Source organism: Colius striatus, chromosome 10, assembly GCF_028858725.1.
Source record: "Colius striatus isolate bColStr4 chromosome 10, bColStr4.1.hap1, whole genome shotgun sequence".
Classification (NCBI taxonomy): Eukaryota; Metazoa; Chordata; class Aves; order Coliiformes; family Coliidae; genus Colius; species Colius striatus.
Genome location: NC_084768.1, coordinates 32,711,670 through 32,783,758, shown reverse-complemented (window position 1 = coordinate 32,783,758; position 72,089 = coordinate 32,711,670). Strand labels below are relative to the sequence as shown.

General features: G+C 40.3%; 2 protein-coding genes across 6 annotated transcripts; one reads left to right on the top strand and one right to left on the bottom strand.

The window, feature by feature from the left end:
- Positions 1–19,583: 19,583 nt before the first annotated feature.
- Positions 19,584–47,133, top strand: PALMD (palmdelphin). Its single transcript, XM_010197995.2, has 8 exons — positions 19,584–19,878; positions 25,216–25,296; positions 30,535–30,665; positions 38,843–38,957; positions 39,840–39,873; positions 39,967–40,077; positions 40,801–41,889; positions 45,553–47,133. The coding sequence occupies exons 1-8, from the start codon at positions 19,834–19,836 to the stop codon at positions 45,594–45,596; spliced, it is 1,650 nt and encodes a 549-aa protein (XP_010196297.2). The 5' UTR covers positions 19,584–19,833; the 3' UTR covers positions 45,597–47,133.
- A 1,876-nt stretch (positions 47,134–49,009) lies between these two features.
- FRRS1 (ferric chelate reductase 1) lies at positions 49,010–65,513 on the bottom strand. Of its 5 annotated transcripts, none has more exons than XM_062003681.1 (17): positions 64,972–65,513; positions 64,069–64,217; positions 60,794–60,989; positions 60,437–60,573; positions 59,229–59,323; positions 58,454–58,604; positions 57,538–57,717; positions 56,540–56,638; positions 55,836–55,983; positions 55,180–55,296; positions 54,305–54,420; positions 53,945–54,031; positions 53,026–53,123; positions 52,811–52,869; positions 51,980–52,123; positions 51,360–51,421; positions 49,010–51,253 (listed from the first exon to the last, which is right to left on the bottom strand). In XM_062003681.1, the coding sequence occupies exons 1-17, from the start codon at positions 65,000–65,002 to the stop codon at positions 51,161–51,163; spliced, it is 1,962 nt and encodes a 653-aa protein (XP_061859665.1). In that variant the 5' UTR covers positions 65,003–65,513; the 3' UTR covers positions 49,010–51,160. The 5 variants fall into 5 exon arrangements, with proteins under 5 accessions (XP_061859665.1, XP_061859667.1, XP_061859666.1 ...); XM_062003683.1 differs by having other exon boundaries at positions 65,108–65,510; XM_062003682.1 differs by having other exon boundaries at positions 65,132–65,510.
- Between the last annotated feature and the right edge of the window lie 6,576 nt (positions 65,514–72,089).

Below are 72,089 nucleotides of genomic sequence, written 5' to 3'. Positions count from 1 at the left end.
TATGAGAAGAGCCATCGCTGAGACACAAAGATGGCTTTTGCCTTCCTCTGTGCATCTTCCTTGGCCGTCAGAGCTACATCCAGCAATGGATGGACTTAAACACTCCCCCATGGAGTTTTCTGCTGTCTCATGGGACAATTCCATTTCCAGAAACCACGTTCCCATCAAGCTCATGTTTGAGTGAATTTCTCAGTCCCTAACCTCTATAAATTATAACTCCTGATAAGCTTTTCTCACCCTCAAAATTGGTTATTTCACCTCTCAAGCACCCTGGCACCTTTATTTTCTCTTCAAATTGCTGGAAACAGATAATTTCAATCTCTTCTCTTGCCTCTCTAAATTATTCTCAGATTGCCCTTTCATTTCAATCTCTTTTCTTCCACTTTTCTCTCTTGCATTTTGCACCTCCTCTCTAGTCCCGCCCCCCCCCCACCCTTCCCCCATCTAGAGCAGTGCAGGTGAGCGTCTTTCAAACGCACGGAGCTTTTCCTTTGCATGAAGGGGAGCTCTGCCTTGGGTTCGCACCTTTCTCTTACATTCTGCTTTAATAACCATGCTTATATTAGTCTCAATATAGTTCAATCTGAACTCTCAGAGAAGAAAATAAACCACTATCATTTTTTGCCTGCTCTGTGGTAAATTACAGCCCTGGACATTCACCGTTTTGGATTTGTTCTGGTAGAGATATTTGTCTGTTTTAGAGAAAGGAGCAGATGAATTAGGAACTGGTTCAGAAACTACCTGATTTCTCCCATGCTTTTGATTTCCTCATTTAGCTATAGCTGTTAGTGTTCATTATTGCATTTAAATAATGTATATCATATATGCGGTGGGTTTTTTCAATATGCTTAGTTACAAACTACATGAAAGTGTTCCCACAGAGATTACCAGGGGTTACTCTTTCTTCCTAGGCATGCAGAATTTCAGTTCCCCTGTCAATCAGCATCACAATGGCACATCACAACAAAAATGGAAGTTGTTACACAAAGGGACCCAAGCATGCTAGGTGGACAGACACAAAGATGAGAACGGAAAGTCAAAGCTCATAAACATGGTGTAAATCGTCAGGACACTTTGCTGAGCTCTAAATTAGCTGTAGGTTTGTTTGTATGGCAAGAAATGGACATGAGCACTATCTTAGGTAAGTGAAGATGTAACCATGTCATAGAATCATAGAATTATGGAATGGTAAGGTTGGAAGGGACCTTTAGACATCATCTAGTCCAACCCCACTGCAGAAGCAGGGTCACCTAGATCAGGTAGCAACCATGTAGCCAAAAATGCAAAGGCTGAAACTGAATAACAGAAAGTTACTGTGTGTTTACAGAAATCATCAGCTCAAATTTGTCTAGAACGTTAAATGCATTCTGATCTCTGCATCTATGCAAAGGTCTTTGGAGAATCAGAACAGACTTGAGGAAAGGTTAAAAACTGAGAGCTCACTCCTTGGAAAACAGAGAATATTAAAATCAGTTACTGTACAAATAATGCAGAAAGAAGCAAAGCAAGGAAAATTACAGACTCTGTCTGTAAGCATGTCTGTGCAAAAACCAGGAGGCATTTCATAAAAGGTAGAAAGTCAATATAATACTTTTAATCAAACCGTGCCACAGGAGGCTGTTAAAACCTGGGATTAAATCTTAGGGAAGGGATCAAGGTGCTATTCTCAGAACTTTTAAGTGCAATTGGGATATCAACTTTGTAGAAAAAAATATTGAAAGTTTTCAAATTCAAGCAAATCTTTAATTTCCATAGATCAGGTAAGGCCCAAGAGGGAAGGGCAGATCCTTTCCTGTGAGGGTTCCCTTCCAGGACGGCACTTCAGTTTTGCCAGATTTGACGGTATTCAACAGTGTAACAGAGTTAACACTCCTGAATGCTCGTATCAGGGGGGATAAAGAATGTGTGTTAACGTGAAAATGCAACATAAATGCTTCTGTTCATGTTAAATTGTTGATTTAATATCTATTTCAAAGTCTTTGGACTTTCATTTGCTCACACATCAGACTTGTTCTAACCTGCAATGGTTTGGGTTTCTTTTATGCAAGCAATCAAGGATATTGTTTAGTCAACAGAACTAGCACAGCAGAAAGAGGCTCTGTAGTCAGCAGAGGGAGTCAGCCACTTCCAGAAAACAACTCATCCATTTTAGGAAAGGCCAGAGTGCCTTCTCTGGAGATGCCCATCTCCACTGACTGCAGAGGCAATCTAAAATCTACCCTACATTCATTATGAAATTGGTGGGATGACACTATCTCCCACAAACCTTCTAAATATTGGTGTGTAATTTGTCTAATCTCAGGGTGTGTATCTCAACAAAGCTCTCTCTGCTGACTTCCCGTAGGAGGTATGAAGCAGGCACAGTTAATACATAGTGAAGATTTCCACTAATTTTGGTTTTACAAGTGACACTCATGTTAAAAATGAAAATAAATCCAACCTCAGGCACAGAGAAGGCTGAGATCAAATTCTGGTTTCAGTCCAACAAACAGCCATTGATTTCTATAGCCTTTTTCCCCAAGAAAGGATGCATGAAGGTGTCCCAGTGTCTGCATGCTCCTGTTGGCTGAAGTGACATGGCAAACTTCTCTCAGAAATCCATGATCTAGATGAGCAAGAAGGTTTTCCAGCTTTTCAGTGGTACTTGAGTGCCATTCCTCTTCCAATTTGCATCAATAAAATGTAGGGTGGTTAAAAATTCCTGATGGGTCTGTGTCAGAACTGCATCTAATGTGGCTATATAGAGCAAAAGGCAGATAGCAAAGAGCAGCACTGTGATTGCCTGGCACTGTCCCTGTCACCTTCAGGCCAAGACTTCTACAAATAAGTCACAACCAGCTATGAAACTGATAGCAAAGTTTATCTGCACACAGAGCAACAGGAGCCTGTATGATTTCACTAGCTTCAGTACTTGGAAGCAGCACAGAAAAAGCCTAATATGTCATGTCATGAAAGTCTGAAGGTAGAAGGGTTCAGGGGAGGGTAGGAAGGCTGGGTGTTGAGGGGAAGTCTGGGCTGCCTCAGAGTGACAGCAATAACAGCCTGCTTGACTACGGTCTACTGGCACACGTCATTTCCAGCAGTGCTACACAGCAGGACTCAGTGGTTGTAATCATAGCTCAACTCCTATCTGGTATTTTCTGTAACAAAACAGACTAACTTTACAGAGCCAGTTGGAGTAAATTGGTGCTCACAGAACGTGCTCGTGACTTAAGACTCAAGAGAGCTGCCTCTGTTTGTTCAGACAGTTCCAGTGTTGGAATTCCAGGGGGAATTCTCAGTCCACTATGCAAATTTATACTCATAGCACCAAACCTCTAATAATTATCACTTTGGAAAGATTTCCTTTGCTTGAGCTAGAGCCAGCACCTTTCTCGTACTCTATTTAAGTCCTGGACACTTTGAAGTACCTTTGTCCACACTGATTACTAAAGAGACTGCAAGAATCAAGTTTCCAAATGGTAAGCAGTAAGTATGAAAGGGAAATCTCTAATGAGCAGCACTTAGTTATTAGCCATTAGCAACTCATTTGTTGTCTCAGAGATATTTCAACAGGAAGATTACTCAGATCTGATAAGGAATATTCCCAGCATAGGAAGGTCTCATGCTTAATAGATGGTAATTATATGAGTCTAACATTTAAACAGTGTACAAACAGGTAGAAAACAGTACAAAACAATACAAAACAGTACAAAAATATTTGATTCCAGCTTCATGTGGAATAAATGAACTACAACTCAGAGGTGCTATGCTGACAGTTTAATTCTCAAATTCCTTTATCATTTTCTACTGTGGACAACCATACAGTGAATGAAAAGGTCAACATGGACCTCTCTGGACAAGCTAAATCATTGGAGAAGAGGTGAATTTTTCCCTGGTTTACTTTATAACACTGTACTTACCTTTGGCCTGTAATAAAACCCCTGACATGAGCATACCATAGCAATGTGCAGGCAACCAACAAACACAAGAAAGACTTTGGAGAGATCATTGATGCAGCAAGCACTTGTCAGGCCTGCCAGTGAATGTTCTTATGAAAACAAACACACACAAACTCTGAAGAGTTCCTTAACTTCTCAAAATGTCTGCTCGGGGACCAGGTACCCAGTGATGGATGACTTGTCACACACTATTCCCACAAAGCAACTAATTCTGGCTGTTACATAGTCTATATAAATACACAAATAAAGTTACATAAACTTGAGTGACAAGGAAATCTGAAAACCTTTGCTAAAAACAGAAGCAGGAACACTAACAAACATTCACCTCCAATACTTTTGTGCCGGTTTCTGGAAGCTGTCACATGAAACATACAGAAAAGCACAGCTACCTCTGTGACATATGAACAAAGTGACAATTAACTCATTCTGCTGACAATCCGTTTCCTAATCTGAAGGCTGGGAGGTCACAATATTTTAATATTTCTTAAGATGAAATCTGGTCTGTCTAAAGCTAGTTACAGAAAGTCGGTGTATTTTTACCTGTTAATTTACTTGCATCTTCATTTCTGCAGTTCTGCTTTCTAACTGAGGCATTTCTCAATGTGCAATAACAATAAAGTTATTCTATGCACTATGCAAATCTGAGAAATGGCTCAAAAGGTCAGTGTTTTATGTGCTGAACAAAGTGCCATGCAACCCTCTGGCTGCAGCTTGCAGAGAGAGGATGAAAACAGCAGTTGTGCTCTTTTGAGAGGCCCAGAAATGCTCACTAGAGAACAACAAAGGCCAGATTTGTAGAATCAAGAATCCCTGCCCCACACACACTGCACAAGACCTCTCTTAGGTAGGTTACAGACACCTCTGTCTTTGTGGTTGCACCCACAGTACCCAACCACTCCCATTTATAGAAGAGGATCAGCCAACGTAAGGTACTGAAAGTACGACAGAGCACAGCCTGAGAGGTCCTTGCACTTTTAACAGCTGCACATAGAGCTGGACACGTGGCTCCAGAGCCCAGTTCTAAAGTTTCTGGTGCTGGCTGCAGTGGAATGTGGGTGTGAATCTGTTCATCTTCCAGTCCTCTATCTAGAATGTGATAAGGCCAAGCCAAAAATTCAGGCTACAGTTGTGCCTCTTCCTTAAATGCCTTCTCTCCCCATTGCCACTCTCAACAGGCCATCTCCTGTGGGAATGGGCTCCAGAAGCAAAACAAAAGAACAGCTTTTTGCATTTCCTGATGAGATGTTTAGAGGCTCATCTACCTTCACATTCCCAAATGTTTTTCCAGCTCATGGCTATTTCAAAGATGTATTTGAGATCTGGACACAAACAGCACTTTGCTTCTATATTTATGGCAAGATCTTATATCTTTGTGTGTAAAGATTACAAATGTTTTCCATTTTCAAACCCATGGTAGTACAACTTGCTTCATTCAAAAGAAAGTTTCCATTAGTCTGGAAACATCTAACATTGGCAGTGCTAGCTGAGGAAACAGTAAGCTGGAAAATACAACAGCTGCTATGTGAAAGAGAATAAAGCAGGAAAAGTAACCAACGTTGGTCTCCAAGTGTGGGCTTGTTATCAGTGAAGAGTCTCCTTGTGATGGGCTCCCAAAAGCAGCTCCTTGAAGGTATTTGTCAGCTACATTGACTGGAAGGCCAAGTATTTGCAACATGCTCTAGGTTACAAAGAGTTGTGAGTCAGTCCTGTTGAAATCATTATACTGTGATGCTAAAGTCAGAGTACTGGGGAAAAATCTACTATGGGGGTTATTTGGTGCAGAAAAATCGATTCAATTCTTCAAGGAAAAAGCCATCAGAAGCAATAGGAAGCAGCCAGGGGAAAAAAATCTGAACGTGGTTCTGCTCATCCTAGCAGGATCGTGCTAACAGTTGTGCAAATAACTTCTACCTGTGCATCAGCTTAAGAGGAGGATAAAATCAGTCTCTGTATTAAGAGTGAGAGAAAAGGAGAACAGACATTTTTCCCTGCTAGTGACCCTGGCTGTAACCTAGTATAAAGACTGCAAAGACTTTTTACACACAGCATAGAGGATGAGGTAAAGGGACAGCATTTCATGGCAAAAGGAACTCTATGAAGCCCTCTGGACATCCAGAGACCTTTAAATGCAGTACTGGAAACACTGCCATTGAAATGGCCGTTACCCTAGTTGACCCATCTCCTCATTAACACAGGGCATACGGGCCTCAGCACTCTTCTTGTCTTCATGAGATTGTTTTCATGTGTCACTGAAAACTGAGAAAAGGCCAAAATGCCTCTTTGCAAATGCAGCTTTTGAACAGGCAGCAGGGTGACTCATGATGTAAAACTTGCCCTAAACACTGCATTCCATTGGAGAACAAGCTCTCAAAAGTGGATTCTCCTGCAAGCCTTTTTACTGAGCAGCTTAGGATCTAGTTCAGTTATAACTTCAAAGATACCTAAAAAACGAATTTAGCCCTGTTTGTCTTGGTAATGGCCAAGTAGCCAAAAATTAAAGCTAAAAGGCTCAGGAAATGCTCAGGTAATGTTCTTCCCTTTTCCTCTCACACACTGAGTGCAGAGCTGCCAGCTGACTGCAGAACAGCCAGGATGAAGCATGTCTGGATTGTCATTTGTCCACATACTGCTGCTAGAAATCAAACATTTATCTTCTCAATGAAACTTCTTGGCAGATACTCCTGATAGGGCTGCAGAGCAATTCAATGTACTGGAGCACACTCATGCAGTTTGTCTTGTATTTGTGCAGGGGACAAATATATTCCTCTGTGGATTTCATCCTTAGCTACCATTTTCTGTATTGTCTGTCTCGAGGCAGCAAGCTTGACCTTGACTCTGCCCTGACAGAGCTTGTGATTATGTTTTAAACTACAAAAACCTCATTTCTGTGTGCTTTTTGCCTCCCATGTAGCAGAGAACACCATGCCCTGGGATTGCTCAGTGGAGTCCAAAAAAGGTCAGCAAATCCCATCAGAGAAATTCCTTATAATGAAGTGGGAAATTTTTCTATTCAATCCTCAAATTTCAAATTACACCGTGGATCGAAAAGTAAAGTGTGTCCAACTAGCAAGGCGTTACTTAGGAATTAGGGTTTAGGGATGCTTAACCTAATAATGCATGGCTACTGGTTTGGAACATGCACTGTGATCCATGCAACACAATATAAACATAGACATAGTCCAACCCCTGAGTGAGATTTTTGGTTAAAGATCAAGAATTTTTGTTTCAAAGTCACAGAACCACAGAATGGTGGTTGGAAGGGCCCTGCAGAGCTGCTCCAGCCCAGCCCCTGCTAAAGCAGGTTCCCCTCGCTCAGGGGGCACAGGAACATGTTAAAGTGGAGTTGGAAGCCTCCCAAGAAGGAGTCTTCACACCCTCCCTGGGCAGCCTGGGCCAGGGCTCCCTCGCCTCAACACTCAAGGAGTTTCTCCTCTTGTTCCAGTGGAACTTCCTGTGTTTGTGCCTGTTACCCCTTGTCCTGGCACAGGCCACCACAGAGAAAAGCATCACCCCATCCTCTCAACCCCCATGCATAAGGTAGTTAGAAGCATCAGTACCAAACACTGTCTTTCCAAGAGATCCACACAGAAATTAACTACTTTGAGGTGAGAATTGAACTGCACTAAGAAGTGATATTTCCCATCTACACAGAGCTTTTCAAGTGGCCCCAGGTAGAGAACAGATCCAGGTTGTTTATTATTCCTAGCATAACTCTGCAACAACTCTGCAAACAACTGACAATGATACTCAATCTTCCTTACAAAGTTGCTGCTAGGGCGATAAAGATTGTACATGTATCTTTAGAAAGATGCCCACAAGAAATATTCTTTTAGAAACCTACTCCCAGGAGTCTATGAATGAGCCAAGACCTACCTGATATGTAACACTGAAAATTGCTTCTAGCTTTCCTGTCAATTTTGAGCATTACAAGAGCAATGCTCTTTTGGCTGGCTCCCTCAGTGCAGACGAGATGCTAAGCTGTTTGGCTGGCACCTCCTTCAGCCCAAGCTTGCACTATCCCAGCAGATGCTATAAAGAAATTACATTGCACAGCCAGAATCTTCTTTAATAAATCTGATCCCTACCAATAATGAAAGCTGCTTTCCCCCACCCCACTCCCAGGAGGAAACCCTGTTCTCTAACTCCAGAGACTAAAGCTCTTTGGAACCTCACATTGGCTGACAGTGCCCAGGGCTGCTCAGGAGCAGCAGGTCTGATTTTGTGCATTGTTGACAGAAACCTGAAGTAATTCTGTCAAGGTTACACATTAAATTTGAAGGACTTAGACTAGATCTGGATTGGTGAATAGACTTAGAGGATGAGGCTCTACAGATTGAGGACCAGGTTCCATATAAGTCCTATGTGGAGTTGTTAACATTACTGAAGGATCCCAATCAGTACCTGTGAAGTGCTAGTACTCACGTGGCTCTCGGACACACGGTATACAAGCACCTATGGACACTGCCTTGGCAACGTTAGCTTCATCCAGTACAAAACAGAGAGAAGCAGAGGGCATTGCTGGTGCCCTCAGAGAGAACCACTATCACACCAGGACTTCAGAAGAGGGAGAACTCTCTATTACATTGAAATCCCAGCTCAAGCAGTGTCTGTCTGTTCCCATGGAGTTTCATGCAGTCTGATGACTGTGACATTGTGTTGTTTCCACACTTGTTACTGTGTCATCCCATATTTACCTGTCAGAACACAACATAGACCTCTTCACAGGCAGCACAGCCCCTGCCAGGATCTGATGAAACAGTATAGAGTCTACCCACCCACTACAGACAGCAGAGACCTACAAGCCACAGCAGGTTCATCCCTGGAGCAGGGCCAGTTTCTGTGTTTTCTTTTTGAAAGCGCTTCCTTTACACCAGCTGAACAAGTAATACTAGATGTGGTGGTGTTTAACCTTTCCCTGCTCTCACTTCTACAAGAAGTGGTTGGTAGAGGTTTACTCTATTACTGTTCTTACTGGTGCTACCCTGACTCCTGCTCTGTATCTCCTCTGTAACCCAGTTTATTTGTGAGAATGAGGTATCAGTTGAACAAGCCCTGCCTCATTCCCAGCATGGGAGCTGAACCACTGATCAAAGAACTTTCAAGCTTTATTACATACCTGCTAAGAGACACTCAGAAGACCACACTACAGATCATGAATACTGCTTCTTCCACAGCTGGCTTTCTCACGTATTGGTTAACTTTTTCCTAGCACTCATCATGATCTCTAATCCTCATGACCTCTTCCCTGTTTTGTGTGCCCTTGAGGTTACAGTGTTTAGATCTCTTCTAGAAGTTCAAGCATAATCCATTTTGGATGTTTCCAGAGGTCTGGAATGACATCTGTAAGTTGGTCATTGACAAGAAACAATACCAAAAGTAAAATGAAATCGAACTAATCAAAGGAAGCAGTGGGCTTCCCCATATGTCTTTGTAATTGCTGTTTTCTGGTCTTAAATACCCTTTCTGGGGTTAACTTTCCCTTCATCTTGATCATTTGTCAGTACTAGAGACCAATGAAATCTCCCAGATTTCTTTTTCTGTCAAACCCCTATACTTGCTTATCAGAAACATCTCTCATACTTTCACTCTCATATTGTGTGTGTTCAGGACCATGGCTCTCTATGTCCCACCTCTCCCATTAAATTTTGTAACCATTCAGGCAGTGAAATGTTCATGAACCTGCCCAAACTGTAAGGTATTGTTAGAAAAAAGCAATACTAGAAGTATCATAAAACAAGCTATTGTCTAGAATAGAGACAGACGAGTTTAAAACAATGAATTATCTAGTTACAGCTAAAGTTAAGGGAGTGGAAGGCTGAGTAAGTCCAGCTAGTTTTAGCTGATCTTTGGTCACAGTAAGCGTTGAATCATGTTATGTTATTTAGAGTCCATTAAATACATGTTTTCTAACAGTGCACTTTGCCCACTGTAGATAAGTTCTCCAGCAGTATCAGAAAACATAGCATCTACAAAGCATTGCACATTCAAAGACAAGACTTTTATCACATCCCCCTTTATTTTCTCAGTTGTTAAGCTCACTGCTGGCACCATCACCTACCCAAGTGTTTGCAAAGCACCCAGTATGACTGGAGTAAAATACGCTTCACTGCCTGTAAAAGACTGCACAAACCGTGTTCTGTCAGTGGTCGGCTCTCTGAATGGAGGAGAGGTTATTCACAGACAGGTGCACAGGAGGAGGATCAGGGTTTGTGGGTTTGACATTCATAGAGACACACTTCACTAATATGAGCAGGCAGATAGAGAGAGGTGTTATTATTTCTTCTGCTCAGTACTGGGGCTTGTGCTGTATATACATCCAGTTATTGACAAGTCCTGTTTTTCCTTTCAAAAGCCAATAAATAGCCCCTCTCGTAAACAAGAGAATTTGTGGTTGCTCCTCACATGGATAGAGTGTCTGCTGCACACAGACTTCCTGCACTGCTAGCAGAGGCAGCTTCTAAAGCTCTTTTCTGTTCAAAGATCACTGTCCTGGGTCTTCAGAAAGCTGTTTAGATGTCACAAGAGCTGACTGAGCCATCTTGAAAACCTGTCCCAGTGTGCTGAACCTGTGACACGAGCAATACATGGGTAAAGAGTGGTTGTACCTACCATTAGCAAGAATCCTTGTCACAAAGATTAAACTGAGGCAGTGATACTGCTGCAATGTAACAGAGATGGTGCTTCTGCCAAGAGGGAGAAGCACTATTACTCCCCAGTAGTTCATGTACATGCCATCAGGCTGAACCCTAAGGAAACCTCAAATGCAAGGAGACACAGGGTTTACCAGAACCTCTGTTTCTTGGCTGCATTTTCTGCTGCATATCAGAACAACCAGAGACTCCTGCACAAGCTGTGACTGAGAAAAAATCCAACAGCAGCCTCTGGCTCAGCCTCCGGTCTCCCAGGGTGAAAAATGCCACTCCTCATCACCAAACCAAGTGCTGTCATCTGCTAATGCAAAACATCAGTCTGGTTGCTGATTTAGAAAGGGCACTGAGATGAGATCTGAACTATAGGCCTCCATGAATATAGTCAGCCTGCTATATTCAAACAGTCTCAGCATGCAAAGCATTGAGAAGGCAGCCAAGCCACACAGACACATTTTTTGAGAGGTACTAAATCACATGACAGGCCCTTCCCTTGGCAAAGCGACAGAGGGGCTCGTTGCTTTTAGCAAGAGCATCTACTCCTGAAAAAAGGATGGTAATAGCATAAAATGATTAGCATAGGAGACTGTTCAAGGGCAAATGCCATTTGCCAATGATGACAATAGCACACTAGCCTGCTGCTGGGTCTACGCCATCCAAAAGAATCTGTTAAAAGATGAAGTTAGGGAGGCCAGTAAGGCACAGCAGCCTGTTGCAAGAGAAACAAAACAGAACAGACACCCTTCACTGTGAGCACTTCTGACTTCCAGGGTTTTAAACAGGAATCAAGCAGTTGTTTCAGTTCCCTTCTGGCCTGGGCTGCATTTTGTTAGCAAGTTTTGGCAATATTCCATTACTGCTGCAGTTGGGTGCAATTATTTAGCATGGACACCTATAAATCAAAAAGGATGTTTAAGGTGATTTTTCCCCGACGTTGATTTTGCCAAATGGCCAATGATAATTTGGTAGATTCTGAAATCAAATCTCATCTAAAAGGCCGTGTAAGGAGCAGTCTCTGTTCAAGAACGGTGATCCCATCAGCTGGGAAAGTACTGTTCTCCCCATCTGTCAGGTGGAGAGCAGGAACCACATGCTCATTCACACTTGATCTCGGCTCCTGATGACACATTGAGAAGACACAGTCCCTACACTTAGATGTTATTACACAGACCACCAAAAATTGGCAAATCCAGTTCCCATTTGAAAATCCCTGGTTGTGGGTTATAAGAGACGGCTTAAAATGCACAAAGTTGCAAAAGTTGTGACATGAGAAACTACCTGATAAGCCCCTTTTCCAGATTAATGCCATGCACCCAAACCTTTTTCAGAAAGTCATTTCACCCACAGGCTGAGTACAAAATGATGGTATTTTCAAATTTGGCCACGTGTTGCTAAAACAGAGACTAAAATAGTCTCCAACTCCAGCCTTTGCAGGCCATCAGTTCCTAGGTGTATGTGGGCAGTCATAAATGTATAGAGACCATAATGGATCTCCTGGTAAAGCAAAGATCCTGCTTGCTAGGAAGAGAAATTTGCATAGACACTTCTCAGAAATTACATCTAATTAAACAATACCATAGGCTAGAGATTAGTTTGGCTTTCCTAATGTCACTGGGCAAAGAACTTGCTCACATCTGAGAAAATACGACAAGAAAAGAACTTTTATATTCCCCAAAATGGTCTTTCCTACAACTTGCAGTTAGATTAATTTTTTGCATTATTCAGGGATGGCAATAAAATATTAACCTTTGATTTGCCAAGGGTATTTGAAAGGCTGACACGGCCTTTAGGGGGAAGGAAAAAAAGTGTCCTCCTGGTGTTTTAAACAGTCTGTAAAGGTAAATTTACATTTACCAGCTTAGTTTTTCTAACAGTTTACCAACACTTCCCTTCTCTGCCTTCCTCTCCTCTCCTGCTCTTTCCCTGGTTAATAACCACCACCCTAAGGTAAGGGGTTAAGTAAATATACAGTGCTATGAGAAGCAGAAGTGAAACATTTGAATCTGTTGAAAAACACAAGTTGGTGACATACTGTGCCAGGCATCCGGATGCCTCCCCAGGCTCAGCCGCTCGCGCTGCAGCGCTCGGTGCTCCACACAGAGCCCGCTGTTATTCAGCTGACCTCCCCGGCTCTGCAGATCAGCAGGGGACAGCTGAAGTTAGCAGTCTGAATGAAGGACAAGTCACCTGAGATTTTCCTCAGGCTCTGCTTCCAAATAACACACTCATCACCAAAAAAAAAACCAAAACAGGTCTTCTTCCCTGAAGAAAATGTGCCTGTATTTGCAACACGTGTTATCTGCCACAAATAATCTTTTCAGCCCTGCTCACAATCAGCTTTTGCACAATCTTATTGTGTACTTTTTTCCCTTCATACTTGGAAAGGCTTACGCCAAACAAATTGTATGTGGGATATTTTTTGCCCACCCACAGTGCAGGATGCTGAATATCTGGAAGCACAGGAAGGATTGCCAGAGTCTGAAGTCCTCATGTTCTCACAGCAGTTTCAAGTTTCTGATAACTAGCTACACATACATGCATGTTATATACGGCAGTATAAGGTCTCTCATGATCCCTGGACCACTGAGGTAAGGTAAATCTGAGGTCTACAATATGGCTGAGTTCACCTGGCAACTCACTGCTGCCAGAAGAGTTGCATTTCCTTCATCTTTATCTTCTCCCTGCTCATCTCCCGGCCAGAATCCCATTCCTTCATGCTCCCTGATGCTACTGTTCCCCTCATCTTCTATTGAGCCTTTTCATCCCACTGCTACAGTGGACATTCGTGGGTTTGGGGGTTTAGGTTGTGGTTAGTTTTTTTTAATTGCTTTCCTGACAGATTAGCAAACTCAATTGGCTCACAGAGTAGTCAGAGGAAGGAAAGTGGCTGGAAAATGTGACTGGAAGTGTGGGTGGAGAAGGCAGTAATTCCTCTTTGCTCTGCTGAGAGCTATCAGATAAGGTTCATCTCATCTTGCAGAACACCTGAGCTCTTGTGCTCAGGGCAGATCTTGCTACAGGCACAGGCTGCTTAAGCAGCTTCCCAGGGAAGCAGGGTGAGTAGTCTGCTCTGCCCATGCCTCAGGAGATGGGAATCAACTGATGCAACCTACACAGCTTCCATTCTTCAGCCTGCAAACAAGAGGTTGGTCATTATGGGAACTTGCTGAATGGCTTCATCACCTCCAGTCTTGTTCTGTACCTCTTCTGTACCTACCTCCACCTGAAAGGTTTTCTCCTAAAGAATTCCCATTTCAGCTCTGTCTTCTAAAGCAAATCATCTGTAATTTCAAGGCTTCTACCAGCAGTGCATGTACTCAGAGAAACCACACCTGGCACTAAGTCTTCACAAAAATATAAGTGCAAGGCTCTAATTTTGCTCTGAGGCCTATTAGACTCAAATATCACTACAGTTCTCCTTGTGTTCTCCAACAGCATCAGAAAATAAGAATGAAGCATGTGTCATGCAGTTTACCTTATTATAGACAGCACAGTACCCATGTGGGTTTTGCTTCCCTTTCCCCAGGATCTGGCCCTGGTTATGGGGTGTTTGGTTTCATTTAATGAAACACAACCAAAGCTGCTCTCAGAGTCCCGCTAAAAATTCCACACACAGTTGCCTGGGATTTAAAACTCTGCACTATTCTTAGAAGTGTGTATGTGTAGCAGTTGGAAAAAGCTGGGTTGCAAGCAATGCATTCCACAACACGTTTAAGGCTCTGGTCCTGAGGATCTCTGACTCTGTGGTTTCATTATTTATGCTTCTATTTCTTTTAAAACCCCACGATCCTACCACTCACCTATGCACCTGAGCACATGCTGCTAAGAATCTCACTTTTAATATCAGCACAGTAACTACACCTAAACTATTCACTGAAGTATGGTTTTTAAATGAGACAACATGTTGTTAAAGCTGCTACAGGAAGCCTCCCACATGCAGAGCTTCATAAAACATTTCCAAAACACGTAAGGCCACGTAATGTACAAGTGTCTGGAAACATGAAAAAGGCTGTAAAAAACGTGCTTAACTGGTTAAAAAAACCCAACTCAATAAACTTTTAAAAAGTTCACTCTGCAATTCTAGAAAATCAGGGCATGATGATCCATATTTAGCACAACAGTGTTTATAACTGGGCTCCAGTGTGCATGGAACACACACGTCATGCCAGAGACAGTGGGGCCTCTGCTGCCTTCTGAAAGTCCTCTGCAATACTGAAAGTTATCTGATAAGCAGATTCATTATCAAATGCTATTACAATAACATTTTAAAAAGAATTGAAGGCAGTGACCAACAGCTATTTCTTTAGTTTGGTTTTAAAAGCTTAATACATGCCAGGTTATGAATAGCAACAGGAAGGGAGTTGTACCAACAGAAACATAATACTTCAAGGCTTTTCCTCCCAGAGATTCCGGGTGTGTGCCTACTCAAACCAGCAAAGAAAGTGGAATTGAGCTTCCTAAGACTGTATAAATCTGAGATACCTGAATATTGTTTTACTTCAGCGAGAGAAGAACCTCATTGTGTTAAAACACCTGCCTAGTAGGGAATTACTTCTCTGAAATTGGCCTTCAAGGCAAAATTGTAATCCTTCCTGAGAGCTGGCAAAGCTTTTGTTATGAAATGTCTCTAAGATCCTAAAACCAAACACAGTTTCTAATTTTGTATCATCTGGGGGAGGGACATGAGGCTTCCCCCCCACCCCCCCAGTTTGTCACATAACTTACAGTATACAGACTAAGAAAATCCAAATGCTGACTACAGTACAAAAGAAAGCACCTTAAATTTGATTCTCCTGATAAGGATCAGACGGTCCCACATGCTGAACAGGTCATTAGATTAAAGTTTTTGTGACCAATAGAAGGTGAGAGTCTAGAAAGCTATAGGTATATGAGCCCTAGATGGAAAACAAGCAACGAGAAAGACAGGCTACGCACAAGTCTGGTAGTTATCCATACCCCTAGATGCACTACTGGGCCATGTAGCAGATATCAAATATCTTTACTGATAAATATTTTATACATAAAACCACACATTTTCATAGATACACATATTCATGTTTATGAAATTGTATTCTGGGGATAGTTTTTTACTTCACCTCTCTAGGTTTTCCTCACTTTTAAGCTTTTTTCCCCCCATTATCAACAGCCAGGTTTTTCCTGAAACGCCTTCCAGTTTAGCTTTGAATTTATGACTTGATGGATGCATGAAAATATTTATAGTACTAAAGAAATCAGGTTAAAGTAAAACAAGTGTAATGCAATATGTTCTATTTCTGTCTAGCATTCTTTCCCTGGACTTCAAACCTTTTATCTACCGAGGGCTAAGTTTTCCATCACTGAGAAGGGTAACTGTCTTAAGTTTTTCACCAAAAATAAGGGCATCGTGATGAAGCCCAGAAGAGCTCTTTAGCTGGGTGTACCCCCGCCAAAAGCCGTTTGCTGCTTATGGTGCAACGTTAGCGCACTGTCAGCTGGAACAGCTGGAAGTACTTAGCAGACTCATGGTGGAGATGGCCTTCAAATCCAGACTTTGAGTGAGACAAACGCATCTCATTTCTACTGGGAAATAACACACAGCTAAAGAGACGGTCTCTCTCTAGAAAATCATAAAGGTTTTGGGAGCAACTGCCCAAAGACTTCAGTTTTCTATTTGTTTACATTTCAGCTGGGATAAAGAAGAGGGTTCAGAGCTTCAAATTTCTATTTCTTGTTGCCTTATTTTTCACCTTTAAAATTCAATATCTCAGTTTCAGATGGAACTTTCCAGGCAGAAAGTTCCAGATGGAACATTTCTCACTCAGCTGAGGCATCCCAAACCCCAGACCTTTGGGTGACTGGACAAGATGTGGCAGTAGATACTTTCAATGAGAGACCCTCAACAAAATTTCTCTCCTCTCATTCCTCTGCTCTAGGCTACATGCAGACAGATGCATAATGGCAGTACATTCACTGACTGTAAGAACATAGAATTCACTTTGATACCAAATCCAAAATGCCTGTTTCCAGTTTAAACACAGCTACAGAAGGCAGTTCATCATGAAATTCAATAATCACACTAGTTAAGATGCACAAAGTAACAATTCATGAACTCAGTAACCACTCTTTCCAGAAAGTATAGGCTGTGTTCTCAACTGATCAACTGCATTCAGTTCCAACTCACTTTTTCAAAAGGTGAAAGCTTCTTGCCCCTTTCCTTTAAGGAGATCTTTCTTAGAAGAAATTGTTTGCTACTACAATAATCTATAACTCACTGTACATGCATTTTTGGGGGCTAATGATTTGTTTCAAAAGCAATCCCATTGTGATAAGAATGGAATAGAGGATGGTTTTGTTTGTAGACCATGGCCAGGGATAGCCATTGCAGTTCTGAAGTGACAGGATTCCTCTATGCCAGGACTTTCCTCCAGAAACGAACAACAGAACTTGTATTTCCAGTTCTGGAAGTGCTCCTGTGGTCCTGCTTCTAACTTTTGGTTCAGTATATTGCATTCTTCTAATTCCTACTCATTTTTCTGTAAACCTTCATAATGCAACTCTTTCACTCAGAGCTTTAGATTCTCATTATTACTCCTACATTAGGTACCCAGTGCAAAATGGTAATGAACAAAGGAAGAAGCAAAGCCAAAAAATACAACCTGTAAACAAAGGAAGAAGAGAAGCCAAAAAAATCCAACCTGTGTGACCCATCAAGTGATACAACAAACATTTTTTGGGTGACTCAGAGAATCTGTTCTACCAAAAGAAAAACATAGTTACCATTTACAGAAACACAGGCTAACACCTCACAAGCTGAAAATACAGCTGTTCAGATTCACTGATCTAACCTCTAACACCACAGATACTCCCATCAGTGCAGCAGGCTTAAGGGGCAGACAAAATAACAGCTGGTCCATTTCTTCTCTTGCACGTAAATCCCATTTAGATTAGGATTAAGATAACTGGAAAACAACCTATTAACTGAACAACAAATCCTACCTAGCAAGGGGATATATCTGATACAAACATTTTAAAATGTTTAAAGGGGCCTTTAAATAATGGTCACTTAAAAAAAGAGGCGATATTTTAGAAACCATCTTCAGATTACTTCAAATTACTGGGGATTTAGATCAGGGAAAGACATGTTCAGTACTTTTCTGGTCTGTAACTATGTAAGATGCACAGACAAGGCTTTTTAAAGCACTTGGATAATTTCGGAGCATTACATTTGAAAAATAACTTAGATGATAAAAGTTCTAAGCAATGTAATCCCATTGATTCAAATTTGAACTTGAAATACCGATCTCATTTTTCCACCCACTGGGAATGGAATTCCATCTATATCAGGGTACAGATTCTGGCCCAAAACAGACTTCCTAGTTTCTGATGTAACCCTTAGCTTTACATATTCCTCAATATTTTAAAGTCCACATACACACTTACATTTCAAGATGAACTTTGCAGAAGACAGAGATGAAATTATTTGGGTTTTGGTTTTTTTTTTTTCAAAATCTAAGGTGGCAAGCCATATTAACTGACGGAAGAGACAACAGAGAGACTGTCTCTCCTGGCTTCTGCACCAAGAATATCTGTAATTCAGGCCAGTGGCTGAAGCTATTCTGAAATCCATAAACAAAATGCATTTGAATTCCCCTGTAATTTGTCTCTTGATATACCATACACCTGCCTTTGAACTCCACACTTGCTTTTATGTGGTAATTTTGTTAGTTTTGGGTGCTGACCAAATGAGGCATATGGTAATTTAAACAAAAAAAAAATCTTCCTTGGCAAATAAAACGTGGGGTCTCTGCAAGCTGGAACAAAACCTCAGGGTGGATCACAGTATAAACAAAACACGAATGCATCCTTAATCCCAGCGTGGAGAGGGACAGCCTGCTTGTGTCTATAGATGAGTGATGACAGACTGGAGAGGTGGAAACTGAAATTAAATATTGATTCCTATTGAACTGTGAGGATGTGACTTCACCCTCAAGTGTTCAACTCTGTGGCATCTTAAAATTTGCTAGTAATGAGCCTGATGTGACACCAAGATTCAGGTCACTGTATTGACATGTAAAGCAAAACCCCTCACCAAAGGCTGCTGAGTTCAGCCATCTCAATGAATTAGCAGGAAAAAAACCAAACCCTGCTGACTGACTCTGCTGTTCGTGTCCTTTCAAAGACTTGTGTTACGTGACACTGAGGGTAACAACGGGGTTCCAGACTCACGTCACATCTTTCTGCTCTTTCGAATTCAGCTTTATCTTGCTTAGATTTTTTTCCACAACTCAATTTTATTAGAGGCAGTTCCACTTGTTTTGCAAGTTTCCTAGATTGATTTTGGAAGGCTGACTCCCACTCATGTAGCTGGAAAGGTCAAAATACATGCCATCCCTTAAGGAGCATAATGCTGTTTTCAGCAGAAGTCCACAGCAAAAAAAACCTCTTCAAGTCAGCTAAATGGAAATGCAGCATGAGAGCCACTGGCATTTTATACTCATCTTAGTAACACTGAAATGGTGATCCTGAAATCCTTACTTAGACAAAGCTTCCCCTGAGTCTTGGATAGCTGACCAGTAACTGCACAGATTAACATTTGCATTCAATGACAGACCTCATTGCTTAAAGATTCTTTTACTTGAGGTTAGCAGCTCTGAAACGTTCTGCCAGCTATGAGTACAGCTTCTCCAAAAATTTCATCTAGGAAGCTAAATTAAAACTTCCACCCCAAAAAACCTCATGTCACTTACAGTGCTAACACTGCAACAGGTTAAACAGGTGAAATACATTTCACAAGAAACAGGAATACTTAAGGAGTTTTAAATATCTTTTTATCACCAGCAGCATATGCAAAGGGAAGAAAGAGAAAAGGGGACATAATAAAAACCTACTTCTGCTCTGGTCCTGGAAGATTCGGGTTTGGGCATTTAACAGTTAAATAAGCAATGGCATGCTCACCGAGCACATTAAAACAAAGAGTTGGCAGCTTCTGAAGGAAAAGGGCTTGTGCTCCACTGTTCCAACTTGTCAGTCAACTCATGCCAGCACTCTCCACGTCTGCCTCTTCTACACACCCTCATTACATGTGTCTGTCTGGACTGATCTGCTCATCTGTTCAGGGACTCTCCTGACAAGTCAAAAATTCTGCCTTCTTTCTGCCCTGGAATTGGATCAGATCACCTCGGCATTTTTTGTGGCCCCACCAGGAGGCTTTTTGCTTATGGTCTCATTCTGTTTTCTTCACTACTTGTCTGTTTTTGATTTCTAGAATGGAGGAAGCCGAATTGCTGAAGGAAAGATTCCAGGCCATAACAGTAAGTGCTTATAACTTACTATTAACAAAAAAACCAAAACAAAAGGCTTAGAAGTATTTTGTTAATGAGCTACCGTGTGTTTGCTGAAGAATTATTTATCCCAGGACAGAAAGAGAAAAACTGCTTGAAACTGTTACTTTCTAATTCTGCTTTATAAGCTATTGCTTTAAGACAGCAAAGTAGCCTGTGCTGACTTTATTACAGGTTTTATTGCACTTTCAGATGAAATACAAAGCAGGGAAGGTACGTGTGCAAATCACTACTGGACAGTCTAAAATACATGTTATTATCACCACAACTGAATGTTTGCCTGAAGGACAGCAGGTCAAAAGGCAGCTAGAGAATTCCAGAACAAATCAATTTTCCCATTTCACAACAAAAGTTAAAGATGAAAGATTCTGAGTTTTGCACTGTGGAACTGAACACAATTTCTGAATAACTGGTGATCTATTGAAAATGTCGTGGTCTGAGAAGTAAAAAAGGACAAGATTGCATTAAGCAAATTCCTACCTGTCAGTTTTCAGAGGGAAAAAAACCCTCAGTGAAGTTTATGCTGAAGATGTTAGATAACATTTTCAGTTTCTCCTCTAAAGGGAAATCTGATTCAAAAGATTCATTGTGTCTTAAAGGAACTACTGAGCTATTTTTTGAAGCAATATAACCTGATGTAAGAAAAATCAATGAATCCAAATTCTCCTCTGATTTATCTCCTCTGAAACCTACTCAGTCACCAAAAAAATTAAACTCAAAGAGAATTTTGCCCTCTGGGATAAAAGGAAAGCTGCAGAAGGATCACTCACTGTCACAGGCAATCTTTAAAAACAAATAATTGGAACAAAGGTATTTTTCACATTCTTAGCACGAGAGAGAATTGTGAAACAAACACTCCTGGCTGAATAAATGGTGCTCAGGTAAATACCTCATTGGAACCAAAATAAACATAAGAAGCCATAAGTGGAATTCTGCAGGAGTTGAATAGGTTGGGTTTCAATTTGATTGGGTTTTAATTATGACAGTTGATAAAAGCCAACAGACCCATTTATGGGATTTACTTGAGACCCAACTCAAGCCCACAGTAAGGTAATTCAAAATGTTTTAGAGGGCTTAGAGTCTATTTGTTTGTTTAACTGTAACAGTGCTTGAACCAGACTCATAACCTGGACTTTGTCTCTAGCATATGGATTCAAAAGGTGTTTTGGTACCCTGGGGGAGTTTTATACTTCCTGGTATCTGGCAGAGGAACAGGGCAGCACACTGGCCTGGTGAGGACTCCTGTGGCTCCTGGGGTTAGTGTCCTCTGTCTGTGTCTTTGCCTCCACACCAATAACGGAGAACTACTTTTTTAAGAAACTGTGACAGCTTCCAGTGTCCTGCATGTCAGGAAACGTGAAATCATATTAAGGGTTCTGGCCATGATTTCATTTATTATACTTGCTGTGTAAAAGAACTGTTTGCTCCCTACTTTCATCAGTTGAAAGCATTTAACTGAAACATTTTGTGTATTTGTTACAACGCACAGTAGAAATGAAGGAGCCTGAGAGAGGTAAAGTTATCATCAGGTTTAACAATCTGAAGGAAGAGTTACCTAAGAAAACAACCCATTACAATTACAATTGCAAGTTACTCAGTGGCTCTAGAAAAGTTTGTCCCAAGCAACATACCTGAGAATTTCAAGTGCTACCTATAAGATGTATGTTGTAAAAGACCTAGCAGAGGATAGCAAGGGGCACTCAGAGCAGTAAACTACATTTGCACTAAAACCAGATCAGTTTCTGTGTTAAGTGCCTGGCTCCTGTGCAGTGGCTCTCCCTGGGCCACTGAGTTTTCCACTTCTATTAATCATTAATAATAATAAATAATGATTAATGAAAAATGCTAATAAATAGTATTTTAATGCTCCTGTAGCTCTGAAAAGGAAACATTTTTCTCTGTAGTGCAGCTTCAGCCTGCTGCTGGTGTATATCAAACACTAGAAGTAAAAAAAAAAATCAGAGGCAGGTATTTTGTTAGAGAGACTGTTGTATCTTAACATACAAAAGCTTTGGTGTTTGCTGTAGCAACAAAACAGTCAAAGAGACACCTTAGATGGAATCCTCTCTCATCAAATCCTTCTACAGGAAAAGAAAAATGATAGAAGATCTGAATTGTGATAAAAGATTTTAATTATGACATTTCTGCAGGCTTTAACCATCAGACCAAATTGTCCATGCCTTCAGATAAGCCCCCTCTACAACCAAACATTAACTCTGGGAAATGATATGAAAACAAAAATAAGTCAGCTAAAACATTAACTGCTCCATTGGCTTTTACAGTACATGGCATCAGCCATGGGACCAAGCAGACTAACACTGGCACTGCTGGGGAATACTGACACGAACTACTGGACTTGGCAAGCAGGACACCTAAGCAAAACGCTGCTCCATAGATGCATTTTTCCTTCCTTTCTTACTGACCCAGTTTAGAATACACTTCTTTTCTATAGCCAAAATCAGCACAGATTACTACACATTCTGAGTAGGAGTGAACATTAGGAGCAAGGCTCATGTCTCGCATTGATGCACAACAGAAAGGGAGAGATCAAAGTGCTCTTTCATAAAACCTAAATCTTGCCCATGTTAACAAAAGCATGGTAAGAGAGGATTAGAGAACTTCTGCCAGCAACCTGATTATCTACAGGTGCAGAGTATGAAGTCTAGAAGAAGTATGGATCCATTCACTCTCTAGGAATAATCATGTGTTCCATTAGATGAACAGTCAAAGCTTTGTACAGCAAGACATGATTTGCAGACAATGCAGAATACACTGGAGAAAGTGTCCTAACAGGTTTTAAAAATTACTGTGGCAGCACGAGGTTCAAAAAGGTTCCTCATACATCTTCCTTGAATTTAGCTTCTGGCATTAGACCTTCAGCTTTCTTTGATTAGATATATAAAAGACAATCTATTTCAATCTATTTAATGTCGATAATTGCATAATGGATGTTTATTACCCATCAGTGAAATTAAAACATGATAGAGCACCAAAGGATACAAGTAGAGATCTTTAAGATTAAAAAAATCAGATGTAAAAGAAACATAGACCTTTAACAAAGGAAACAGGCAAGAGCTTCGTTACTCTATACGTTCCTTATTATACAGTTAATTTAAAATGCAGTTATTTGTGCCTTTACTCTCTGATTTCTTTCTGCACAATGTTATTGTACCACTTCTTATTTGAGACTTCCCAGACTCTTAGTACACATCTCCAGTGGTATGAAAAGAATATTGAAATGGACTTGGTTTATACTATTAAAAAATATTCTGAGGAAAAGTTCATTTTCTGCCTAGGAATCTTATCCTAAGCTTTGGTAAAGAAAAAAAGATATTTCCTTAAGAATTGTAGCAATCTGTAAACACAAGCTCTTGACACACTTTACTCATTCAATGATGGGTTATTTAAAAGCCATTTATACAATGATATCAGGAATATTTCCTAAAGATGTGAAGATCAAAGACCAGGTGTTATGTGCCCAATATCAGGACTGATTGAGTAAAATCTACCACAGCAGCTCTTAGGTAAAATCTTTGAAGAGACACATTGCAGAAGAATTACATATTGTAGTGATCCTAAATCTTTATTAACTGTATTAAATGTCATTGGCAAAACTGAATCCACTACAGAGATGAAGGTAGCCTGTATCTTGAGGCAAGATCCCTGTCTGCTGCTTTCAATATATTAAAAAGACAGAATAACATCATCAAGGAAAAACTGTAAAGTGCAGGTAGAGTTTATAGGTGGCTATGGCACATTGCAGACTGCAAGAGGGAGATCACTGGTCACTGACACTCATTCACTTGGTAAACTCCAGCATACCCTCAGCTGTGCTTGGGCAGGCTGCAGTCGCGTCCTCCATCTCCACAAGTCTGGGTGGTTTTCTCTACTTCCTACCCTTTAGTGAAGTGTCCTGTCCCCATAGCCTGTGGTCCCACTGCTCATTTCTAATTTCCAGTGGCAGTGAAATTGATTCAGCCAAACAGACTATGGCTCTTCCCAGATCTTAGGGGAACAGTGGAGAACAACTCCTAGCCTTACGCCTGGCCCTTCCTTACTGACTTTCTACACTCCCTCCACACAGCTGGTTCCTCAGGTGCTCTGAAAGGGAAGATCTCTTCCTATGTTCATAAAGAACTTCCTCCTAGATGATACTTGTCTGAAAACAGACTGTTAAAAAAAACCCAAACAAAAATCTATCAGTAATCTGTTCTAATTGAAGGCAAGGAAGGATTAGCCTCCAGTCAACAAACACTTTTGCATGGGTCAACAGATAATTTCATTTACTTCCCTAAGACATATCCAGAAACAAGTGTAAAAGTTACCTTGTTCAATAACAGGGTTTTACAGCATTAAGGCTGATCAAGAGAATAAGCTATTAACACAGCTTGTAAAAGTCAGGTTCCTTTGGCATGATTTCTTTCCCACTGGCTGCTGAGGACACAAAGTACTAAATCAGCATTTGGCCTCACACAGAGGAGCCACAAGGATACTCCACATAACAGCAGCTACCCAAAGACACAAGAGGCTCAAGTGCTGTCAGTGTTCAGCAGCTGGTCACCCCTTTCCTTTTTCAATAATGATGAAGATGATACTATGATAGAACAGTACTACTCAAGGTTTTGCCTTCTAAGGTTCAGCAGCCATGAAAATAGCATTTGCAAAAAGTGGTTTGGACTAGATGATCTCTGAAGGTCCCTTCCAACCCCTACCATTCTATGAAATATACTGTATTTCCCTGTGATCACCTTTACTGCTTTCCACTAACGAAATACATTTCTAAGTCTCTGTTTCTTCCCATTGATTTCATTTATTCATTCACAAAACACATAAATTTAGTGCTGGATTCACCAACAGGCCATTTCATGTAGTGATGTATCACAGCTGCACACTGTGAACCATGCAGACTCTTCCCTCTCCTAAATGATGTGTGGGCTGCCTTAGGAATTTTGGTCAGGACCCATTTCTAACCTCATTTTGCATGTACAATTGATCCAATGTTATTTCTTCCTGTTTTCTTCCCTTCTCCTTCTCAACAGTAAATTATTTTTAACCCAGATCATAGAATCATAGAATTTACTTTGTGGTCATTAACATGTTTAAATGTACTTCAGAGAAAGAGTCATGGAAACCAAACCTGCATAGGACACATGAGCTCTTGCTGTTAAGAATTATGCAGTGCCTGAGCACGATATAAGCTTTTAAATAAGAATTAGCATGGATTGATTTCACCCTGCTGAACACCACCATTTTTTAGTGACAGTAATTTTTGTAAACAAAGGCTTTTATTGTTCTCTTAAATCGTAGGACAAAAGAAAACTGCAAGAAGAAATTACACTGAAACGTCTAAAAGTGGAAGAGGAAAAAATGAAACACCAACATTTAAAGGTAAGTAAAGTGTGTGATTTATGTAACTAAAGATAGCCTCTAGTCATTCAGCATGAAGAAAGGTTTGGGATTTTGGAATGCAAATCTTCATGCATTTAAGTCATGCTTTTACTGTCAAATTTCCACAGCTTTTTGGAGTCTTGCCAGGGCTCCATTTGACTTTAATAAGCATCACCCTTTGAAAAAAAAAAAAAACCCTACACTCAGGAGCTAATGTTATTTGATCACTTTCATGGCACAAAATGAGATCATAACCAGGAATAACTCGCAGCTGAAAATGAAGCCTCACATTTCAGACTGGGTGTGTTCACTCCTTAATTCCACTACACCAACGTCACTTAGTACAGGGAGCAGCATAATTGTGAGGTCTAATTGCACTGTTTTCCTGGGGAAAAAAAAGCAACCTGTTTTTATTTGGTTATATTTTGTCAGCTTGTTTAATGACTCTTTGGTAAAATAATACTGTTTCTTTGGATATTAAAAACAAACAAAAACACCCCCATAAATGCTGCAAATTTTGTCCTGAAATTACAAAGTTCAGGATTGCAATGTGCAGATTAACTAAGAAAAAGATCCACCTCTAGAGGTACTTGAAGTTGCAGTGATTTCTGCCCAACACCACCATTCTTTAGATGCCCATTACAATTTGATAGTACATGTCCTTTAGGAAGAAGAGACAAAAACCTGTGCCAGATATGGTATTTTACGTACCTTTTTCATTGTGGGAGTGGATAAACCATTTCAAGAAAGATATGTTGAGTCCAGCACCAGGCGTGTGACTTGTCTCCTTGAGAAAATGTGGGAGAAGCATATTTAAAAGTCTTCAAAACGGACACCTGATGCTGGGTTTCAACAACCATCTTCTTTTGTATCAAGCCAAACAAAGGTGTAATTGTGATAAACCCAGCTCACCAGACCAGGGCAAGCCAAAGCAAAAGTCACCTGTGCTTAGGTTTTACTGGAAGGTAGTGACCATAGGGACAGACATAACCTGCCTAGGAGAGGGGAATATGTTTTCCAAGTCCTGTAAGTACTGAGCAGCAAATGTGTGACTGCCTTCCTCTGTCTTTGGACATGATTACACGGAGTCCTGCAATTCATGTTTCAAGTTTCCATGCCTATAAATTCAGAATGACTCCTTTGCCCTTCTTTAAGAAGGATAAACTGATCTGTTCTAGACAACCAGCTAATCCTCACTACTGCTGCGTGCAGACAGAGTCCTAGGGCAGTTTCCTCACAGATTTAATACATGCCTTCAGCTAACTTTAACAGGCACAATGGAGTTAAAGATTTAAGAAAACAAAACCCCAGCTTGCACTTATATTCTGAAGGTGACTCTCCTGGAACAACGCCACTGAAATGTTCTTCCTCTGGAAGAGCACAGATAATGTGATTTGTTTGCCTGTTCCATGAAAAACAATACAGAAAAGTTTTACATTTACAGTCCATCATATTGCAAGTGAGGTAAATCAAGGCTACACAGGAAATCATTCACTTGGCAAAGAGGGAGCGAGCATATATTTAAAAATATATATGTGTACAGTGTACAAATACATACATAGCAGCATTACATACTATTTAGAGCACTGAAAATGGAGATGACCTTTTCCAACTAAGACAGGCACCTAGTACCAGATGCAAAGTTTCTATATGAACATGCTCTGCTTGATGCCCTAGAAGCCTTGCCCTTTAACAAACATTTATGCTTCAGATTTCTTTGGGTGCTTCAATGAAGCCAAACAACACAAGAATACAGTGCAGAAATTGGTTTAAAACAAATTTAGAGTTCTCAAACGTTGAGGCCTGTCAGTAATTTTTATTGAGTTCTCATTTACCTAGTGGGTCAGGTTGATTTCAGTCACTTATACTCCTACTAGTTGTGCAAGGTGAAATCTAGAGCTCTGTGACCTATTCTCAGCATAACTCACATCTGGCCCTTAGGAAGCTATTGCAGGTTGGTAAATGTCACTGTCATACAGATGCTGCTGTTATCTGGGTATCAATACCCTGTTCCTCATTTTGTCCTTCATTCCTATTTATAACCCTTGGCAAGAGGTTTACTAAAAGGTTGTTACTTTGGTTTATGGGTTTTGATTTTTTTATCCCCCAAACTTTCTTTCTGTAAATAGAATTGTGTACTCCAGCTTCCCAATAAGTTTTGTGTCTGTCATACAACTAAGCACCACGCAGCCATTCACTCACCACCACCCCCAGCAGGATGGAGAATCAGTGAGAAAAAATGTAAGCTTGTAGATTGAGAAAAGAACAGCTTAATAACTAAAAGGGAATAAAATATAATAACAGCACTAATATTATAATTATTGTATTGAAAAATAATGTAAGAGAAAAAGAAAGAAAACCCAAGGGAAAAGAAATAAAACCTAACCAGAGCCAAGTGATTATTCATCTTTTCTGGAATCCTTCTCACTGAGGCAACAAGAGTGCTTGAAAAGCATACTCAGCACTGATTTTTACGCACTTTTCAAGAGTTTATCTAGTTTAGCTGAAGTTTTTTGTTTCTGACATGCCTGAACTCCAGTACTGCTACCTTGTGTGCTGGTCACACATCTTCTCATTCCAGGGGCTGACAATGTCAAACGACATCTGTGAAAACTGTCAAAGTGATCTATGATTCCCTCACCATGCCATAGGTGAACTGCCATACCACCGGGAGAGCCAGACCCACACACTGCAGGCACCTGTGCCTTTCAGCAAAGGATGACTATTCAGTGTTAGTCCAGCCTTGTTAAGGATTTCAGTGCAGTTAGACCTGGAGCATGTGTTAAGACATTGTTCACAGAACTTGCAGAATATTGTCATGGTACTCCTGGTGTGACCATGAGCTACAAAAGAAAGGGATCGCATTCCATCACTCTGGCCATTCCCAGGGTCTTATCACATGACAATGTATAAGTATTCCTTTCCCTTAACATTCCAGTCTAATGCAGATGAAAATGCTTTACCGCATGCAGGTCCTCCTCCTGAGCCAGGGATCTTTTACAGAGGAAGGAAATGCAGACAGCAGAAAGGACTGAGCAGCCCCAGAGCAGCTGGCTCTTGCACTGGCTTGTGTCAAGGTCTCAGAGGAGCAGCCTTGAAGCTTCCTGTCGTTCAAAGGCTGTCTCCAAACTACACAATGTTTTACTCTTTCAAAAGCAGCTAATAAAATTTAAAAGACTATATTTAGTCATGAGCAGCAGCAAACTATTGTAGCAAAAGGCAAAAATAATGCTATTGTGTTATGGCTGTATTTAGGGAGTTTGCTTTCTTGGGCCCAACCCTATACGTACATGAGGCTTTAGCTGATTTTCACGGCTGATATCAGTTTCTGAGATCTACAGGGTCAGCCCTGTTGTAATTCTCCCAAGGAATCATAGATTTCTTCTTGAAGACAACAATGTTCGACTAACTCAGTTCCAGTCAGGATTCAAATCTCCCATTTCATCATCAAAATCTAACCAGCTTGATTGAAAGGGAACTAATATCTTTGTTCCCTCTGACTGCATAAAACAGTATTTTGCAGTCGATGAGAGCCGTGCCGACACCAGACCACAGGCACCTTCCACATCAAGTAAAACCATTCTATCAAAACCAGAATTTATTTCATTTGAGCGTAAGATGCAAGTGCCAGGAAATGCCGTCAAGTGACCCTACAGCCAGAGTCAAGGCTCAGGACATCAGTCTTGAGCAGCCTTGTTTCCCATAGATTTCCTAGGATCCAGCATTGAGAAAATCCTGTCTCATGGGGCTCAGGGAACTGTATCCATTGGCTCTGCTTTCTGGGGGGAACCAAACAAACAAAACAGAGTACTATGGAGCGCCACAGGATTCATAATGAGCCTGTTTCAGCCAGTTTTTATCACATGTATGTCACACATCAAGCAAGTTGGAAATTGCATTTAACTGCAATCAGGTCCTACACGCATCATCCTCTAGCAGTTGGGCCTCAGTAATAACCTCATTTAAAGTAGAGAGCAAACAGAAATGTGTAGGAAGCAACAGTTTAAGTGACTCAACACACAGGATGCAGGCAGGGTTTCCAACAGCCGCTGCAAGCACCGGTGAGGTCAACACAGCCTTCTCACCAGCACTGCACACAACTCTGCCTCAAAGCAGAAGCAGTCAAAATGCAATTTAATCTTGATCCACATCCTACAATTAACAAAACTATATAGGAAAAAAAAAAAAAAACCAGACACAGAAAAAACCCCTAACGTGGCAATCAGGCAGCTCAAGGAATCTAAATTACAAAACTCACAGTTAATTAAAAACCTGACATGCTTGTGCTATTCCCTGTTGAATTTTTCCTAAGGAAGCTTGACTCCCACTCCTTCCCCAAGGCAGCAACTGGATTTATATTCCCAAATTAGACTGAAGGTAGTAAAAAGAGCACAAGAACCTTGGCATGGGTTACAAGCTCTAGCCTGCAAATATGAATTTATCTCCATGAATATACTTTTTTTACACCAGGAACACTTGAGAAGGCTGTGATGACTTTCAGATGTCATCTTTCAGTGTAAAGCAGCTGTAGGAAGCAATCAGTGCACACAGTTACATTTTTCAAAGATCTGAAGACACAGCTGAGAGATGCACTCACCTATACACAGGCAATCCACCCATTCATAAGCCACTGCTGTACAGGTCAGGACCAAGCATGTAAAACCCAGATTACTCCTACAACTGCAGCTCAAAATATATAGAAGGTCTGCTGAAACGTTAACAAGACAGCAACAACCTGTGCTCCACCTTTCCAGTCCCACTCTTCCCACTGTAGAACCTTACCTATATAAACACTTTACCTTTTCCACCCCATCCCAAAATTATGCAATGCCATGGTCCCATAAATCAGGGCCCTTGAAATAAAACTACAGCACTTCTGCCTGGAGCCTGTTGCACGAGGCTGCATTATGTATGCTTTGATGCAATTGTTTTGCTTTATTGAACACAAACACACCACTGGACACACTCCTAAATCCTAATCTGTCACAGGTAGCAACCAACATCCTCTAAGTATGTGTTGGGTGGACTAATAAAATGACACTTTGCTCTTAAGAGTTTGGTTTTAAGCCAATATCAAAACATAAATGGCTTTTGGCATTTCTGTTTCAGTGAGGTTTCCTTACACTAGATAAAGCACAAGAATGTGGATCATGCCTATGGCATCAAGACATACACAGTAAATGACTGAAGAGCCCAACTTTTAAAGTACACTTCCTTGTCTGTATTTTTCCCCATCAGAAAAAGGCCATGCGAGAAAAATGGCTCTTGGACGGCCTCAGTTCTCTCACTCCAAAAGAGCAAGAAGAAATGCAAAAGCAGAATCGAGAGGACCAGCAACGGACTCATGAGCTGGAACAAGACATTTTCAGGTAGGGCAGTACTACTGTTCTTCTCTCTGGGCTCCTCCTGTCTTATTTTGTAAAATACTCAAATGCCATCAAAGGGTGAACACGTGTCATTTCATACACAGAGTGAAACAGTCTTTGTTACACATTCTAGTCAGAATTAGAGAACACACAGTGCAGACTTCCATACTGTGAACTTTATCAAACTGCACAATAAATATCTTGCAGAATATTTGTTGCTCTAATTCCTGATATTTCTTTTGTGCTATACTCAACAGATGGAAGCCACAGTCTGTGGGTTTTGCACCGAGATAGCAATTGTTGAAGCAGAACTTCAAAATGACAGTAAATAGTTTTTAAAGTTCTTCAGTTCCAATAGGTCCTGCACAACCTTTAATGCCTGACTTCTCTCCCAACACAGCACTTCAGAACAGTACAAGCTGCCTAGTCCCATTAGTATCACTTGTCTTATTTTCACTTATCTTCCATGCTGGTTTGTGTGCAATTTGTTCCCAGAAGCCTGCTATAGCAAAGCATGTTTCTATCTTTTTTAGAGATGTTGCCTAGTGCCTCCTCATCACACAGGGGTAACATCAAACTGCACAGACAGCCTCACTTACAACTCCTTTATTTACTATGGACATGATTCTCGAGGTTCTTATTATCTGCAGTCAGCCTTTCCCAAATACCAGAGGGCTCTGGACACAATCATTTCCTTCCCTGGGTCCAGGTATACTGACAGATGCTACCCATCAGCACCCACAGAAAAGATGAAGCGTTCCTGGTTTTTAGTTCCTGGAAAGTCTCATTATCCTTTTTTTGAGGTTTCTTCCTCCATTCCAGTTCAATAGCATCTTCCTCCATATTCTTCTCTTCCTTCACTGTCCTCCTACACACTCTTTTGGCAAAGTTGTCACTGAGATTACCTCCTCCACTTCTTTCCCACCCCCTTCCCTTCTTACTCTGACACAAACACTGATTCTCGTGGCTGACAGGCAGCAGCCTAGTGCTCCTTTGTCCTATAATTATGCTGACTTCTTGCTTGAAAGCATTTTTCTCAACGAACAGCTTTTCATGCACCTCTGTAGAATTCTTTGTTGCAGTGGTAGGAGGCAGACAGTGTGCTCTAAAAACATCACGGGAGGTTGTGATTATGAAGATCCACTAGCAGGGTCCCTGCGACAGTATGATCACCAGGAAAGAGTTGTGCAGGGAAGGACTGGCTCAGGAGCAACAGGGAAGTTTCACTGAAGTAGCTCTCCACCACTCCCCTGGAAGTTCACTCCTTCTCCAAGCATGGGGAGGACAGACTAGATGTTCAAAGTCCTGTTGATTTTGAGTAAGAGCTGGAGGTTTAGCCAAGATCTCCTTTATGCCTTACGAAATTTGGTGATGTGAGATCTTTAAAGCTTCTTAAAACAAAAACCTCAGAACCATGTCCACTACTGGACTTGGTGTGTGGCTGTCTTGGGGGAACAAGGCTTTTATTTTCCTGACATAACCTACATATACACGGTTGGCAGTTCCCAAGAACAAGCAGTGCTACTGTAGTGGATGTCTGTGCCACTAACAAGGAACGCTACTGAGCTCCTGATGTACTCCCTGCCTTTCAAACAGTGAAACATTTTATCTCTGCATTGTATCTCCATCATCTAAATCTACTCAGTCACCTTGTAACAGACCATTAGGGTTCTCTGCCCCTGTGGGATTGTATTCAAGCTATCTCACAGCAATCCCAGCAGCAGGTCCCTCCTGTCCTATATCCCTGTGAAGACTTGGAATGCAGGATTAGGATCTAAACACTTTCCTACCATTCTAGTTCAGAGATTGCAAATATCCAGAGATGCAACTCAAGCTTCAGACTTGAAAATCTCCTTTAATTCATGTAGGTAAAATAGCATCACAAAGGAATATTTCCTCTGTTTTAATTCCAGATTGGATCCAAAAGTTGACAAAGGGTTATTAATTTTTAACGGTCATCTGAATCAGAAGCTTCCAGGTCTTTTATCCATAGGCATTTAAAGGAAGACATCCACATGCATTTGTACATTGGGGAAGGAGAAAGTGCCAAATCCTCTGTTTATCCCAGATTGCTTTCTTAAATCACATGAATCCTGGAGCAACATCTGAGCCCGTCTCTATTTTTTGACAATTCCAAGGACTAGACATGGATAGCCTGTGAATGGGAAGACTGCACATTTAGTACTGCATCACCTGCCATTATACCAAAGGAGGCAGAGCTTCCTCCTACACTTGACACACGCCAGAGCTGTAACAGTGTAACTATAGAAATGTGCCTGTTAGCTTCCCACGGGAATTGGTTAACATTCAGCATGTACACAAAAACCCAGTTTAGAACTCCTTTCCCATGTAGGTGGGATGCAGGGAATGACAGGTTGGTTTGGTGTTGGTTTTGATTTGCCTTTTTTTGTTGGTTTGGGGGGGTTGTTATTTTGGGGTTTTTCTAAGTTTCTATTTATATGCCCACATTTAGCAGAAATTAGCCATGAATTCTTTCCCTATATAGCTCTACATTCAGTTCATTACAAGCACAAGTGATGTTTGTATATCTAGATGGCTGATAATCTGACCATAAACCAGCAATTTAAATGCTGATGAAAATCAGTAAATCTCCTCACAACTCTAAGTGCTACAGGGGAAAAAATGTTTGCTTGTATTTGCTGGCCTTTCTCTTATTAAAAATGTTATTATTTTCCCAAGGATATAGGACTATTCCTTTAACTACAGTTGCTTAACAAAACCCCTGAATGGTTCCTCTTACTTTCACACACACTTCTCTTTCACAACAATCGATTCTTTTCACGGCAAACAGAGTATTTTCACAGCCACTTGTTGCTAATACCAGTGTTACCAACTAACTTTTCCTGCCTTCTGGGAAGCTCCACCAAATTGCTTCCTCCTTTAAATGATTCCTACTTCTTGACATATATCTGAAACAGGGCAGATTCATTTGTAGTGAAATGAATCAAATAAACGCATCAGCATCAAATGGAAAGACTTATGACAAAGCAAAGCATAACATAAAAAGACATGCTGTCGCCACTCTTGCAATGACAACTTCACAGGTATAATGCATCCTAGAAATACAGAAGTGCTCTTAATTACATTCCCAAGCCATCTAAAATAAGAGGACTTAACTCATCATTGCTGAAGTTCAGAAGACAGTTTAGAGGTTAATAAAGCCTTGATATCAAAAGAAATCTCTTCATTGCTGATATGCTTACTTACATAACCAAACAATCTACTTACATAACCAAACAATCTACACACCTTAGTGTCTTTGGCAGCTTTTATCTTTGATACACAGAGGACTTGGACAAGGACATTTAATTTTACAGATAGAGAATGGAGGCTGAAAAACATATCTGGAGTCACATGGGAACTTCCCTATGAACTAGGAATTTAAACAGGTTTATTAACATCAAGAATCCTTTCCAATAACTTGTACCTCCTACCACTCTTCAATAGCTGTCTAGCAAAGGCTTTTGAAAAAGCATCCATGCTGCCTTCCAGATAGTATACATTTTGACATACCCAACCAGTTTCAAACCAGCCAGTAGCACACAGAAACCTCATAAAAGAGTTCAGTATAAACAAAGTCCACCATAAAGCACAAAATATGCACCATCCAATACTTGCATAGTGTTTCTGCTATGCCATAAATATCACCCAAGCCAGCAAAAGCTTGCTTGACTACTTATGTGAAGTCATACCTTCCAGCTGCCCTGCAAATCAAAGATTGCTAAATTGATCATGTAGATACACGTCATGCAGTAGCAGTAAGATATATTACCAAAAAGTTCCTCCTTCTGTGCATTTGATTATTAAGCTTCACTTGATTCAGACAGATTCTGTACATTCTGATGGTTATTCTCCATGGATTTTATCTTCAGTTTAAAAAAAAATCTTCATCAAATACTTCTTGAGTACCCCTAGACCAGTCTGTTTTTTCCTGCTGAAAGGACAGCCACAATTCTAGGCAGATTATTTACAGTGGTGGCATGGGCCTTTCCATCACCCTGCTAAATAGGACCTCTGCTTAGAAACATTCTTTACTCTGGTGTATAGGGCTAGTGTGTGTCTGCTAATCAGTTCAGAGTTGAGAAGTTTTTGACAAAAGGGAAAGTTCTACTCTTTGTTTCAGCAACCAAACAGTAAACAGTGAGTGAGCTGAACCACCCTTCAGACAAATGGCTGAACCCTCTGGTTACAGACCAAAAATTGCATTTACATTATCTATCCTATTCACTCTTTACACAGAAGTTACTGTGAACCAGGGTACAAGCCCAAGGAAGAATTAGGAGTCCCATTTTCTTACTTAATCTTCAGCTAATAGCACTCATTCTTGATGGAATTAGTTGCTAAACAGCATATTTAATGCACAAACAACATCATTAACTAAGGTCTATTCAAAGGTTTGTAATGTGATACATGAAGGCAGGCTAAGGCAGATGGACTCCAGAGCTGCTAAAACGTTTGACTCACCTCAAAACATGTGAGGACTTGCTAGACTGCCTTTTCCTCTCAGCCTGGTATTCCCCAGGGTGGTATCCTCCTATCTGTTTTTCATTCTTAAGCCATTTCTTTTTCCTTCTGGTGTGGCATTGGTGCCCTCCCCAGCAGATCAGATGGTGGCCAGCAGCAGCCAGGTATATTCTGTAGAATTCCTTAATTCAGCTGCTAGTTTGGAAGAGAAATCTCTGATTTAGTATCTCAGATTCTAAGGTTCATTCTTTCATCTCCTCACCTCCATAGTACTTATTCCTCCCCTCAAATGGACACTACTCAAAGAGAGGACAAATATCCAAAGGATTGATTTAATACAGTAGCTACATCATAGTTCCATTTATTTACTAAACACAGCAGCAGCATTGAAAGACAGTTTCTTGTAATTGCTAGTGTAGCTGCTAGATCCTTTCAAGACAAATAAAAACTGTGAAGTAACTTCATTAAGATGTCATGGATTTAGAAATTACTGAAGATTTAAACACACCAGAAAGATCCCAGCCCAACTTTTCAACTGCACAAAATCAAAAGGACTTGGATTTCTTTGAACTACCCAGATTGCAACTTTTAAACGCTTCCTTTCAAGAAATTTCAGTGTGTACTCACAACATCCTCTGAAAATGAACCACAAAATCCATGTCTGTATGTCAGTACGAGTGCAAAATGGATATTTAAGTCCTAGACTCGGTTCCCATTACATGAGCATGAGAATTTTTCCATAACCCCACTAAGCACTGAATCAGTCCTCTTAATTCCCATAAGGAGTGGGTGTTGGTATGGGTGTGAGAGTATATATAAATTCAAATAACAATTCCCCTGATCAGATAACTATATGGGGTTTGTCATCTGTGATTTATTCAGAGTTGTGTTTTCCTCTTTCTCTCTCCCCACACACTTTTTCTTTTTCTTAATAGCTTTCCAACATTACTCCTCCTTTTCTTCCACTTGTGTGTCTATGAGTGTTTAGGTCCAGACTGAAATAAACCCATAGTAAAAGTTGATGACTCTTCAGGTTTGAATGCTTCTTTGAGCTTTTAATGATTTATTTTTGCATTATGATAAGACTGCAATCAAGTCTTATGTAAAAACACAGTTCAATATACCAAACAGATGCTGGCACACGATCAGTGTATTACTTCCTTCTATAGCCCTCTAAGAACATTCATTCCCCTTGTTTTAAAAATCTTGAATTTCAGCACTAGAATTTGTACCTTTGCACAGAGTCCTAAGGGCATCTTGCAGAGCTCAGGTCCAAAGGGTTATCTGCTTTTAAATATTTGGGTTTAGCTTTTACTTTCATTCTGAATGCATTTTTCTTCACATCTCAGTTTTGAGGTCTATGATACCTTTGTGTTTAAAAAAAAGCGGATAATTTCACTATCAGACGAAAGGTCACACAGTATCCTATTCCTGTAGCTGCACAAATCTGAGTTTAAATAGGGCAAGAGCCATAGAATTAGCTCAGATTCCTCAAGCCATCACACAGAAAGAGATAAATAATGCTTCTTTGCCAGCCCGCATTCATCTTTTCTGGCCTGCTTACTTTAAAGGGATGACAGGTTTCTACTATTAACGTTGACTTTGGTGTAATATCGCGGATCCTAGCACACACTAAAGAATCAGCTAAAACATACGATCATTTCTTTCTATCAGGCCTACAGGCTCTGTTTACAGTTTGGCTCAGATCACAGAATGGTAGGGGTTGGAAGGGACCTCTAAAGATGATCTAGTTCAGCCCCTCTGTTAAAGCAGGTCCATCTAGGTCAGGTCACAGATCATCTAGTACAGCTTGTAACTCTATTCTGGCTGATCTCAGCAACTAGTGACACCAGTTGCAGTTGCCTCAATTCTACAGTCATCAATCTGACATTGATTCATATACAATGACAAAAGAAAACACATTTCACTTGAATATACAAGGTTTTGAAAATTGCTTTTATTTTTTCCTTTAAGTTAAAAAAAGTTCTTCCAAAAATGATCCCAAAGAGAGAAGGTAAATGAACCGGGAGACTGAAACTATAGACTATAGCGCACTCACCTACAGAATGCCAGAACCGGTTCAGAGTCAAATCTAGACTTGATTCTAGATCTTCATGGAAAAGTGACTTCCCAATTACTAGGCTAATAAGGCAAAAAAATGTTTTTATATCTAAAACCCAACAAATATTTGCTTATGCAAAAAGGAATAGTCTTGACTAGGAAGAAGCGGCCGGGGGGGAAAATCACTGCTTTAGTCACTACAGAAAATAATTTGACTGAGATACTTTACCTTAGAGGTAAGTGTTAACTGGGCATATCTTTCTACCTCTCTTGCATACATGGAGATTAGATATTTTATCCTGGATCTGTCTGTCTAGAAGTGTTTTGTCAGACATCTTACTGTTAAGAAAATAAAGACTCTTATTAGGAAAAAGATGCCTTAAAAAACCACACTCAGTACTAACATGCAAAAAAGTAGAACATGTAGATTTTACGGATAAAAGAAGGGGAGGGAAAGGGAGCTACAAACCTACAGCAGAAGTCAATAGACCAAAAGAAATCCTGAGTTCTGAGCTTCAATCTCCCTTTTTTATAACAATAAAGGATTTTTTAAGAAAATAGCCTATGAGCCAAGTTTTAACTGGCAAATCCCAAAATCCACATTCACATGTGCAAAACTGTGAGGAACTCTCTTAGCATCGTGAGCTGAACACACACACCGCCCCCTCTGAAGGGCCCTTCATCAGCCTGTGTGTCTGCACACTCTCCATTCTCAATCCCAGACAAACCACAAAACAATGAAGCTTCAGACTTCAGTCTCTTGAGCACCCTACTGCTATGCAGGTTGTACAATGTTCAAAATCCATGCAATTATGAAGTTACCACTTCATAAAAATAGCCTGCAAAGCACATCACTACGATGACTTCTAGCTGTACTCATGTTCATATTAGAAAATTAGATAAGAGCTCTTTTATTACAAAAGGTACTTGCAGATACCACTAGTACTTTATCCAAAAAGTGATATCTGTTCTACACTTCAGAAATACGAATGCTATTTGATTTCCATTGCTAGAGATTGATCTTCTGGAATTGTAGATTCTAGTTACAGATTGACCAGAACTTTCCTCCAAGAGGGATCCTCCTAAATACCATTTGGCTACATATAACAACATCTACCGTATGAGGTGATGTACTTCAGCCCTTTAAGTACTACCAGGTACAATAGCATTCTTCTGACTTCCTCACAACTTCCTTCCTTTCATCACGTGTACAAGTACACACACAAATGAAGAGACAAAGTCATAACCCTGGTGTCTGTATACTAGATTCCTACATCTTAACTACAACAGAGTAACCACATTTCTTGAGATAGTGAAGGTGATAAAATCTGCTTTGAGATGAGGAAATGCTGTGTGGGGCTATATTCTTTCTCTATTCCCTCCTGATAAAAATAACTGAATTTCAGTCACTGTCTTCTAAGTAGTCTCAGAAGAAATCTATGGCAGGTACATGGTTTTTTTTCATGAGAATACTATTTCCCAGTGTTTCCTGGTGCATGCAAAATTACAAGCTGGTCTCAGAGCAAAATACATCAAGGTAGGTCGAACCAGCCCCACTGATGTCCATTGTGATCAAGCATTGAATCTGCATTGTTGTTCTCTGCTTGGTATTACAAAGGGAATTGTGATTGCAGGCTGGAGAAGGAAATTGAAGCTCTGGAAAGAGAGGAAATGGAAGTCTCAGCTAAGGAAGAAGCAATTTTAAAGAAACTTAAATCTGTTGAGAAGACAACTGAAGACATAATAAAGGTTAGTGCCAAATTACTGCAGAGGCAGAATTCGTTGCACATCCATCATCATAATCAGGGAAAGGGGAACTATCTGCATCTTGTGAGTGGCCAAGAGCTTTTGTCTAAAGTGTCTGAAGTTCAAATACAAGAGGGGTCAAGATGTTATACTTGTAAACAAATGTCTCCCATTTGCTTGTTTACGGGGGTGGTGGGAGCAATTCCTATCATTGCTCATCTATAGTGCATCTACAGTGAACTAGCACTGCCACTGACACCAACTATCAACTCACCACCTCAGCCAGAGACGGACATAACAGGCACAGACAGTACAGAGCATGATGTATTTGTTCTTTCAGGTGACATGACCAGCTAAACAGCATCATGCTTTCACCCAAGTCTCTGTGAGAGGTTATAGTGAAAAATGACTTAATATTATTAGCCTTTGTCAAAGGGTCATTTTAATATTTGAAAATAATATTAAACTGTCTCAAAAAATACAGTCATGAAACTAAACTGCAGTTCTCTGGTTGCTCTTCCACACACCTACACTCCCTAAAGATATGCAGGGAGATAAGCACAGCTGGAAAGCCAAAGCAGAGAAAAATGTTGAAAAAAAATATTACAAGTCACCCAGCTTGGGGGACAGTGTGAAGCTGTGTCACCGATTAACTTTGTCATGTCATGCCCTTCCCTGCATAACCTGGAATCATATTGGCAAAAGAGAGCAGGACAATTTCTCATTCTCCCTTGCCATGCATCAGCTGAGCAGGTTTTCACTTTTAGCCCCTTCTCAGTATGAAGCTGTGCACACAAAATACTAAAACTATTGAGTAAAGCAAAGTACCATTTAGTCAACATCTTAAAACTGCCTCATAACGCTATCAATGGTTCTCTTTCCTAGGCTGTGAAGACTGAAAAAGCTGGAGTTGAAAAAGGTATGTTTAGCCAAAAAATTTGGGTTTTATGAAAAGGTTCTTGTAGAAATCAATGAAAACATGCTCAATGCGTTGTGGATCTGCTTTATTCAGAGGCAGCAGACTACATATATGCCAGCATACCTGACCTTCCCAAGTCCTACAGGCCTTCTGCACTGAGAAGTACAGCACACGGTGCCACCGATGAGGAAGAAAAGAGAAAAGGTACGGCTTATCAGTAACCCTACAGGGTGTTAGACTTGCAAAAACTTCCTATAAACTGAATCTGATACACACTAGGATAAACATTACAGATGTGAGACAATGTTGTTCCAATTTACGCTGTGTTATCAGTAAGGTCGAAGTTGAGAGATGGGACACTGGTGTATGTGCTATTGAGAATAAGGATCAAGTGTTTGCAACACTGACATTTCTTCCCAGCACTTTGCTCCTCTACCTGGCATAACTTTAAGTAGTTTCTCCCATCACGTCATACATTTCACATCTTCTGTCTGTACTTACACTTACTGACAACCCAGCAGTAGTCTGGTTATTTCACAACTACTGCAAACCCTCCTAACCCTTCTGAGTGCCCAAGACTCTCAAGTCTTGTAGCACATTGAACTCTTAAAACTGCTATTGCCCAGCACAACACCAGGGGCCAACGTTAAATCTGACTTTCTAAGTCAATCATATAATGGAAACTGGCTCAAGAGTTTACTTTTCTTCTCAGAATTAGATCCAAATGAAAACAGGCTTTTTCCAGTTCAAGATTTGACAGGATGGAAAGGGGCATTCAAAATGAGAACCCAATGTATTGGTTACATATGTGACTGTCATGCATTTGGTAATTCATTCTGACAGTCATTTTCCATCGCTGTCAGAACTCTTCTATTATACTTCTTGCAGCTGCTGCATTATCAGTTTAAGCCTTGTTTCTTTCAACAGCATTGTTTGCCATGGAAATTAAAGTTGAAAAAGACATGAAGACAGGAGAAAACACAGTGTTATCAACAATACCTCTTCCCTCAAAGGAGTTTAAAGAGACAGGAATTAAAGTCTATGACGATGGCAGGAAGTCAGTCTATGCAGTGTCCTCAAATGGCAGCACAACACAAAATGGGATGGATGAACTGGCCCCTGTCGAGGTGGAGGACCTGCTACGGCAGGCCACTGAAAAGAATTCCCAGTCTCCCACAGAGTATCATGAGCCTGTGTTTGCAAACAAATTTTGCAGGCCAGCTACTCCTCAGAAAGACAAATTAGTCTCTGGACCAAAACTAGAAGACACACAGAGAAAAGAGATGAATGGATTTAGCAACCATCAGACAGAGTACTCCTTCAAAGCAGAACCCACTATGCTGCAACATAAAGAGAATGGGCTTGATCTTCCAAAGATAAGACAGCAAAAGTCTCCCTCTCCAGTGCCTTCCCATTCAGAGAAGAAAATGCACACTAATCCCGAGACTCTGATGACACATACCAAAGAAAGAAAAGCTGTACATGAAGAACTACACCCTTACCAGAACAAAAGACATAATGACACGAGGTTAAGTCCTCACCATCTTAATGAAACATCCCCTGCACCTCAGGACGAGGAAGATGTTCAATACAACGTTGTCCAAGCTGTACCATGTTATGTGGATGATTCTGAACCAGTAACAATGATTTTCATGGGCTACCAGCGCGTTGATGACGATGATGCAGAAGCAGACCAAAAGTTGTCACGATACGATGGGGTAATCCGTGCAGAATTAGTTATCATCGACGATGATGATGAAGATGACAGCAAGTCTGAGAAGCCGGCATATCATCCCATAGGCCACTACAGCCAGGTTTATCAGCCACCAAGCAGGAAAATCTCAGAAGTCCCAGAGGCGAACCCTGTGAGCAGTGTGGGCACAGGGCTGAACAAGCTACCCCACAAAAACTCCATCTCCCTGCGGGAACAAGAGGAATGCTTAAACTCCCCCACAGCCCACGCTCACCTTCCCAGCCAGGCACCCGGAGATGGCACCGAAGATCCCTCACTAACAGGTAACAGGAAAGGGAAGTCACGTCACTGCTGTTCACTCATGTAGCAAACTGATCCTACTCTTATCTGCTAGCAACCGCCTCACTTTACCATTTGGATGGTCTAATGGACTAACATGCAATTACTAATCTTTTCTTTGCTCCTGTTTGTTAACAAATGCCAATCTGCACTTTGGTACTGTTGAATGTAGCAATGCACTAGTTACCACCTCAAAATGTGGGAAATAAACCATCTCAGACGAGCCATTTCTGTAACCTTCAGACACTGAAAGTGGTTCTCATTCGAGTGACAATTAAAAGTTCCATTAATGCTACTTCAGTTAGCAGACTTAGGTTTCATTTGTGCCAGGTAACTAACAGCATTGCTTCACAACACTGTGTCCTTGCTGGAATGTTTTGTGCCTGTGTGCATTCTAACTACTTCCTAGATAATCCAAATCGTTCCTTAAATCAGAAATGTTGTTTAATAACCACCTTTACTTTGCATTTTCTGCCAACTTGGCCTTGACAAGGGTTATGCAAGTTTTAAGATTTTTTGTTGATTATTTTTCTAGCCTCTGAAAGACAATGAAAAAGTTGTCAGCACTATATGTGGTCAATCCATATAGCCTACAGTGTTGTTTTCTAATACCTTTTTATGTCCTATTAGTACTCAAGGTGCCTATTTCTTACTATAAAGTTTTACAATAAAAGGTTGAAAGAATAATAGCAAGATCTTCCAGAAACACAGAAAAACTCTTCTTTATGATTATGTTGCACTTTAATGCATACAGTTGAAATGCTTTTGAGTATATTTGCAGAATAACAGATTTCACACAGCAGTCACATTTCACTTCAAGGAAAGAATACTGTGCTTGAACTACAGGAAGACCAGGGGTCCTGATCCCACATTCTCTCCTCGCTCCTCTTCAAGACTATGTTCTGAATAATTTTGCAATCTGTCAGCAAAAGTGTAAGTCTGGGCCCTGCCTGAAGCTGCACTGGCAGCCCAGCTTTTCTTTGCAATACAGGTAAAGCCTGTAGAGAGGGTGGTCATTGAATCACAGAGGAGTTTCAAGTATTTTTACATCAGTATGCACCAATTGGGAAGAGTTGTTCAGCAAGTAATCCTCTCAGTTTAGGAGTATCAACCTCACACAGCCATGCACACAACAGCCTGAAATGTTGCAGCAGTGCCACCTGGCCTTTCTGATCAATGAGGTCACTGCACTTAACACATGGAAGCACCAATCCTGCCATCTGGGCACTTCCCTCTGTCCTCTAGGACCAAAGGCTGCTGCCAGCAACTCTTCTGCCAGCAACTGAAAGCAGAAGTAGTTGGTACAAGGCATGATAAACCATTCCCGCAACTGTTCCAGCCCATTATGTTTGGGGGATAGTCCCTTAATTCCCCCATTACATACCTGGAGTAATATAACAGAGAAGTGGGCCTCACATACCCACCAGTGAAACAATTCATTCACCCTACAGCCCACTGCATGAGAGTTCCTGAACAGATCCTGAGAAGGAGGTTTCCAAGAACCATTGTGGTGGGCCATGGACAGCCATGAGATGTCAGCTGAGCACCTCTATCTGTAAAAATCTTGGTTTATTTTTGCCTCCTGAAAGAAGTCCCGAGACTCCTCTCATTTTTCCCTGGCACTCACTCTCCAAACAATCCAGGTTCTCTCTCTTCTGAGGTTAGTGGAAAACAAACACTGACTTTCAAGGAAGGGGGATAAGGGGAGCTAAGTCTCCACCCAAATCTAGCTAAGGTATTTGAGAATCTTTAACGTCTCTTTGGTCTTATCCATTTACTTACAAGTATTCTACCAAGGAGAAAATAGCCAATTCGGAAAGAAACCCAAATCTCCCAATGAAATTAAAAGCAGTTTCACAAGTGCCTCAGAAATACACACTCCCAACAGCCAGCACCGTCTCCAAGTGAGTGTCTTAAGTGCCCAAGAGAATCTGAAACTAAGCCATGTCCCTCTTTACCCCTACACCTATTTATTGCCACTCCCTGGGACACTTTGCATTTCGATCAGTGGAAAAAGCCAGGAAGTGACTCAGTTTTCCCAAGTAGGTCTGTAATCCTACTGTGATTTCTAAAAAGGAAACAAAACCAGGAAAGCCTCTTAAAACTAGAACAATGTATTACAATGTAAGTGGTGTCTTAGGGAAATAAATTGTTTTCAAAGCAGTCATTGATGCCCAGCCTACCAGGTTCACCCTAAACACCACAAGTGAAAAGGGAAGAGATAAAATTATTGGTGGTAACTTATCATTCATTACTAAAACAACAAATCAATAGAAAAATAAATAATCCTCTCAAAAATTAAATCTTTGGGAGGAAATTGCATCATTTGAACATTAAACAGGCACTGAAGATTCTCTGCAAGAGAATGAAAAGCTAGGAAGCACAGGACAGACCAGGGAGATGGTCCATGTAACAATCCTGCTGTGGGAAAGAAATTAACTTTCAGGGTAAGATATTGAAAAGGTAAGCGATGGCCAAGGACAACTAGGAGGCAGGGGCATTGTTCCATGTACACATCTACATGAGGAATAGTAGATTAAATTAGGAGCTTTTTTTTTTTTTATGCCTCCTTACTCATGCATACCGTCTGTTTCTGTAACTCAGAGCAAGGCAAAAATGGGCTTTTGGCTTTAAGTGAGGCATCAGACTGATTGTTCTCTCAAACTACAGCCAGGACTTGAACCCTTCAGAATGCCTTCATCTGCAAACAGTACACAAGGTCTTTGTGAGAGCTAAGCTTAACATCAGCAGCCCCATGATATAAAGTTACACTCAGATGCCTCTATGATTTGCAACAACTTCAGCATTCAAAACATAATTCGAGCTGGACATTTGCTGACATGCATTAATCAAGTAAACAGCTGCTTTGACCCCTGTGTCTCTGAGACACATGCAGGACGAAAGAACGAGACATGCTATTTTGGGTGACTCTTCAAACTAATAGGCCAGAGGGCTAGAGATTATTCCCCCTGCATTCTCTGATCAACTACGTGGTGGGGGAGGCTCTTACATATCAAACAGCATTATATTGCTGTTCTAAAAATAACTTTAACATTTAATCATCTGCCCTGCACTGTCGCTTTCAAACTAACTCCCATTACACCCAGTCACAGACAATAGCCACGTTGATGTTTGGACAGATACTAAGGTAGCCCGTCAGACTTAAATCAGGAATATGACTAACTGCACTCTGACTCACTACACCATGAAAACAGCAGCGTTTTATGACAACACCAACACAAAAGGGCTTCCAAACAGTTACAGCTCCCACTGAGGAGTTTAGTTTAACCAAAGAGTTTGTTTAATTATTCATGCATCCTTTCACTCTGTCAGCATCGAGTCAAGGACAATGCCATCTGTCTGCCACACTTTAGTGAAGGTAACAGAAACTAAAGGGTTACAAAAGAGCTGTGCTAATTTGCAAAGAGTGGTAATGGAGTCATTTCTTAATATATTTGCTTTATTGCAAAATCACCAGAACTAATGCCTTCTACCGATTTCTTTCTATAACACTAAAACAATGCTTATGCTGCTGGATTAACCACTGGAGGTATGTGTATCCTTCTTCTGTTCTAAATCAGGAGATTTAGCATCAGAAATGGAGTTAGTCTTAAAATGCAATGGCTTTGTTTGTTTTCTTTTTTCAGCTCTGAGGATGAGAATGGCAAAGCTGGGGAAAAAGGTGATTTAACATCTCTAATGACATGCCAAGTAAAATTCACCACTCAAAGCAGAATAAAGCTAAGAAGAGTTTCTTCAACACACCTTTTTTGGATCATAATGCTTGTTTTGCTCCTCTGTTTTATGCATTTGGGTTATTTTGACCTCTGCATAATCCAATGGACTTTAACAGACTTTTAGACTTGACCAACTGCCACATACATACAAATCACATCCTGGCTTTTGTTTAATGCAGTGGAAGGTTACCTAAGACCACAAAAGCAGTGTATAGCCAAGTATGAAGACATGTGCACACCTGTTCCCACAATCAGGAATAACCTGTTGCTATATACACAGAGCAGATAAACATCCATCTACATGGAACATCACAGGACACTGTTCCACTTCAAAGTGTGCCAAACTACCCGATTTTGATTAAAAATGCCATTCCCAGCATTTTTCTGTAAAAGCACTGGTTAATAAAAAACTAAGCAGGAGAGATGGGAGCAGGAAGAAATGTAAATAGAAAAGCTGGTTTCCCAGAGTACCACCTTGGCCAAATTTTAAAGCATTCCTTTTTAAGTGACAGCAAAACAAGCCCAAATAGTAGAGTCAGCATTTAAATATTTAGCCACCTTCCACAGCCATCCTACAGCCTGCTCCTTTCTCCATGCCACATACATGCTGTCTACCCACAACCTCACAGATCAACCCTGTGCATAACACTATGAACAGCCTGAACCCCAAGCATGGTTTCACCTCCCAGCTTGCTCAGAAACTCCTGCTTTTCCAATGAACTGTTGCCAGACAGGCAGTGCCTGTCCATCAAAGAAAGAAAGGGGGAAAAAAAAGCTTAGTATACAGGTTTCAGCTGGCTAGGGAGCTAAAATTAGTGCAAACGTCCCATCAGAAACACTGAGTTGCCAATGGCTTGTCCTGTAGCTGCAACAAAAGGTCTGCTGTGGGTGCAGCCAGTGCTGGGCACAGCTCTCCAGCAAGGCTCAAGAACAGGTTAATTCTTTCCATGTGAGGAAGGAGCCAAGAGCCCTTAAAGCAGCCATAAGGCACAATAATACCTAGAAAAGTCACATACAAGTCACATTTTTCCAGTATGCACTTCTTGGGGGGGGTAGCAGAAAAGTGCCTGACAGTTCTACATCCTTACATTAAAATCACTATGATAGCTTTGTTTTGCTAGCTCTTAGTCTGGTTTGAATCACTAAACAACTGAGCTTGTGTTGTTCCAGTATAGCTGACTCAAATCATGTACCAGCAAAAAAAACCCATAATTTTTTTGCTGGTCTTCCTTGTTTCAAAGCAGGAAACTGAAGCTACTACCTCATAGTGAGGCCCAATGGTAGTAATCAGCTGACTTGTAGCCTCTAAACACTCAGTGGCTCCCAGTATGAAGTGGGTAATAATATCAAGTGTTAGGACTTGTCAGATGATGGTTACCCAGAGAGTGAAACAGTAGATAAGAACAAATAAATTGAACTCTGTTATACCTTTCCCTGTCCTGGGACTTGTGGTTTTGTTGGGATTTTTTGGTTGGGTTTGGTTTGGGTTTTTCACGTGGTTCTTTTCCCATCTGTTTCTTCTGTTATTTGTTGGTTCTGAGAGCAGAGGGAGTTACTCCTAACTTTTCATTTTTTGTTTTTAACATCTTCTCAAAAGGTTCTTAACGTGATACACCAAGGAGTGAGGAAGTAGGAAAGCAATATGACATAGTCACAAGCAGTTTGTGTAACAGTCATAGATTACTATGGACATTCATCCCTTGCCTTCCTTAACAACTTGTGCTATTAACTTTAAATGATCTGGAAAGGGGGTAAAAATGCTGCTGATGACATAATAGCCTTCAAAGCACCTTAAAAGAAAAGAGACTCATACACGAGCTAAAACAGATGGTACAAAGTGTGTTCTGAAGCACCTGTCCTGCGCCAATTCTACTGTGCCCCTCTCTCGGGTAAGTGAACGCAACGGTTCCCTCACTTCACACAGAGTTGGTATCAGATTGATGCAAGCAAGAGAAGTTCTCAGAATTACTGTCTGATCATCCCTGTTAACCATCTTTCCATTCCTTTGGAGTCTTTCTTTCTTCAGCCTGGACCAAAGGTCTGAAATCACCGAGATATTAACTTCTGCATTTATTGAAATACAGAAGATGATAGCTCTTCCTTAATGATTGCCATTCGTCTTAAGGTGTTTGGGAAGAGATGTACCTACGTACCAGAGGGTTTACACACATGACAAAAGAAAACAGGCCACAAGTGTTCAAACAAAAGCTTAAGCAGAGATATCAAGCAAACACCCTTTTCATAACGGCTGCCTCTATGAACTAACTGGAATTTAAAGATCGAGTTTTTTAATAAAGCTTGAGATTTTTTTCTATTAGTCCACCAAGGAAAACTTCCCGGTTTAGACGTGCTTTGCATGTCTCAACCTCTCACTGACAGATTTAAGCAAACAAAAGAAAAACGCCGTTATTTGAACAAGAGCGCCGCGTAGTGTTACAAACCGTGATGGCAAGCAAAGCGCAGGCAATCTCTCCCTAACCTGCCCAACCTGGGTAAAGGAGGAACACAGTCATTATTACACCGAACATGAACTCTCCCTATCTTCTAATTTTTGACAGAGAACAGTGCAGCATTCAGTGTAAGGAGGACAAACAATACAAAATCTTGTGAATTCCATTGCATTTGAGCTACTTGCATCACTTTCATTTAAAACACATGCAAGAACAAGAACACATGACCAGTATTTCGAGGTTGCACCTAACAACTCAATCGAAACACTTGCATGACTGATCATGTTTCTACTCGACTGGGAGTGTTTATCTGCCTAAGAGAATCCAAAAAGAAACGTGCTTGTGTTGTTTTGTCATCACAGTCTGAGAGTAAGAGAGAACACTGAAACCTTCTCAATCTCTTCTTGCAAAGAAGTTTTCTTGACTTCAGTGGGAATCCTTTCTGAAGCAAAGCCATAGGAACTTCCTATACAATATTTATCATTCAAGAAAAAACAAGTCACACGCACACTGCAGCCACTAGTATCTCTAGAACCAAACTGCCTGTCACCTCTTGTCCTCCCAATACCAAACACTTCCACAGTCTTCTTTCTTTTTCTCCAAAGGTGTACATCAGAAATTTCAGAAGTCATTAGAATACCGTGACAAATTGCTTCCCCTTACTAGTCAAACAGGCAAAGAGCAGGAGAGGCAGCATGCACAGACATTACCCTAAATTAACAAGTCTTTCAAATAAATACAGTACTGCACACAAGGCTTCACATAAGAAGCTTCACTGGAAAGGAACAAGTTAACCAGAGCAATTTTGCCAACTTTAAAGCTCTACCAGATGGAGAGCAAGGAATTTTTGTCTTCTTGAGAAAAACAAACTCTGCATTATAGAGTGAAGCTATTTTAACATTCAATTTCAACAAGACTTTCTCCATGTTGCATTTAGAAAGCTTTAATTTATAAAACAACATCTACAAAGCAAAGAGACAATCCATTTTGCTGCTAGGCAAGACTATTATTTTCTAATTTCCATTTGATGTTTTTCACCATACTAAAAGGGTCAAAACCCCCTTTCATTAAGATCTTTACATGCATGTTTTTAAAATCTCTTGTTCATTATCACGTGAAAACAAAACAGCACACAGTACAGCTCTTCAGTTACAGGCGAATCTGGCATTGTCTTTAGTTTAAAAAGCCATCAACCGTGCCCAGGTTGAGAGGTTTTCTGCTATAAACCTATGGTATCAGAAAGAGTCCCCCCCCATAACTTTAGCACCAGACAGGCCTGTGAGTCCCAGGCTTCTCAGATCTCTAAAAAAAAAACAGAAACCCACAAAATTAGCCATGTGCTTCTTGCCCTTCAGCCTGGGTTTTGCCCTGTTTCTTCACAGTCTCCTTTTCTCAATCTGCATGCCATTTTTCCAGGTTCCAGGAGGAAGGGAGACATTTCAGCCTACACTCACTCACAGTCTGCTGCTGACAAATGGATTAATCCCAGCTCTATAAATGCCCTCATGGCCAGACCAGTTACTGGAGTAGCCATAAAGATCACTGACTACAAATATAAATTTACAGCTTTCTGAGTAAGACTTTTCCCTGCAATAGGCTGCATCGTGGATTTGGAGAGATGAAGAGACAGAAACAGGCAGCATTAGGAAATGGAGAGACCACTAACTGAGCCATACATACAAGTTTTAGAACTGGCTGTCAGGCAGTAGAGAGATGTTGCTGTAAGAGTCTAAACCAAATCAGGCCTCGCTGGTTACTATTCTATCCAATACTCCAACATCATTATTCCCAGCTAGCTTAGTAGCTCTAGGTTAAAGATATATTTTGAAGCATTACATCTAAAAATCTATAATTTCCAGTACCAAAAATGAGGAAGTATGGAAGCACACTGTTAGAGCTGCAAAGAAAGAACACAAAGCACTGTACTGCATGGCGTATTAAGGGTTTGTTTCTGAGATGCCATTTCAAGAGTGTTGTTCCATACTCAGGCAAACTGTGAAGCAAAAGAGTTAAACAACATAGTCTCTTTCCAATCTCTAGTTTGCATATTTAGATACATATTTTGTTGGCTAAAAAAACATGCCCCCTCATATTCTTATAGTTTTAGCCTCCTAGATACATCAGCTCAAATGACTTTGACTTGCCATTAACAGAAGCTGCCTTTCCTGAAGTCAAACCAAATTCCTAATCTATGGTTCACTCAATAGTGCAAATAAAACATTCCTAAACAAATATTTTCACTTCCATTTAAGCATCAAGTGGCATAATTCCATCTTATTCACACAGAAAAGCAATCCAGAAGCCACAAGCAAAGACAGACAGTAAAACACAGAAATCCATACACGCAGGTTCTTCCTGTTTGAGTTTTGAATAAGAACAAGAGGTTTTAATGCACTTAGGTTGTAAACATGTTTTGTCTCTATGATTTAGAAGCACTGATGGCAGTGGGACAGAACAGTATTGTGAGGCAAGTGGTGGTTTTACTGAACTCATATGCTTGTGGAAGTGTACTGCTCTTAGAGCAGAGAGAACATTTTTTTGCATGTAACTGCAAAGTCAGACAACCGCCTTCAGCTCATGAACCACCCAGCATCTGTGACAGTTTATCACTATGTTTCTTGTCGAGGGTTTTCTTAATGCACAACACTGTCATGAGCAGGAAGCTGTCACATCACGTAGTTTTGGAACACAGCTAAGTGAACAGACATAACAGATTCCAGATCAATCTTTCCACCTCTCCCAATAACTTTCACAAAAAGTTTAGGGAATTATCAAAAGGGCACTTTCAGCACATCTTCTCAATCTTCTTAACCTATAAGCTTCAAACAAGATAGTTACTGCACTTAAAAAATAGAGACTTCATTCCTTACTCGGGCAGAAACTCTCATTACAAGTCCCATCAGAAGACAGCTTTTGCAGTGTTCTGTAGATTTGAATTCGAGCTCTCCCTAACACTGAGTCTGATGCACACCTGCTATTATTCTTCAATTACATCTTCAGGGAGATGTGGAGGGGAAAGTTGTAATAGAACGCATTCCTTGCACCTTTCATCACAAAATTCTCAGTGGTCATATTTGGTTGATTGCTGCCAGGAAGGCCATGAGGAATACTATATTTCCACAGATGTAGATGGTTAACATAACTTGTTTAAACAGACGACCCTACAGGAGAAGGGGAAGAAAAGCCATATAAAGCATCCGTTTTTTTACTGGTTTATACAAATAATCACCCCATCTCATAGTTGTTATTTAACAAACTGTGCCTTACCTCTGCTTCTGCAGACGTGAGTGACTGCAGTATCTGCACTCTGTCATCCTCTATCACTTCGACTGTTAGTGGAAAGAAAAACAAACTCTGCTTTTAAGAGGAAGAGGGGTTTTTCATTTCTATGTGGCAGAAGTTACTCAGTCACAGGATCAAAGCTAAGACTTATACAACATCAAATTTGAAAAGCACTTGGAAGTAGTATTTGACATTGTGATCTGTACTAGCATGCTCACAAGTTAAAAATTATTCTGAGATGATCTGCAAAACATAACTTCTGGACATTATATTTTGATTCTGTTGGTAGAGTGATATCAAAGCACTGAGTTTTGAGCTGAACAAAACATTTGTTTAATTTAAAACCTTTTCCTTTCATTTTTCAGAAAACTGCAGTAACCACATTTCAAAGGGCATAAGACCACTTTTCTCTCAACACTTTGGTCTTTAAAATTGATTTGCTCCCATATTAGTTTGTACAGAAGATATGAAACTATTATTCAAGAGCTTTTCCCTTCCACCTTGAAAGTTAGAGGCCAAAGCACACTCCCTGAACACACTTTCCTGCTACATTTGTTGCACAGTTGTCAGCAAGCAAGGTAACAAGAGTTCTGTTGGGTTTGTACCTTTACGAACCAGACAGTAGCTGTGTATTTCCAGAAGAACATCAATACTGACATGCCAAGCTACAAAACCAATCATTGTATAGGTGTCCCATGGGTCTGGTAAGTCAAGTGCTGGTAGATCCATTCCCAAGAACATAGTCACCACTAGTCAGTAAAAACAAGATAGAAGAGACATTAAGAGTGCTGTAGGAGGGTAATTAACAAAATGCTCTGAACACCTTAGGCAATGGTTTTCACACAAACTGCCTACAACTGCTTGGGGAAGGAGGCTAAAGGAGTCCATGTAGCTAAAAGCTTTTTGGTTTTTTGGCAGTGTGAGAGGGAAGGCAAGGAGAAAAGAAGAAGGTCAAGATGTCTGTCATCCTCCCCAGGGCCCCATCACATCCCAGTCATACAAACGTTAGTATTTGTGACACTACCAACTAGACTACAGTCACCACAACATTTGTGCTTCAGCTGCTTGTGGAAATTTGTCACTATTAATGGAACTAAGCCTAGCTTCTGGTTCAGTGAGCTTTCCCTCTCCCATTAAATAACATTGAACAGTGTTACTGTAAGAACAATATCTTCATTCATAACTTCCAAGACAAAAAGAAACTACTTAAGGTAAGAACAGGTCCTCATTACAGAGATCTTTTAGATTTGCTTGTAATCTCTTTGGGTTTCTTCCCCTAAAGTTGTGCCTGATGGCCAATTAAAACTCACAGAGATGGCCAACAAGAATCTTCCAAGATGCCTGAACTGGAGGTCTAGAGATGTTTTAAGTGAGCAATAGTTCAGAAAATGAACCAAATCAGTTAAAAGGGAGTTACAACCATTACTTCTACTCACCAGCTAGTATTCTAACTGTTGTACCAGTACTCCAGTGAAACCAGTTAAACAATTGCCTCCTACAAAACAATGAAAAGCATTTTATTGATTACATGAGGGAGGTTAAAGAATATTGTTACCTACTTTAACTATTCTTTTTACATTGAAAAATATCTTTAAAGAAACAGACATACTTAATTCCTGTAGCTGTAACTTACTAAGTGAGTTGTGAGTACCTTGGCGCATGATGAGAGGGTCTGAAACCTGCCATCAGGGGCTGAAATACTGTCAGAGCCATCACAGTACAGCCGAGATAGGGGTGAAAGCCTGCTTGCTAAACACAGAACACTTTAATATCACATCTATATGACAATACAGAAAAAAACAACCAAATAGTTGATTGGTTTATTTACACTTGTACTAGCAAATGACAGTGGTGGAACAGCACTGTGTGTAGGTTGGCTGGCAACAGGACACAGGAAGCTGCCCTGCAGCTGGATAGAGATGGCTCTCCTTAGCAGCATGAGAAATCTACCCAGTGTTTGCCTCTACTTTTTGCTGTATTGAGGAATTCTACCAGCTGAAAAACAGAGAGCAATATGACTGTAGAAGCTATGCTCCAAGCTCTTCATCATCAGTCTTGGATTCTTCAGGAGAGCCCCATTTCATAACTCCTCCCAGCACTGGTCTCCCCTCTCACCGTATCCCTAACCTCATCCTTACCTTAAATCTAAAATATTTAGTTCCATTTCCCTAGCTCATACTTGTGACCACATTCTCCCACTTTCAATTCACACTCCCTAGACTCCAGTTTCTGATATTACTTTGCACAGGTGACAGCAACACGTAAGCAAACCCCTCCCAAATTCAAGTTCTCTAAGGAAATGGAAAGACAATTGATTTAGTATATAAAGAAACTAAGAGAAAGGATTTCATCTGGGAGACAGAGGCAGGAAAGTACTGAATTTAATCCAATTGTAGCTGAAGGAGGCAACATGCCTCTTCTGTGTTGCTAGGATTTTAAATCAGCCTACTTGCAGGCAACTTTCGCAGCAGTTTCCTTCATAATAGGTGTAATACACCAGTCATGTGGATGTCATTCTCATTCGATTGGTCCAACCTTTACATTTGAGCAAAACAAAGCAAAACCCTTACCTGGCTCCAACCTCCTCGGTATACAAAAGGCAACACAAAAGAAATGCTTGTAAGCATGACTGTGGTCAACATAAGCATTCGATGCACCTAGAAAAAGTTGTTTGCTTTTAGAATCTCTACAGCTTTCTTAATATGCCATTAAACTACATTTAATAGATCTAAAGTTAAAGATGTCCTTAGTGCTCTCTTTGCTTTTGCTAGTAAAGTAGGTGAACTGAATTGTAATTGTCCATTTGATAAGATTAAAGGTCAAAAAACACACCAAGTTTTATCTCCTGTTTCTTGGATCTAGTGGGCTTACGGTTCTGCTTACAATAAAGCCAGAAAATACAGTTGGATGTATGGGGAGGTTTTGCCCACCTGAAACCACATCTCCTTTCCAAACAGAAATGAATGGCACCAGACAGGTTTGAAGAACCGTGCAACAATAACACCGATACTGACTGTGGTAATCCAGGAAACAAACATCAGCGCTCCTGAACATTGAAACAATTCAAGGTAGACATGAGTAATTTAGCTCCAGAGTAACACAGCTTCAAAAACCCTGTGAACAGTTTAATCCATATGCATATGGTCAGGTTTTAATCTACTGGCTCAGACTACAACTTTCTACCATGTATCTTGCTAGGGAGCAGAAACATCCATATCACGGTATGCCCACACAGAACAACAGAGCAGCTCCAGCTGCTGCACATTTCCTATGCACTAGTACAGTCAGTATATACTGGTGAGAGGCTGTTCCCTCATCAGTATCAAGTACATGAAAGGGGACATTTCTTACAACTTGTTTGACAAAGGACAAATGATAGTTCTCTCAAGGGCCTGCTTCAAAGTCCAGTACCACGAGAGAAAAAAATTCTCCTTACTTCCAATCACTCTGGACTGTCAGTTGAGAGGTTTCTCATTTCAAATACAATCAAATCATTAATGCAACTAAGACAAATAAAAACGGAGAGAAAGAGGTAAACAGAAGCAGTTCCTAATTATAAATTTATGAGAAAAGGCAGATGCAGGTTCATTTTCCTGGGTACAAAGAATTTTAGAATGCTGTCCTCGAAATGAAAAATTATCAATAACTTTCTCTGTCTTCACAGTCTCAGATCTTGCTAGCCAACCAGATTTGTAACACAGGTGCCAGAAAGACAAAAGGAAGTATCTGCTTTGTAATGAGGAAAAAAACTCTCCAGTCCCAGCAAGTCTAGAACTGGAAGACAAAACAAGAAGTTGCAGCTTACCATGAGCCTTGATAAGTCCTGGGGACCGGGAACCTCCAATATCCTGAGGAAGGCCTGTGACATTGTACATTCCATTTGTGATCAGAGGCTGACGGTGATGTTTGTGTATTAGTCCACCTAAGCAGTGACATAAAGTGGTTTATTTATGACTGAGGAAAGCAACGGCACTTTTAAGTGTGCCCCCTCCTTATTTAAGAATGCAAGCCCTGTTGTGACCACTGAGCATTACCACAAAGTAAAATTCTGATATATAACACAGTAAGAACCTAAGACATCATCCAAGTGTCTTGTATACTTCATGTACAAGAATCAACCCATCTCTCTACAGAAAACAGCTTTCTCCACTACATACAAAAGTTGTGAAGAATAGCTCCATTTCATGCTAATCTTCACTTCAAAAAGAGGTGGTCAGCTCTCAAGAAGCTACTAGTTCCCAGAATCAAGGGGGTATATAACACATATATAGGAATAAGTTAACTGTGACTTCCAGAATCAAACCCATGATCCAGAGAGGCAGTAAAGATGACTGGACTAAGTGCCTGGAACTTGGAAACCTTAGTTTCAAATTAGTATCTCTGCTAAGTCATATATCTTACATAAGTGTTACTCATTTAGAGCTGTTCAAGGAAAAGCAACCTTATGCAAGTCAAGTTTACCTTCACTAACTTCCCCATCTGCCAGAAAGATGTAGTAACTAGCATCCAGATTATATCTCCCTTTATAAGCAGGAAGACGAATGTTCCTTCTGAAAGAACATTGAAGAACACCATCCACAAGCCTCCATGACACATCTTCAAGGGCATTCTGTGAAACAGGAGACATTTAATACCCAATCTTTTCAGGCTGGCAGAATAATTGTCTTAAAAGTAACCCTGCAAAAGACAAGAATGTCACCAGTGCACAAAGAAAGAATGGCAATGACTGGAGGCAGAGGAAGCAATAAAAATCTCTTGCATACCAACTGAAAAGGCAAGAAAGTCAACACCGTAACATAATGGTTAGACTCTATACTACCATATTTTTCATGTCATAATAATATCCCCTTTTCACTTCTAACCTTTAACCCAAGATATATTGATTGCAACTGCAGCCCTAGCAAAGGGCCAGAGTAATAATGAGCACAAAGCTCTTCCATAGAGTAAGCTCTCATTATGGGACTTATTTTTAAAAATTCAAATTTTGACTTCCAGAAGTAACACTTCCTGGCAAGTGAGAGCCCAGCTATTCTCACCTGAAAGATTATGGCTCTCCCTTTACTTTTTGTGCAGCTGCTGCACAAAACAGAAGTGAGAAGTAGCAGCACACCATTCCTCACTTGAAATCTATATTTGTGGAAGAGTCTTACTTGTTTTAAACGTACCTCTGAATCTAAAAGAGGAGGGCTTCGCCTCTTCAGATAGGCAGTGCGTACGTGGACAGAGTGGTCCCCATTGATGCACAGATACGCATCGTCACCATCCTGCAGAGTTGAAGAGACAAAAGCACTTATAGCTCAATAAAACCCACTACTGGCAGTCTCCAAAAGCTCTTTGATTTAATATATGCAACAAGACCCAAGACAGTCTTCTCTAGTTGTCAAGCTATTATTTCCCAGCTTTCCAACACTTCAGTATTACAGAGGAACAACACTAAGTTAAACAGATGAAACATAGTAAGGCAGATGATGAGTTGCACTCCCCCACATCCAGGGTAACAACCATGTTATCAGAAATTTCTTTAATTATTTAGAATTTACTAAATTAACCAGATAAGAAGGAGACGAATATTGACATTATTAAAAACCCTCATTAGTTAAAAGTTGTTTCTCCTTATAGCTTTAAAGACAAAGTATTGTTAAGAACCAAGTGTTCTTGCACTAAGGACGTGAACAGCATCTCTTTTGTGCAACAGTTTATGGATTATGCATTTGTCAATAGCATCATCTCTTCACTTGAACACCAATTAGAAAAAAAGATCTGTAAACACTTTAAGAGGAATAGAGTCACTCCTGTACAAACAACAATGGAATGCAAGTGGTTTTCAGAAAGCACAGCAACTCTGCTTCAGACAGGTGAGGAGTTTTGGGCAGATAACAAAAGAAAGGTTGATCTAGGCAGGAATAATTCTGGTCAGCTACTGTGACAAGTTGAATTCTGCTAAAACAGATATCATCCACAGGGAAATTCTCCTGCAAATAGTCAGTCCTGAGCTAAAACTGATTCTCCACCTAGAAAAAGCAATCTGTGCTTCAGCACTACAGGAGAGAAGTGACTTTGTGTCATGCAACAGTGTTTCAGTTTCCCATATGCATGTTTTGCTAGAGTACCATTCAAATTTAGGAACACGAAAGCAACTAAAGTAGTACAAAAGGATACTCACCATCCACTGGTCATAGGACAATGCAAATGCTAAGTAACCTTCACTTGGACCACTCATTTCAATAAATACTGAACTCTTCTCATGTTGGAAGGACAGAAAAAAACATGAAGTACTTGCAGGATCACAGTTTGAAGGGTTCCTAATGCAGAACTTTGAAATTCCACAACCTGATGCATTAAACTAGACAATTAAAGAAACAAAGAAGTCATAAGAAATGAGACTCCCTTTCTAATTTGTTCTACAAGAAGACATACAAGGAACAGCAAGGAAATGCCATCCATGCCTACATATCAATCTCTTGGCCCATCCCCACAACTACCCCAGAACTAGTAGGTAAAAATGATGAGGAGTTGCAAGCTGTATTTTACTCGAGTTGAGTTTTCACTTTCAAGACATTAAAACAGAATAATTTTTAAAAGAAAGCAGAAACTTTAGGGAAACTTCCTTTAACTTTTAGTGTAATAACATCAGCTGTAGGAGGGGGTAGAAAAGAAGGAAAGACCAGCTCTTTTGTTTCCTTCTTAAAGTAGCAACTCTGCTGAAACTCAATGAGAAAGTATATGGATTTACTCTGGATCAAATTATGTTGCCTGCTCAACCCAGTCAAGAATTAGCAATGGAAGCCAGTTACACAGATAAACTCAGAAGACCAGAGCAAGTCTTTTCTCATGTCTCTTCCCACATGTACATAACATTTTCTGACTATTAAGTTCTAAATGTTCTATCAACCTTCTGACCCATGTGTTCAGGCAACTCAACTAACACAAAAGGGTAGCTATGTTCTTTGTCTCTAATATTTAAGCAATTCATCCATTATCTCTTTCTTTCTGTCAATAGACTGTTTAAATTTGATTCCATTAAATTCCATTGATCATAAGCATCAAACATAGCATTATTTATGTTTAGAGTTACTTACTGGCTTTGATAAGTGGGAAATGGAGTGTGAAGTTGATATAGCCTCTGATGTTACATCCAAGGGTGTTGTTGGGGATAGTGCCTTTGACTGAGAAACAATGGGACCAGGAATCTTCACCCAAAAAGTCTTGTACTTCTTCACAACTGTGGCTCTTATAAAAACACAACACACAGAGTCATTGTTCTATACATCAATAGCTGATTGTTACTTTAAAAAACAGGGAAAAGGAAAAATAAGTTTGTACAACTTACTTTTAAAACCCCTTTCTTTATGCAGAACCCTACCATTTTAGAGATTAAAGCAGGAAAATCTCAGAGGAAAATAATTGTAAAACATACTACTGCATGCTCTACTGGATATAAGAAACATTCATGCCTGTGGCAGATGATAACCTCAGAGAAGAGTTGCATAACTTTTATCCATTAGTCCCCAAAAACTGGTAGTGTAAGAAGAGAGTATCGGTACCATGTTGCTAGGTACAGGCACAGAAAAAAAAAAAAATCTTAACACTGTATCAAAGTAAGTAATTAACTAGAAATACTAAAGAAATCTGTCTCCAAATACCCTTCTACTCTTTCATCAAAAATAACCATCTCCAAGCTTCCCCTAAAGAACAACTGCCTGCATTAAAGTAGATTCTGCAGTGAGCAAGAGGTGTTGCCCTTTCAGGCCATTAGATACTTTTCAGTTGCTGATCAATATGTGAAGCAGACAATGGTACAGGTTTACCTTACTTACATTTTAATAAAGTAGAATCAGTACTAGATTTACTTACAAAAACTGTACACGTTTTGGGGCATCTCCAGGAGCAATCCAATAAACTTTTATGTATTTCTTTTTTGCTTTACTTGTGTGACTGACAGCTGAATTCTGAAAACACACACATCAAGAGTTACGTAACAGATATGCAGGAAGGAGATTTTAGCTAACACAATCATCACAAGCTGCAGAAAAATCATGATCAAATCATATGAAGTCTACTACTGAAACTTCAACCTACTAACAAATGTTAAGGCTAAAAGAACAACTAGAAGTCTTTCAATCCAGAAGACAGAGGTCCCTGCAACATTTATGAGGAAATGGTGTGTCAACACTCCATTGCTTTGATATTAAGGTAGCAAAAGCTCCATTTTTCAACAGTAAGAGCGTGAAAGGACAGAGAGAGAACAGAACTAGTATTCCAGAGGAGAAAAGTCAAATGTAGGCTTTTATATATAGCCAAAAAGACAGTCATTTGCACAAGATAAAAAGATCAAACACAGCACAGAACTAAGTCCTCCAAACACAGAGGGTAAAACTGAGACATCTCCCTGGCTTTAGAGCACTAATGAGTGCACTAATTGGATGCCCCTGGGGGCAGGTGATAGAAGTGAAGAGATATAAATGCATTAGATAGATTGAGAACTTTGTTCACATCAGTTCAGATATGGTACATGTTCATGAAGTTCAAGTGGGTTGGTGAAACATTAGTCAGAGATCAGAACTCTTGCAGGAGGCAGAATAAACGTTACCTAATCTGTTACTAAGAATGCTCCATTAACAGTAACTGACAGAGCAATACTAAAGATAATAGCCTATTCTAGTGTTTGTTTACCACAATAAGTGCCCTAAACTTTCCTTGCTGCAAGACATTTTCCGACTTTAACAAGCATGAAAATGCTCCTCTTCAAAGCAAATAGAGCACATCCTCCTCTTTTGAATTAGAGTAACCAGGAATACACTATATTTATTGTGCACAAGTAAAAATTATGTTACAAATGCTGCATCTTTCTGGAGTAGTCAATAGCCTTCTATCATCGAGACAGTTTAAATGTTTCATAAGTATAGTTGCAGTGAGTCATGCCTCTATACTGCAAGTTGGACCAGTTTCTTGAGTGACTTGCTGAGCTCAAAGATTAACATAGCCAAGCTCTGTCCCATTACAGACATGGTCTATAAAACATCTCAGTGTCAGACGTTCCATTTTAAGACAATAGACTATACCTTGGTACGGCCACATGTCAGAAGCTGAGAAAGTCTCCGGTCAACTAACATGAATGAACCAACTGCAGGGCTATCCAGGCGTTCCGCATCACGGGCTTGTATGAAAAAGCCCTCAAAATCAGGTCCAAATAGATGAACTGAAGAAGAAAAAAAAAAGGAAGCTGAAATATTCTCTACAGGAAGAAATCTTTCAACAACGACCAGCAGAAGCTCATTTTACAAGTACCAAATGACTGCCAAACGGATCACCTGAAGAAGATTCAACTGCTTAGACACATCTGGTATAGCTGAGTAAAGACATGCTACAACACAAACAAACAGCAAACTAAACTCTTCAGCTATAATTGGACACAATACCTTCTATGTTGTCCCCTGGTTTAAATTCAGTTACATTCACTGTAATGGTGTGCTCAGGTGACTGATGTGGAGAGCCACCGTGACAGGGAATCATGCTACTGCAGGCACTTCTTACTCTTCCATTTGGATAGCCATCCACAGATGCACAGAAGCAAATAAACATCCAAACAGCACAAGTGAGGCCAGGCAGCTCCATCTATATAAAGTAACAGTTACAGTTAATTAAATAAAATAAACATTTACATTACAGGTAACCACTCATCTTTATAAGAGTCAATTGAATGCTAAAATTAAAGAAAAAAGAGCCTAAACCAAAAGCCCACAGGAGAAGATATCATTGCCAGCTGCAGAAGCTTGAAGTAACACATGCTTGTGATAAGTGACAGACTTTGCAAGAATGCTCAGAGATATCATGGTTCAGGCCATCAGGAGTATAGTCAGATGGATCTTTGCATCCAGTAGGTGGATTATTTCTCTCAATGCATTTTGGCATCACTTTTAAAATTTGTTACAGTTATCCCATTCTCTCAAAAAAAAACCCAAATCCAAATCCCTTAAATATCTGTCCAGGACAGATAGATCTTAAAATATGTTTTATGGATGTATAAAGGTCCAGGCTACCGAGGAACTACACAGCTAGTATCAAGCCCACTCTTTTATTAATCATAGCTCCAAATTATGCATCGTTACAGACTGCCTTGTGTTTCCACAACTCGTGTCTATGGCTTCACAGATGACAAATAATTCCCAGGTAACAAGTTCTTCTTTCTGCAGGGAAACTAAAGTTGCCAAATGTCAGAAATAGATTTTACACAGGCAAAAGAGTGGGAATTTGGTATAAAGATTTAGACAAAGAAACATATGTGTTTGTTGTAGTCAAGCACAAGACTTCTACTTTGAACCCTTCCTTTTGGATACTGGACCTCCAGACAATTAGACAAACAATATTATTGCTTGTCACCCTCTCATTAAAGTAACAGTATGTACAGAAAATCTATGGGACAGTAGGACTGAAGAGCCTAAAGAAGTTATATGAGCCCCTAACCCTGGCACTCACCATGTAATGTTTTACTCTACCACAATACTGTTTTCAAAAAAGCTGTGGTATTTTTTCTGTTACTCAGCAGCATGAAGGGTTTAAAGCTGTATCAGTGGTTACAGAACATCTTAGCTAAGAAGAAAAAGCATTTGCATGTCCAAAAGGCCAGGAGAACAGAGATAAACTTCCTTACAACCCTCAGGCACAAGAAGTGAGTTATCAGCTCTAATGGAACATACACCAGGCAAGTAAGATTGCCTTCTGGAAGAGTTATACCTACTTTGCACCAAGTGATAAAAAGAATCACGTTATGAAGTTCCCTGCCAGTATGCATGGACAGGAAGATAAGAAAGGCCCAGAGACAGTTCAGACCAAACTCTGATACCTAAAAAGCAGTCAAATGGAGACAAGGCATGTCCTTACTCTCAGACATTGCCACCAAGATTAACTTTTCCAAAGTTCTCATACATTCAGTGCTAAAAATCCATGATATTCAGGACAACTCTATATTTGTACTTCAACAAAAGAGCTCCTTTTCAGCTTTACATCAGTAAATAGAATAAAAGCAGAAGGTTGAACAGTTACATTTCATGAACTGGAAAAAAAAAACAACACTCAACTCCTCCTCCCAAATATTTAAGATAACATGATGATAATATCTTTAACTTCTAGTTAAAATAAGCCCTTCTTTCTAGTTCCAATACTTCTCCAAACTGTCACAAATTTAGATTAGCATGATTGCATTTGTAAGTTAAAGAGGACCTTACATAGGAAGCTAAAAACTAAGGTTCAATACAATGGTAGCACTCAAACAGCTTTTATATGTACCAGTGATATTTTCAAAACAAGTTGCTGTCAGAAGAGATAATGCTGCCTACCGCAGAAGAAGAGCAGGTTAGCATTCTAGTTTAAGTAGCAGAGGATGTGGTAGAGATTTAAAATGAAGCAAGAAAAATGCTTCAACTGACCCAAAATCTGGCAGAAGAAAAAGACGAAGCAGCAGAGCTGAAAAGAATGAAAAAGGCCAAAATCTGATAGACTGCATGGAAGATCAATTTTTAAAAACTTACTTTTTTAAAAGGGTACTAACTGTGGAAGAGCAATCTTCTCTATGCATGGCCAACAGGGAAGGCTAGATCCTACAAAGAACAGCCTTTCCATATTAAAAGTTCATCTTCCTAAACAACATGTACACAGTTTCCTTGAGAAGTCCATTTCTGCCTTCCATCTGGAAATGCTTTACAGCACTCTACAGTCTCCCCTTACACGGTGAAAGAGGCAGGACAAAGATGGGAAGCACTCTTATAATGCAAATCATTCCGTGGTTAAAAAGTCATTTTATACTTTTAGGAAATATCTCCTGAAGTTATGCTGTAGATAAAACAGTACAATAGGCCAATATTCTAGAGAAGTCAAGCTTTAAGAAGTTATCCTTAATTTTAGATTAAATAACTCTGGCCTTTAACTCAAAAACATAGCAAATCCCTTTTTATAACAGAGTAGAACTGTGTACATAGAATGTCCTTCCTCCATCATGCCTGCACGCCAGCTACACATCATGTGGTAGCACACATCAGTAAATGCCCCAGCCAAGGTTAGGAGGATGCACTACTGAGCATACTAGCTCCAGAGTCAGAACACAATCATATCATGTTGTTGATCTTAGTCTTGTACTAAACACAGACTTTTGCCTTTAACTAAAGCTAGTTTCAGAGAGGAAGAGGAGAGGAGAGACAAGGCAAACACATTGCCAATTCAAAGGTACTAAAACTATCATAGATGGAATTTTTATCCTGAGCAACGTAAGACGAGGGCCAGCAGAAAAGGAAAGAGCTGTCTGAAGGAGAATGGGCTGTATTAACAGATGGTGTTTGTGCCATATCTCTTTAGAAATATAGTCTTACAAAGCAAAAGCTGACAGCCTTGCTGTCCAAGGGTCACCTTCCCTCTGAGCTCAGAAAAGACATTGGATTAACTTCTCCTGCTCATTTAAATGTAGTTATATAGCAACAGCTGGATTGAGCAAGGGTGGGGGAAAAAAAAAAAGTAGTGTTCACAGACACTATAACTTGTTATTTTTAGGATTCAAACATCTATCTCCACGCCCATAACTCACTCTAGAAGACAGAACACACCCCTTAGCTTCTCAGTCTTTCTGCTGACACATTCAAAGAGAACTTCAAGGCTTGTATGTTTCAAAACTAATTTTTATAACAGTTTAAGTGTAGGTACTTACCTTAGAGCCAGGCCTTCTCTCACAGTGACCAAGTCCAAGTAAAAATGCCATTGGCTTTCTACTTATAGTGAGACAACTTATATTACACTGTAATCGCTTGTACCCAACAGTATTAACTTTTATCAAATACAAGATCAGAGGAAGCGTGTCTGAAAGAAGAAACAGTACACTCATAAAAAAAGGAAACCTTCCTGAGAGCACACTTTAGTTCAAACACACGTTTTATACAGCTTCCCAAGCTAAGGCCATAACACCCTACACTTCAGCTGAAAGGCATGAAGTTGTCAGGAAGCACTGACTCTGCAGCTGCCTTTGCTTTCGCAGTCATGCACTTCCACAGAACCCTGAGAGTTTCATATTAAATAATTATTTTAATTATGTTCTGGTGCAGTTGGGGGGGAAATCAAACAAACCAAACAAACCACAGCTTTTGAGAACTTCTTCCTGAAAGTACAAGTTGATACAAATTTGCAGGATGCTTCTAAAGCTTGTTATGTCTCTACTCCCTATCAAAGAGACATTTCCTTTTAGAAGAGGGATAAGCAATCTTACAAAGGAATATGGTGTTTGTCCTTTTTTCCATAAATCCCATCAAGAATGAACAAGAGACAAGGATTATGCCCTGTTCAGTTGTTTATTTAACTTTCTGTTGGGCAACTGCTCTGCATATAAAGTTTAAGGCCTCAACCTTTCAAACTCTTACCTATATGAAGAACCTAAAGTTACAGTCTGGCCTAAATTACATTTTCTTAGCCCCCAAAAAGCAAATTCAACTACAGCAGCAGCACGTTTACTGTAACAGTTATCATACAACCATCTCCTAGGCACAGTAATGAAGAAACAATAAAGACACAAGACAAACACGGTTGGTGTCCCCTGGAGATAAAAGAAGTCATAGTTTACCTTCTCTAAAGCAATTCAGAGATGCCTGCATGAAAGCCAGCAGCTACAAAGCGCTTTTAAATCTTCACCAGCTTTTACTTTGGCTCATGGCTGGTGAGATATTCTATTAAGCATATATAGTTTTCAAAAAGCTTACAGCATCCACGCTTTGAGCACTCACGTCAGTTTAAGCAAAGCGCTCTGGAGCCACAGCCGCTTCTCAGTTACGACAGCCCCGCCCGCCGTGCACTACTCTCTCCAGGCAGCCGTGCGCTCCGCTCTCCGGCGGCTCGCCCGCAGGAAAGGGCGGTGGGAAAGCAGCAGGCAGACGGGCTGGCCCGGCCCACCCCTTTCTCTGCTCCAGCCCCTCTGCGGCTCCGGGGTCTTCTCAGGCTGCGGGGCCGGCTGCCACTCGTGTCCGACGGCGAGACGCCCGACTGGGTGCCGGCGACTAGCCGAGGCGTCCGGGTGGGCTCTGAGCACCGGGCTCGCACGCTGCTCGGGGCGGGGCGGGGCGTGCCGTGCTGCCGGCGGGGGAGCCCGGAGAGACGCGAAACGGTGTGTTGGAAACGCCCCCGGTTCTCGCCCAAGTCGCTGTCCAGAGTGAGTCCTCGGAAAAAGTGGCTTGCTGTGAAACGCGTTAAGGGCATGGCGTTTCTTTGCAGTCTCCAACTGCTGGAGACGTTGATGAATGTCCGAGGTTTGCAATCAGGGTCTTGCCCCGTGCTTTACCGAGAGATTGTCCTTGTAAAAGCTTGCAGAGCTCGTTGGTGGTGCTACTGGTAGGCCTAAATGTGCTCACGTACACAACCTTGCAAAATCGGCTTTTTCTTATCAAGCAAGCAAACACGTACTGGCTGTAACTGGGGTTACTCACACAGGCTTCTCCGAGTTCTGGTTTTCTTTGGTTTGTTCAAAGTCCTCAACTGCTCACAAAGCCCCTCAATTAGTTAATGAAAACCCAAAGGGAATTTTGCTCTCCCACGAATAGAGATTTTGTGTTGGTGTTAACAAACACGTTGTGTGGAGGGCTCTGATAATTCAGTTACTTATTAGTAGGTTTGAGAAGTTGAGAAGTGATCTCAATACTGTTAATTTAGTCATGTTTTCTTTAAAAGTACTATCTACTAAAATATATCAGACTTGAAAATTCACTGTTAGTGACATACTGCTTTCTCAGTTTCTATAGAAGCAGTATTGACCATTGAGGTGCTCTGGAATAGTTTATTACCAAATACATATAATGTGGAAAAGAATAATTAATTACTTTGCCTAATCAGGCAGTTATTTAACTGTTACACTTCTATTATCTTGCTCATGGAAGTCACCGGGAAGCTGAGAACTCAGCAAATGTGCAGCAATTGAAGAAACACAACACATAATCAATAGGTTAAATTTAGATATGGATATTTTCCCCCTAGCTGGGGTGAAAAAAAAGTAATCAGTTTACAACAGCCATTCATAAAGTCCTCAAAATTGTAAGCCTGAGAATATATATGCTTTATTAAGTGCTTGTGTGTTATTAATTAATGATGATTAAAACGAGCCATCCTTGCAGACACATTATTAGTATGACAAATACTAATATAGATACGTTTAGAGTATCAAAACCCTGGTGACCACGATGGCCAATATTCTGACAATAGTTTTAAGATCTTATTTTAGGGTCTTGGCCCATTGACAAAATGGGGTGTATGCTTCTAAAACGTTGTTACAAATATAAGAATTTATGGAAGTAACTTTCTCGTTGAGACTCACAAGGAGAAATGAAAATGCAAGGTACAATCCTGTTGGAAACTGGATTCCATTTAATGTATTCAGTCCTCTATGAAAGGTAAAGTGGGTGAGAATATTGTTTTGGTTCTCATTTTATAGCTTCTCTTGTTTTGGAAGATGTTACTATTGACAAAGAGCTATCAAGCTCTAGCTTAACCAAATCATTGGCTAGACACACAGAGGGCTGCGAGGTGGTTTCTAATCTTCCTGCAAGCCTGAAGAGAAAGTCCTGTAATTACTGCTGAACTATGTTAGTGGATGACAACGACAAGTGGCAAATGAACAACACAGCATCTAAGATGAAAAGAAGCTGATGACTTTTTTTGCATAGTTTGCTGCAGGACCTCAAAACAACTGCAAGCTTATAATTTTGAAAGTAACAGCAATTTCATAAAGGAGACTTCATGCTGAGTACATAAAGGGGAATTCCTGTTGCTTAAGAACTAAGAAGACAATTAAGTAAAGTGCATACAATTTTGGAAATTAAATGTTGTGGTCTAAGGCATATGCTGATAGCTATGCTATTTTTTTTAAGCCTAAAGTACTATGGAAAACAATAAACCATTGAAGCTAGGTCTGAAGAGAACCCATTTTATTATGTGGTTCCATGCAATCAATTTTCCTCTTGGGTATTAATCTAACCCCACAAGAAAACAGTGGTAGTTTAGAAGGTCAGCCCTTGGTCAAGATTCATTTATGTGTGCACTAGGCAAACAGTTTCTCTATGTTACTGGCAAGACATTAAAACACCGCCTGAGTTCAAACCAAGGGATGGCCAAAGAGGCTGCATCCCTGTCAGATTGTTTTGATGACGGATAACTTGGATCTAAGAAGCTTTTGTTACTGTTGTTTTCCATCTCTATATATAGACACATGTTGGAAAAAGTGCATTTAGACTTAGCCAAATACATGCAGGATATCAGTCTTCCTATGGAAATAAGTCCCAACGCATTTATTCACCTCTCTCTTGTGTATCCTACACTTACAAGACTTCAGCATTTTTCAAGCTTCTCAGGTTTATCATCTTAGCTAAATACATATTAGAGTAATGTATTATTACCTTAGATAGGAGGGTTTTTTTCTACCAAAGCAACTTGCAGTAGCTTTTTTTTTTCCCCAAAGAGGAATGTTGAGTCAGTGAAACAATCCTGACCATCTAAAAGGAAATAAATGACGACAAAAGTCACAATGTAGGATGACATGTTTTTCTCCATAATTAATTTTTTCCCTTGAGCTTTGGCACTGTTTCATACTTACTGGCTTTAACAACTGACTTACTGTTAACACACAAACTAGATAAATGTATTCCACTGACCTCCAGAGATATCCTTTTTTATGTATGCTTTTCTTTGATCTTTATTCCTTTCTTTTAATCAGGGCTTTCTACTTTCACGATTTTTTTTTTAACGTCGCACAAAAATTCACGCTTGGAAAGTTATTCATACAAAAATGCTTGTTTACCTAGAGGTAAGAAAAGAACGCGTTTTACAGCTCTCGGTCAATTACACTAACTAGCCACCCGGTGGCATCAGCCGCTAAGCAAAACCAGATTTTCCACTCGACTGCGCAGAAAGCTACTTTCATTTTCCGTCTCAGTTCCGACACATCAACAGCTGATAAAATAGCTTCCTGCCAAAATGTGTATCAACTTTGACTTACAGAGAACTCTTTTTAAAAAAATACTTCCCTGCTTATCTGAAATGAAAGAATTAGGTTTGGTTCCCTGATACCGATTTGAGCCACGTCTGTGTAGGCGCTATGATACTATTTAAGAGTCCGCACTTACTCTAGTGCACAGCACAATTACATTAATGGATCAAGGGCTGCAGTAAAATAATTTTTACTGACTTCAAGGGATGTGTGCCATTGCTTTATCTGATGCATACTATTTAAGTTTTATCTGATAAAAGTAATGAATTATTAACTCCACTGAGTTTTCTATATTTTTCACCATTTCTGTGGTGCCTTTACAGATTATTAACCTCATTATATCAGTGAGATGTGATGAGATCCTATTATTCCATTTCACAAGGAGCAAAAAGCTTGCTGGCAAAAACACTGACCTGTAAGAGCTCCACTGAAAGGTACTTTAGACCCCATTACACAATCCATAACGTGAAACTAAACAATTTCTTTGTACCTCTTTAAAGTTAGATGCACTGAATTTTACAATTTTTGATTAAAAATTAATAGCGGTTTAGCTTTATACAGAAGTGAAAGCAGGGAGCATTGATTATTTGGGGCCATACAGCAAGGGAATGGCCAAGATGGGATTAAAAACAAACCGAAAATATTTCTGCAATCAAAAAATTCATGATGACACCAGGCTCACCATTGAAAGGTCAACAGTCCCAAGTAACTAGAGGAAAGGGAATTTACACGTTCGGTATGAACATACTGCATAGACCAGTGTCCTAATTTCTCCATCTCATTTGACTTCTTACCTATGTAGACATATTTATTCCACCCTACTATTCATTCACTGACTATCAGGCTATCGCAACCTGTTTAGCTATTGAGAAGGGACTTTTAAAAACCCTAAGCTACAGGTGGTTACTTCAATGCTCTGACCAGTATCTTCTGTCGGTACTAGATTTGAATGTCCAAGGCTGTCTGTAAATCCCTGCTGGGCGCTTCTCAGGCACTGCATCACAAAGATCCAACTCACGGGAAAGATTGCAGTCAAATCAAATTGCAAAGATATAGTTTTATAGAAAAGGAGCTTTCCTTTAAAATCAGGTTTTCTGGATGAGATCTCACCATTAGAAGACAACAGCTAGACAGAAGATTCAACCCCTCTGAAGTTTTATATTGCTTAAACAATAGTAGTGTTAATTCATGAATTTACAGGCCGTGGGTGTGGGACATTGAGAAAAACTGTGCTATTACTGTAAATTTCATGAAGCCTGCATACAGGCTAAAGGAATCTGGTTTTAATTTTAGATAGCTAGATGTTCAGTCAAGTTCCCTCTGTGCTAGCTGGCTTCTTTTACTGTTGTTATTCAGATCTATTGTTCTGTTATTAAAAAAAACCCTGCACTGTCATGTAAGTACTCTGAGTTCCCACACTTCACAGTCCTAACCTTTAAAACCGGCATAAGCAATGTGATGCCAGTGTGATCTGACACCGAGTGTCTAGGCTCCCTGAAGTGTATTGAGACCACTGTTAGAATGAGTGCTCTGTAGTACTGCATTGCAAAAAAGAAGGCAGGCAGGGAGGGAGGGAGGTGGGAGGAAGCACTAGGAAGGTGTATGTAAAAGCACTGAAGAATTCTAGTGTTAGTGTGCTGGAGAAAGTTGGAACATTACTTCTCGATAATGATATTATATGGTATCCACTCTTATTTTAAAGCATCTATTGATTTTTTCTGCTGTTATATTACATTGCAATCAGAGAAACTGCAAATCCACCCACAGAGAAACCCACCATTTTGATGCCAGTGTAGCAAATGCCATGAGTGACTGCTGTGGCTATGTTCTGGACAATACCTGCAATGCTAAATGCTGGCACTTGGGCACTGATGTTTTGCTTATATATCTCTGTATATATACTCCCATATACAGAAAGCCTGCCCAATTTATGTCTGCTAAATTAACACAGGGATGTGCCAGCATGAGGTGATGTTGATAGAGAAAAGATCAGAGTGGTCTGCTCAGCTTTCCTGATTCAGCTTCATCACGGGACCTGCTATACTAATTCAATATCTTTGTAACAGTCTTTTTTTTCATAGTGAAGGCAAATGAAATTATATTCTTAAAATTACTAAGTGATTTAATAGTGCTTAGAGATTTGGGGGTTTTTTGTTTCTTTTTTTTCTGTGTAGTAGATCAAGACCTTTGTTTAAACTGCTGACATCTGGTTTAAGTAGTCACAAATGTTGGTCAAAATAACTGCGTCAGGACTGGGACTCAGGAGGCTGCATGCTAGCTTGCTTTCCTAATGATTTCTGTCTTCGGAAACTTAAAAATCTTTTTTCATGAACTTGGATACATTTTGGGTTTTTCTTGCTTTTCACAAGGCATTCAGCAAACACTTTAGGGTAACTATGCAAAGGTCTTGGTCGCATAGGCTTTATTTGCTCTTCTTCTCTTAGAACTGTTCAACTGCATAACCAGTTCATGACATTTCTAAATCTTACCCCATCCACAGTTTGTGACAGGATAACAGCATGCCTGGGGGAAGAGGCACTTGTGCAAGGCTCTGTGGCAGACCAACTGCTAAGTCACTTCAGAATACTCAAGTTTGCTGAGAATCACAGCAAAGAGATGGTATAGATCTCTTTTTGGTCCTATGACTTCCCATGTTTGTTGGAGCTTCTTGTATTTTCCATTCCCATGTTGCATCTTCTGTACTAGGAAACATCCAGTTTGGAGAAAACAGCCAGCATACCAGGAGAGCTAGGAAAGACAAGGAAGATGGGAGAATCCTGATGGATAAGCAGGAAACATCCATGTAGAATGATGCAGATTGGAAGTATCACATTTGAATTATATCCAAGTAAGCCTCACTGAGGTGAGTGTTAGAGCACCTCAGTGAATGTTTAGTGCAAACACACAGGTACTGTTCACCAGTCTAGGGACCTTAATATTTTCAAAGGGGCATAAAAGTTGACATATTCACTTACACCAACATAAATACCTTTCTCAACAATACCAAAAAATGCTAGTTGTAATGAGGAACCAACAGATTTCAGAGGGAGGAACAAGTAAAGGGGGAAAAGAAAAAAAATAGCTACCAAAAGTTAACAAACTTGGTTTTAAATGGGTGGAAGTGTTTTCATTAATATCAAGGCCTTTGGCCTGCCCCTGAATTCTTCATAACTGGGTGATTATAAAGGTATGCATGGGATGATTGGAAGTAGATGCTTAATTGTTTTGCAGACTCTTCTCAATTCCACAAAATCTATCACCTTTGAAAAGCAAAAAAAGAGCCCCAAAAAACCCAGTATAACATAGTGACTGTAAATTGAGAAGCATGTTGGTGGTTTTTTTTAATGTAGTTCTAGGCAATAAAAATAGACTGACCTTCCAAAGCTGCAGGACTGACCTTTACAGCAGTGTGCAGTTAATGGCTTCAGTGGTGAGAGGCCTGGAGCAACTGCCTCATGTACTCTGCAGTACAAAGTGATGATGAGAGCTGCCTGATGCCTACAGTTCAGATGGCAGTATGCTCCAAAACATGACTTTTTGGGCTTTTTTTTTAGTTTTGTTGTTTTTTTTAAACCACCTTACCTCCTAGTCAAAGACAGATCCCCAAAGTCTTCTTGTCATACTATATAAAGCACCTAAATCTATGTGACATCATGTTTTTTGGATAGTGCAGCCTATCAGCATGGAGTCAGAGCCCACCTGAGGGGGCTGAG

Bases quoted from the DNA above. Each gene is read 5' to 3' on its own strand.
- FRRS1 (XM_062003681.1), bottom strand. From the start codon at position 65,002: ATGCAGGCATCTCTGAATTGCTTTAGAGAAG. The intron at 60,574-60,793 runs GTATTGTGTCCA...TTTCTTCTTCAG, and splicing joins ACCAGGGGACAACATAGAAG to TTCATCTATTTGGACCTGAT. The intron at 56,639-57,537 runs GTGAGTATCCTT...TCAACTCTGCAG, and splicing joins TGTCCTATGACCAGTGGATG to GATGGTGACGATGCGTATCT.
- PALMD (XM_010197995.2), top strand. From the start codon at position 19,834: ATGGAGGAAGCCGAATTGCTGAAGGAAAGATTCCAGGCCATAACA. The intron at 30,666-38,842 runs GTAGGGCAGTAC...TTGTGATTGCAG, and splicing joins CTGGAACAAGACATTTTCAG to GCTGGAGAAGGAAATTGAAG. The intron at 41,890-45,552 runs GTAACAGGAAAG...TTCTTTTTTCAG, and splicing joins CGAAGATCCCTCACTAACAG to CTCTGAGGATGAGAATGGCA.